This window comes from Lepeophtheirus salmonis, chromosome 13 (assembly GCF_016086655.4).
Source record: "Lepeophtheirus salmonis chromosome 13, UVic_Lsal_1.4, whole genome shotgun sequence".
In the NCBI taxonomy this organism is placed as follows: Eukaryota; Metazoa; Arthropoda; class Copepoda; order Siphonostomatoida; family Caligidae; genus Lepeophtheirus; species Lepeophtheirus salmonis.
In genome coordinates, this window is record NC_052143.2 from 32,806,294 (window position 1) to 32,871,507 (window position 65,214).

Consider the following 65,214-nt stretch of genomic DNA (forward strand, 5'->3'; position numbering starts at 1 on the left):
GCTCTTTAACACGGCTATTTTTTGAGTTTTTATAAAAAGAAATAACTAAATTGTAACTAGTTTAATTTTATATAATATTCTTTCAAAGCATTTTTTTGGCAATATATACTTGTTCTCAAAACTATTCATACCCTTGTTAATTTTTGGGATTTTTCATTTTTGCGATGAAACTAATGTTTTTTTTGTCAAGTTTATTTATGAATTCTATGTACCCACATGTGAAAGAATAACATCAATACACAATATTCAATGAACTTTTGATTTTTATACTTTTTGATGGATAACCAAAAAATGCGATGTTCAAAATTATTCATACCCATGAGAATAATGTCCATGGAAATGTGACAAACGTGCTGATCTTTATCTTAAAGTTATTTCAAGATATCTTTATGGAATAAATACCTCTTCTGATGACCAAATATTAAACAAGAAAAGAAATAGCATCTTTCCAGAAGAGTATCAATACCTAGTACAATAGTCGTCTTGTTACATTCAATTTTTGGTCATCATGGTCAAGATGAAGGAGCTCAGTGAGGACCTGCATCAGCGTCATATAAATGCCTATAGTAAAGGAAAAGGTTAAAAGGTAATTTCAAAGCAGTATGATGTCCCTGTAGCAACTGTTCAGAGGATAATTAACAAGCACAGGATGTCCAACACTATTAAAGCCCTCAGTGGGCGTAGTAGGAAGCGTAAGGTGTTCCCCAAACTTGCCAGAACATTATGCTGAGGGATCGACAAGAACTCCTGGACAACAACTAAGACTCTAATGGAAACGCTAGACCAGGTAGGAACGAAGTTAGAGCTATTTGGCCTTATGGATATTCAGTATGTCTGGAGGAAGAAAGGAGAAACATCCAACCTGAAGAACACTGTCCTTACCATAAATCATGGTGGTGGTGGCACTTCCTATGGGGATACTTCTCTTCTAGTGGCACAGGGAACCTCGTCAAGGGTCAAAGAATTATGTAGATGAAGGATTACATCAAGATCCTCGATAAAAACTTGAAGGAGTCTGCTCAGAAACTCCTACTTTGCCATAACTAGACGTACCAGTAGGATAATTATCCAAAATGCAATGCCAAAATAGTGAAAAAGGATAGCAAAGTCAACATTCTTGAATAGCCGAGTAAAAGTCCAAACTTGTATCCAATCGAGAACTTGTGGCGAGACTTGAAGACAAGAGTGATGTGTAGGAAACCCACCAACTTATCCAGCTTGACGCCTTTGCCAAGGAAGAGTGGGCCAACATTAAACTGTACACATGCAAAATGCTTGTGGAATCGTATAAAAATCGTCTAGAAGCAGTCCTGAAAAACATAGGCTATGCTATTGACAATTAAATCATACAGGGGGATAGGGTAGGAATAATGATAAAGATAGTATTTTTGAGTAATCCATTAAATAAATACCAATGAAATCAAAAGTTATTTGAATTGTGTAGGTATAGTTGTCATTCATCGCTTCTTCGTCACATGTAATTTATAAAAAAGTTTGATAAAAATGCATTAGTTCGATCCAGTGATGGACATGTTAACTTATCTTTTTAACTAGTTACGTTAAAGTTAATTATTATTCTATTTTTTTAATAACTAGTTGTGTAAAAGTTTATTTTGAGTTTAAGTTTTTAACAAGTTAAGTTTAGGTTAATTAACTTTAGAGTAATTTAAGTCCATTTAACTTACCCAAACCCTTGTTAAGTTAATGTTCATTTGGAAATTAAAAAATAAATATTTAAGTTAATGTGAATGGAGACATTTATCAAGGCTACATAATAAAGATTATTCTGTCGGTCTGTCTGGGATTTTTTTTTTTCGCTTCCAAGTGAATGATCGAGAAAAAAATGCAGATTCAAACTCCCAACAACAAGCGATGAAACAATGCACGCGAAGCAACCTCGTATGATAATTATTGTAGGAAGTTAATGTGAAATGAAACACGCTCAACCACGTTTCTACGGATTTTCACTTAAACTTTAACTTAATCAAGTAAAATTAAAATTAAGTTATAATTAAAATAACGCTGTTTAAATAATTAACTAGTGAAGCTAAAAGTTGATTAATTTGACTATTTAACTTATCTAAGTTAAGTTAAGTTACATTAACTTACTCAACTCTGGTTCCATAACAAAAATTAACTAGGTTATGAATAATTTTGAGGGCAACTGTATATTTTCGGTGGTAAACGCATGTTCCTCACTACTCCAATGCATGATAGCGACTTACTGTATTTTCAATAAAACATTAGAATATCGCATCTAGAATGAAACCACACACATTTTAGCTCTTTAACAGCATTATTCTTGGAGTCATTCTGCGTCCAAAAAAAATTGAAAATTTCAAAATATGAAAAGTGTATTTGTATGTTATAAATTAAAACATTTAACGGATTTTCATAAATCGCACTTATAAAAAAATAATAGCTAAATTACAATTAATTAAATTTAATAAAATGTTAGGTAAAATCATATTTGGCAATACATTTTTTTCGAGGGTAACCCCACGTTCTTTACTACTCCAACCCATGATGGCGACTGACTGTATTTCCAAAACAACTTTAAAGCACTACTTCTACAGCCTGATTGCCACACAATTTAATAAAGTTATTTCGTGCTCCTTGTATATACAATTTCGTAATTTTCAAGCAAAATCGACTATTAACGGGTGGTCCATTGCAATCCAAACACTTACTTATTCAATAATTAATGAAGGTTGAGTGATTGAAATGAATTCATATATCGATATATTAAAGCATAAACAATTAGTTACAGAAAAAAACAGACCTCTCTATCTTACGTACAACTCGAGAAAATTTTACTTGAACGTAAATTACAAATTTCCATTCGCGCACTCCAAGCAGTTGGGCGTCTACGGGAGCACCGTCTATGCCGTCAGCAAGTCCAATCCGTTGGAGAGAAAGAAGGCTTTGTTATAACGGACAAACTGGATCCGAAGGAGTTAAATAAAACAGCCCAGACCAATCCATTCAAGTCCCTGGGGGGCCCATGGAAGAAATCTCGGAGTTTCACACCAGACTGTTCACGCAGGGAACAATCAAAAATGTTGATGGAAAGAGCCTTGTGAGGGTAGAGAGGCCACTTTTGACACCAGCAATGAAAGAAACTCATCTCTTCCGTTGTCAGACTATTTTGAATTATTTCGAACTCCTTTTTTTTACACTTTTTACCACCAACAGCCCTGATGCCAACCTCCTCGACTACAACTTTTGGATTTATATCGAGTGGAAAGGCTACAGTGTCCGTCATCCAAGCATCAGGACCTTCAAAGCCACTGTCAGCCAGCACTGGGACGCCATGACAGAGGACTACTACATCCACAGAGGGTGCCAAGCCTTCCGCCGTCACCTGGAAGCCATCATTACTGCTAAAGGCGGCTACATTAATGATAAAGCGAGCTAAGACACACCTCTATATTATTATCATCTTATTTTTTTCTAAATTCTAGTTTTAATTAATGAATTATATCTTGAAGTTTAAAATTCAAAGTGTTCAGATTTAAATGGACCACTCGGTAAATCGTGGCTAAATTTAATAGAAAACGCTCTCTTGAATAAGACATGGATACACTCCAACTCTTCTTGAGATTTTGCTATAAAAAAAATATTTATAGATAAATTATGATACAATGCGTAGTATACGCAAAATATTTAATAGTTTTTATTATTTATACATCACTTGTTACTACCCTTACAACATGACAAATGGATGAATGCCACTCTCTGCTAACCTTTTTCAAGGCCTCAGAATTCTTTCAAAAATTGCAATTTTATCGAAAAAACATAATTATAGGTTCTAGATTTGTATTTCAATAATGAATATGTATGCTAGAGAGCACACGATATGGCACTTTTACAAAAAAAAAAAACAGAAACTGCCCTGGAGAAAATTGCCTGTTAGGAAAATTGCGGGAAGAAAATTGCCCATATTTTGTTCAAACTTCATGATGAATAATATCAAATATAAATTCGCTTAATATTATTTAGGATAAATGTCTTAAAATAATAGTTTGTTCCATCCTCCAGGGGACTACCTTCAAGTGTAGGGGACAACATAACAATTGCTCGAACTCTTGGACTCAGTGAGACGTCCATTCCCAAGTTTAAAAGATAATTAGGAGTAATATAGGAGAAGGGGGTTAGAAATCCCACACTACTCCCAGGTCAATCCGAGGGTGGAAGGTATTCAACCATATTTTAAGAGGCTCCAGCTATTTATTCCCCCTCCACACCAATCATCTTGATTCATTTATTACTCACACTTGAAAGTACTCCCTTGGAGGATGGAACAAACAAATATGTTTAGATATTTGTCATAAATAATATTAATCGAATTTATAATGTGTTATTATTCATTATATCGTTTAAACAAAATAAGGGCAATTTTGCTCCATGGGAATTTACTCCAGGGAAATCTTCCACAGGCAGTTTTCGTAGTACCCTTTAATTTGATCCTTTCCTTCAAGATGAACATTATAAGTAGACGATTCTTTCACTGGTACATGCATGAATGAGGAATCAATGTGCAGCAAACTGAATAACAGCTATGAGCCTCGATCAATTAGATCTCTGAGCTAGGTGACATTGTCCAACGCTGAAAATTTAGGTTTACTATGCCCCGTTCCAAATCAATTATTTGGTAGTACAGCATCATCGTCCTTCAGTTCCAGTAATTTTTTGACAATTGTTTCTTATTCAGTGAACTCTCCAACATCGGAGGAGATGAGATTTTGATCATTTCAGCAGTTAGGTACCAGAGCTGCCGCTTCAAAGCCTTCACTACGCTGGTGGAGATGACAGGATTTATTTTATCATCGTCAATCAATCCTTATTCTTGTTTTCATCTGTAAGAGTGGGGAGCAACTTCGAATCCTAGTGCAGAGTGGCATGTTACCCATTTCAATGGCAATTTCATGACGCCATGCCTCGTAAAAGGAAGATCGAACCAATCAAGGAATATACTTATTACTTGATCATCCATCTCAAGAGAAGTTCGAATTTGGATTCCGAATTCCACGAGGGATGACAGAGGAGAATTTATCTGAGGAAACCCACCAAACCTGATAAGGGTGTAGAGTGAACAGAAATCCTTGGAGATGGATATTTTTTTAAATATATCTTTATTTTTTTAAATTATACATTGAATATTTTTCTATAATATAAGCTATGATATTCATAATCACTATGTATTATGAATAAGTTATTAGAGTCTAAAGAAGAGTATCGTTTTTCATCATTTTTCAGCATAAAAATAAGATACAATATAACAAAAGTAGCGTCCCACTTAGCACAATAACTAACAAACTAAAGAACAGATTGGCATTACATTTTGACAGCTGTCTTTTGAAGGTTGATACTCACTGTAATTAAGGTGAATTTTAAAATAATAGCACCATTTATATGTCAAGCCCAGGACTTTCTAGATACAAATTAACTATTACAATGGAAAAATGAGATATTTTTCTCTAATCTTACTTTATCTCGATAAAGTAAGATGTAAAAATCTAACCAATTTTAGGGATTTTCTTGATGCATCTCTACTGAGAAGCGATTATCACTTCCTCCATTCGAATTTTTGTCGTGTTGGTTCTTTTTTTTATATTATACTAATTGTATTATAAATTTTCTCTCTGGTTCAAGTTATGACATAGTGAGATTTCGATAGTATGCATGCATCGAACTATTTAATTTTTCCTAGACAAAACAACCATTGAATGGGTTTTAATTTAATAAACAATACATATTTTTATTAAAAATTCAAAGCAAACTTCAATTTCTTACAAAAAAAAAAAAAGTATAACAACGCATAATGAACCTAATTTATTTATATATTAAGGCAAAATATCCTTGAGGCAAAATGGGTTTCAGATGAAATGCCCTTAGTCAAATGTTCTGAAGCAAAAAAAAATAAGGTGAAAGAACCTCGCACCCTATATTTATTTCTCTATGGGTTAGCCGGCGGGCGAAAGTGTTGTTATTGCCATAGATTACTTGAGGGCGCTAGTGTCGCGTAAGATCACTTCAACTGTTGTTGAATATGATGTTGATATACTAATAGTTATATTTGTATAATCTTTGAAAATCAAGAAAAAAAGAAAGAGAAATGACAACTGACGCCATGACGAGTCAATAACAACATCCTCAATAAAAACCTTGTTGCTCTGTAAATTGTCGATGTTGAATACAAGCAAGGGCATAGTGTTATTTCATAATCATCATAAAATAAATACACTATGTATGAATCAAAATGATATCCCAAATCTTAATATTCTTGTTCATATATATTTACAAGCTATTTATCTTATAATAAGTAAACACAAAAGAGGGCGGATATCTAGTTTTCATTTTTTATACGTGGAGGCATATCTAAGATCTATCTATTAATGTATAACTACTTATATTAATACGGTAGACTACTTAATATAACCCCGTAACTCTGATCAACTGCATCTAAATAATTGATGTATATTTTTCAATATATTTTTTAAAAAATTAGGGGATATATACATCAACGTCTTAATATGATGTATATTTTTGCATTAGTAACCCATCAGTATAGCGGAAAAATCAATGATATATCCAGAATAAGTTGATATTATGTAATAAACATGAAATGATCTTATAACGCACTTAGATTTTAATTTGTCACTTTTCTTGTATTTGATAATATAGAGTTCAATGATATTTTCTTGCTAAGAGAAACGAATATTATAATAAGAAGGATTTCAAAATCAACACTCGCCCGACTAGAATCACAATAATGAAATAACATTTGCATGTCCAAAAAATGTCGAAGGAATCAGTAAGATGAAAAAATAAAATAACGGAGAACTCATAAATAAGGAATTTAAATTTTAATTATTATCCTTGATGTTCAATTGTTTTAATTATTTGCCCAATCAATATTAAAACAGTCGTATTATTATATAGTTTCATTTTAACAATTGTTTTCAATAAAACTGATAATTAGCTCGTATAGTCTACATTCTGTAATTATCTGTAATTTATATAGAAATTCATGACATTTATGAGAGTATTAATCCAATTGATTGATAGATAAAAGCAATTTAGTTGTTTAGAAGAGGATAACTGAATAATATAATTTTTAATGTTTGCTCATGATAAGAAAAAATATTTAGGAATAATTAAGTTTCTAGTATTAACAGTGACGTATAAAATATGTTCTACTGCTATGTAAAAATAAATGAAACTGAAAATGAACGTGGCCATCCTTATGATTTGAAGAATGATTTGTCGATCCTCAATTCTACTTACACTAATAATTCGCTACTCTTCGTCTTTTCATCACTTGTTATTTATTAATACCAAGATGTTCCCTTCTCAAGAATTAAATAATAATGATATTCGTTTTGGAAAATAAAAAAACCTGTTCAGATTGTCGACTAAAAAAAGCCGCTCCCGCATTAATACAATTCTGTTTATTAATGCCATGATAATATTTTAATTATTATTTATTAGTATCGTAGCTGTACATCTTCAATGTATAGCTACGAGAAAAAAGGGTAAAGTGACGTCATCTGTGGTACCTCAAAAGTGACATCTCGCGAGTGAATAAGTTTTTCATAGCAATTAATTTTTTTTTAAATATTAATATGATCATTGGGTCGTCGTTTCGTTTTAAAAAATGACCGAATGAAAGGAAAAATTGTGAACGTGTCCAAATCTGATGAATGATGCCTGAATAAGAGCTGGGGGCTCGTAATTACGACTCAAACACGAGTCATACATATTTGAACTGCAATTTCAGTATCGTGACTCGACTTGAACGCAAGCTTTACAGATTCGAGATTTCTGTATCTTTGTTGAAGAGAACTTGTTTTTAATTTTGGGGTGTTCATAACCTAACACAAATAGTGTGAAATGTATAAAATGCAGTTGCTACAACAAACGGTATTCTAATAAAATGAGTTACTTATACGGATTGCTTGTCATTCTAACTTTTAGAATCAATAATGTTCGACAGGAATCCTATTCTACTGAAGATTTACTTAACTTACAATTTCGCAATTTAATCTCAAATGATGTTGATATGGATCCTTGTAAATCAAAAAAATTTGTTGGTGATATTGCAATTCCAACTGAAGAATATTCATCAGCTCAAACATGGAGTGGAAGTATTTCCAATAAGCTGATCAAGTCAAAAAGGGCTGCAACAGCTCGACCAGAGAGAATATGGGAATATGCAGTTATACCATATGAAGTTGATGCCAATTTTAGTGGGGTACACAAGGGTTTATTTAAGCAAGCCATGCGACATTGGGAAAATTTTACATGTGTTCAGTTTGTTGAAAGAACGGATGAACATCCAAATTGGATTGTGTTTACTGAGCGACCATGTGGGTGTTGTTCGTTTGTTGGAAAAAGAGGTAATGGCCCTCAAGCTATAAGTATTGGTAAAAACTGTGACAAATTTGGGATTGTGGTTCACGAATTAGGACATGTTGTTGGGTTTTGGCACGAACATACAAGACCAGATCGGGATGATTGGGTTACTATTATGAGAGAAAACATCATGGTTGGTCAAGAGTATAATTTTAACCGTTTAACATCAGAAGAGGTTAATTCTCTCGGATTAAGATACGACTATGACAGCATAATGCATTATGCTAGGAACACTTTTTCCAAGGGTACCTACTTAGATACAATTTTTCCGAGAGACGATTTACCCGAGAATCGAGATGATTTCCCAGAAATTGGACAGCGAATAAAATTAAGTAATGGGGACATTGCTCAGACAATGGCTCTTTATAACTGTCCAGTATGTGGAAGAACATTTCAAGATACGAAAATGTCTTTTGGATCTCCTCAAAATTCTGCATATACGACTTCCCCAGGAATTGAAAAGAGATCATTTCACAATGGAGATCAATGCCAATGGAGAATATTAGCAACACATGGAGAAAAAATTATATTGAATATCACATTGTTAGATATTCCTAAGTCTCATAGTTGTAATGAAAACTATCTAGAAATACGGGATGGTTACTGGTATCGATCAAAATTATTAGTTAGATTATGTGGTCAAGAAGCACCAAGTTCGCCTATAGTTTCTAGTGGTAGTAGACTTCTCTTGACATATGTAACCTCTGAAGTAGCAACTAAACATATAGGATTTCTAGCTGATTATGAAGCTGTTTGTGGTGGTGATTTAGATCTTGAAAATGGTCAATTAGAGTCTCCTAATTATCCTGCTGATTATCACCCAAATAAAGAATGTATATGGAGAATTAATGTTCCACCCGGATTTCAAGTGGCTCTAAAGTTTCAATCTTTCGAAATAGAAAACCATGATAGTTGTGTTTATGATTATATAGAAATAAGAGATGGTTTTGAGTCAAATTCACAGCTTTTGGGTATTTTTTGTGGTTATAAAATGCCAGAAGATATAAAGTCCAGTGGAAATAATATTTGGGTCAAATTTGTTTCTGATGGTTCTGTTCAAAAAGCTGGATTTTCTGCATCTTTTATGAAAGAATATGATGAATGTCTATCAATTGAGGAGCATGGCTGTGAACACGAATGTTTTAATACCTTAGGAGGATACAAATGTCATTGTCGGATCGGATATGAACTACATTCAGATGAAAAACGATGTGAAAATGCGTGCGGTGGTCTCATTGAGGCATCAAATGGTACAATAGTTTCCCCATCTTTTCCTGAGTTATATCCAGCTAATAAAAAATGTATTTGGGAAATATTAGCTCCTCCACAATGGAGGATAACAATGAATTTTACTCATTTTGATATTGAAGGGAATAACCAAGATTGTGAGTATGATTCTTTATCATTGTCATCTCCTATGGACTCAAGAGAGTTACGTAAACATGGTGTATTTTGTGGATCTCGAGTACCACCTCTTATTACCTCAGAAGGGAATATCCTTCGTTTGGAATTCGTATCAGATAATTCAGTTCAAAAGAGTGGATTTGCGGGAATATTTTTCACTGACAAAGATGAGTGCTCTACAAATAATGGTGGCTGTCAGCATATATGTCGAAACACTATAGGTGATTATTATTGTTCGTGCCATCAAGGTTTTATAATCCATGAAAATGGTCATGACTGTAAAGAGGGAGGTTGCAAACACGAGATCACGTTTCCAATGGGAGAAATATTTAGTCCTCATTTTCCGGAATTATATCCAGCAAAAAAAGATTGTATTTGGATTTTCAGCACAACCCCTGGTCATAGAATAAAAATAATTTATGTTGAATTCGAAATGGAACCCCATCAAGAGTGTGCTTACGATCATTTAATTATGTATGATGGTCATACGACTGATGACACAATCTTAGGAAGGTTCTGTGGAAGTAAGCTACCGCATCCCATTGTTGCTTCAGATGACAAATTACTCCTTGTGTTCAAATCTGATGCTTCTGTTCAAAGAAGGGGATTTTCTGCCAAACATAAAACAGTTTGTGGTGGGCACTTAACTGCAAAAGAATATGTACGTCATATTTATTCACATGCAAAGTATGGTGATGCAAATTATTATAATAAGGCGGAATGTGATTGGATTGTTGAAGCACCAATTGGAAAAAATGTACATTTAAGTTTCTTAACTTTTGAAATGGAAGAGGAAAATGATTGTGGCTATGACTTTATAGAAATTTTTTCTGGTTTTGATGCGTCAGGCCCTTCATATGGAAGGTTTTGTGGTAATAAGATACCTCCAGAAATTATATCTGTTGATGAATCACTATTACTTCGGTTCAAATCTGATGACACAATTAACTCTAAAGGATTTTCTGCTCAGTATTCCATTATAGATGAAGTAGATAATTTTGATTATGACTTTGGAAAATCCATAAGCGAAAAAAATATTTGAATAAATATGTTCTAAATGTCCAATTTTCTTTAACATAAGCATGAATCTTCAATAACTGATGCAAATTTAAATTATATGATAATTTAATTAATACAGATTTATAGAAAATATAATTTTTAAAAGATAGACTTAAAAATAAATAAAAAAAGATTCGAGATTTGTCTCGATTTTGAATTGTATTGATAAAATCATTTAAACGGTGTTCTTATCAGTCTCCTAATCTATGGTGAGTTTGGTTGGTCATTCTGGAAAAGTTATTTAAATATAGTATACAAAATCGAAAACAGGTATTTGTTGTATAAAATAGTAAGATACGAAGAATTTAAACTATGAATTACTCCACTGTCTCTAGTAATTCTTGCTTAAACTGTATAAGGGGCTACTTAAATAATAAAAAATAAGTTTAATATGACACAACTTGACAAATTTAGTGCACTAGATTTCATGCCGCCATCTCGTATTCCTGAAATACAAGATAAATATTGCTTGATAAATTTACAAACCATAATAATGGTATACTGATAAAATCTTTATTTTGATTTTTTGAGCATTTATAAATGGGAGAGTATTTTTCAAGTTTAAAATCTTGAGACAAAACTTGTTTTATCCATTGTTTTCTTGAGCAATATATCTATATATATTTCCCATACTGGCAATAATGAATCATGGATATGATAATGCCTCCCCTGTTGAATAAATCATGGAGAATATTAGTAGATAAATATTATCTTTACCATATGTGACATTTTTTACATATTATATCCTTGGCATTCGCCACCACCACCTTTGTGCGAAACAAGACATCGTACATATTATGTCGCAGGAGAAGCGTGAATATTCCTTCAACCAATATAATATATAGATAAGACGAAAACTAGAAAAGTTATGTGTAGGGAAAAAATCCATTTTGATAAAGATTAAAATGATAAAATAGTAATTTTTCCTGTAAGCAAAGTTGGATTCAGTTGGTTTTTGACATTCACCTAGTACATTCGGATATATAAAATATATATTTCTATACAATTTGGAACTAAAAAGAAACAAATTTGCAAAATGAAAATAAGTTGCCGTGTTCGTGGGGATTGGTTTCAGGTTCATTGCAAGGATGGTATGTAACAAGTTTAAGAGGGCTTTAATTTCATTATATATTTTCTTAAAATCTTAATTGAATGTTGGTTGTATACATTTTTTGATAGTCCATTTGTAATTTGACTAATTACAAATTATTGTTTAATCAAATACCCCTTTTCCTTCCTGGCTTTAGATAAAAAACAAGTGAGATTATTTTGAATCATCATAACTTTCCTGATTCTGATTGTAAAAATCAATGGTTGTATTAAAAAAAAAAAAAAAAAACTCAGTTTTAATATTGAGACTAGATTAATCCTTCAATATTATTAGTGAATATTAGTGAAATATAATTTGCTTTTATATGGGTTTAACTATACAATGACGAATGATTAGATAAATAATATTAGTAATTTCCCATAATTTTATTACTAAAAACTTTTATGTCTTAAAAAATAAATAAATCATGGAAAAGTAGAATTGACATTGGAAACGATGAGAATTATGTATAAAATGTGGTCTCTTGACCGTTTTTGTCCTATATTATGTATGTATATATAAAACCAACTAAAACCTGATCATGATATTTAAAGTGACAAGCGGAGAAGAAAATAAATTACAATCAGATTTGATAAATAACCATTCTACTCGAATAGGATCTGATGACATACGTTGGCTTGGTACGGAGGCTCTAAGGAGGTATATTAAGTTGAAACCCCCTTCATTTATTCCTAACCGTGAAGAAACTGTACATGATATTCGGAAAACCGTTGGTGGAGCCATTCTGGATCCTGATGATCAAATCAAGGACGTCCTTGATGATAATGACTTTATTTCCATCGGTATATTAACTTAGTGCCCAGGGTTTAGAATTAAAAAAATGGTTTGCATATTTTATTCTTTTATTTTTTCTATACAGTCCTCGAAACAGATCGAAATGATCCCAAGCTTACTCAAGCTGAAATTAAATATGTACCCGAACAAATGTAGGTCATTAATATAACTATAATTAAGCCTATATCTACTTGCAATTATCAATTTCAGTGCGGGTGGAAAATTAGAGCTTCCAGATAATTATCTTCATTTGGATGGAAACTCTTTATCTACTGATGATCTTTTACAACTTGGTAAGGGACACTATAAAATTAGACTAACGAAGGAATCAGAAGATAAGGTAAATGATGCAAGAAAAATGGTTGAGGATATTGTCAAGAGCCATCAAGCAGTCTACGGAATAACTACAGGATTTGGAAAATTCGCAAGTACTTTTATTGAATCTGACAAATTATGGTACTGTAGTTAAAAATCAACCCCTCCATTGTTACTACATCTTATTTTTTCAGTGAGCTTCAAGAAAATTTGATTCGATCTCATGCAGCTGGAGTTGGAAAGGCACTTACTCCCAATAAGACTAGAATGCTCTTAGCTCTAAGAATAAATGTATTAGCCAAGGGATACTCTGGGATTTCTTTAAAAGTTTTGAAACAACTTATTGATGCATTTAACGGTAGTCCATAATATATAATTATTGAGAGCATGATTAAATTACTCTATTTATTTCTTCCTTTCAGCTTCATGTTTACCATGGGTTCCAGAAAAAGGTACTGTCGGAGCTAGTGGAGATTTAGCACCGTTATCCCATCTTGCTTTAGGTTTGATGGGCGAAGGTCAAATGTGGAGTCCCGAAACAGGTTGGGGTGAAGCCAAATACGTAAGCTTTAGTTACATTTATTCAATGTAGAAATTTGATTGTACTGAACAATACTTAGGTTCTCGAAACTCATAATCTTACCCCTATTAAACCACAAGCAAAGGAAGGTCTTGCTTTAATTAATGGAACCCAACTTATTACATCCATCGGTTCTGAGGCTCTAGAAAGAGCATGTATAGCAGCAAGGCAAGCTGATGTTGTTGCGGCATTAACTTTGGAAGTATTAAAAGGAACGTCCAGGGCATTTGATAGCGGTTAGTATGCAACATGATTTTTCAGATATAACGCACTATGGATATTACTTTATTTAGGTGTACACAATCTCCGTCCGCATAAGGGACAATCCTTGGTAGCAAAGAGACTAAGGTCCTTACTTCATTCGGAAACTTATCCTTCAGAAATAGCACGTAATTGTTTTTCGTAAATTATAGTTTAAGTGCATATGTATCTATATTATTTTTTTATATTGTTATGATTCAGAGAGTCACAGGTTCTGCAATAGAGTACAAGATGCATACACTCTTAGATGTTGCCCTCAAGTTCATGGTGTGGTCCATGACACATTAGAATTCGTAAGAGGGATTTTGACAACTGAGATTAATAGCGCGACGGATAATCCGGTATTTCTGAGTTTGTTGCTTATTCTTAAAAGAGTATTAATGTTTTGTGTTGTAGATCGTATTTTCAGAGAGACAAGAGATTATATCTGCAGGAAACTTTCATGGTGAATATCCCGCTAAAGCATGTGACTACTTGGCCATTGGAATCCATGAGTTGGCTGCAATGAGTGAGAGAAGGACAGAAAGATTAGTAAACCCTGGTACTATTTCCATATCTATTCATATGCTAATTATGGAATTTCAATATAATATTTCAAACATTTTTTACAGCATATAGTGAACTTCCAGCCTTTTTGGTGAAGGAGGGTGGTCTCAACTCTGGTTTTATGATTGCTCATTGTACAGCTGCAGCACTTGTTTCAGAAAATAAGACTTTATGTCATCCTGCCAGCGTAGATTCCTTATCAACAAGTGCAGGAACGGAAGACCACGTATCCATGGGTGGATTTGCAGCACGTAAAGCCCTTGAGGTTGTTAGGAATGTTGAAAAAGTTATTGCAATTGAACTTCTTGCTGCATGTCAAGCCATTGAATTTTTAAGGCCTTTGAAAACAACCATTCCACTTGAAGAAGTAATAAAAACAGTAAGGTCTGTAGCCAGACCCTGGGATAAGGATCGATTTATGTCACCTGACATTGATGCTGTTACTAAATTAATTCGGGAGGAGAAAATTTGGGGAGCTATTAAGACTCATATGGATCATTATAACAGTTCTCAGGTAAGTTTTATATTATTTTTTTTTTTTAAATGTAACATAATTACATGTTTTGTTTCCATAGCACATAGAAACTCGAGTTTATAGTCCAACTTCGTACACCGTTGGACCTCCGAGACTTAGTTCAGCTGAATCAAGTGGAAAGAAGAGAAAACAAGGTCAATCCGATGCTTCAATGCTAACTAAGAATAAGAAGAAATAATACAGTTCCTACCATAAATATTTGTCAAACAAAACATATTCTTAGAAAATTTATTATTTCCTAAAGTAGAATGTTACGAAAAATATAGACAATTAACGGAGTATATATTATTTTATTAAACTTCAATAATTGATAACTAAATGATTATCAAGAATGTTCTTTTAAAACTGAAGTGAAGAAGGAAGTTGCATTCATATCTTTTGAGGAAAATGGCGTATTCTGAACACAAATTTCATGAGTCAATTTGTTTTTGTCCTTGGGGACAAAGTCAGAGGTATTTTGAATGATAGAAGGAGAGGATACATTATTATTTTTTCTTCTTGACTGGCACATGATTCCAGATAAGAGTTCATTCACATCCAAACTCCTTAAAAATGACTCCGAATAGGTTCTATAATTATTCAATGAGGAACTTCTGAAAATTTTTAAGGCGATGAAAACAAGGCCAAAGGAGCCAAGTGTTAACATTATAATGAAGAGTCCCAGCGCAGTATTATAAAAATCTTTGCTTTTCTGGAAGGAAATTAGAAGCAGAAAATTAAATACATACAATAAACAATTAATAAGATACTTCATTAATTTAAATTATATACAAACTGACCTTTTGGCCCCAATATTCAGGAAATGAAGTGGGATAAACAGTAGAGCTGATCAAAAGAAATATATTTTCTTTGGAAAATCCATGAATTTTCTTTATCAAGAGTCTAGCATAGTTTATCGTCCTCAAGGATATATTAATGAATAATTGCCCCACTTCCATGTCTGAGGATATTAGTACCATAAAATTAGCATCACAGTCAAGTTTAACAATAGAAACATTTTTACAATTAATGGTAAGACCATTCGAATTCGGATCAATACTACGATGGTTGTACATACTCCGGGGTGCTATAAGATCAAGATGGTACACTTTTTGTACATTTAAAGAAATTAACTTTGTCTCTCGAGAGACAAAGTTGACATGATCTAAAATAATGGGGAGATGAGTGCAGTATTTAAAAGTAATGTGTACGAATTTCTTTGCAACAATGAGTGACAGAGCATTTGTAATGTTGGAGAGGCTATAGGAACGTCTGGTTTTACAAACACAACTAAAGTGTAAGTTCCAAGTATCTTCTTCATCCAAAACACAGGGGTGAGCCTTGTTTCTTTGAATCATCAAACACCAAAGGAATAATATGATAAGTTCCATACGTAAAAGCATACTTGGAATTCATTGACATTACTGAATAAAGGACTGTTTTTTTGTTTTTTGTCATAATCATTAAGATAAAATAAATAACTTTTGCACCAAAGGAGAAAATTGGTCAGGTATTAATATATATATGTAAGTTAACTATTGGAAAATTCTCCTCGCACACTTAATATGGAAACAGTTATCTTTACACTTTAAACTTTTGTTAGATCAAACCATAGAAATTTCAAGGTTCTTTTACGAAAGAAAAAAAAAAAGAAAATATTTATCACAAATAATAATTATTAATATACATCAAAATATATATTTGTCCAAGATAAATATACAACAAAAAATAATCACCATATGATATAATAATAATATATATATATATATCACCTTTTTCAATGGGATGGAATAACGGTACAAAGATGTTATCTCTTTAATTAAGATTATGTTGGACAATCTTTGATTAACTATACGAATCTAACAGCAAAAAAAATGCAATAACTTTTTTCTTCTTAAAAAAAAAGAAACTAAGAGATAAAAGGCACGAAACATTGGGCGGAAATTTTGATACACTTGAAAGACGAACAACATCCTGATTACAATAGTTTTTCATATAAAAATATATATAATAATTAATAATCCATTTCAATGCAGTCTAAGAATTACATATAATATTGTAAGAACACAAATGACTGTGCCATAATAGGCACTCATAATGTTGTAACCCGTACATATTAAATTGTAATTAGAAGTCAAAATTTAATTAATTGAGAGAGATTTTTTTTTCAATTCCTGATATGTAGTTGCCAATAGAATTCAATACAAGGATATGTTAATTGTCCCCTCAAAAAAAAAAAATAATAATAATTGAGTCAAATAGAAGAGATACAAATCTTTCGGACTACAGTACATAGTAGTAATATACTAACAGCCATTCATTGATGTGATATCTTCTACTTCTATGTGAAAAATCATTAGAGGGGTGATATAAAACATAGGGTAACTATCTCAAAATAAGCTCAAATGGTCATTGAAATTTGCTTTTTGTACATAGTTGAAGAAAAAAAAATATATATATTCATTTATATAATAATAATAATACCAAAAGCCCTGAAAATATGGCAAAATCTTCTCGTTAGTAAGTTGACTAGCATAAAATGATGTGACATTTGTTGTCTTGCTTAGTGAGTTAAGAGAAGAAGATCTTCAAATTGTATCATAAATTGACCTAATGGCAAATTATGTTGTTATGTGTATATAGGGGGGAGGTAAAGTTAAAGGTGGGTAAGAAGTCAAAATTTCCTAATTTTTAAAATTATGTATCACAGAATTTGGAAATTTGATTTTTTTCCCTCCTTTTTTTTGAAAAACGGGTAAGGGACTGAATATAAGTATTGTTATATACATATATATGTATATGTGAAGTATGAATGAACATCTACAAATGTATGATTATGGAAAATAATAGCATAATTATTGAGCACTCCGTGATACCGTGATACTCCTTTTTCTATGACAGATCCAGAGGTATTATGATTAATAGTGAAGGGAGAGAAAAAAGGTGATAGATCAACTACAGAGGTAAATTCACAGAATTGTCTGAAGGTGGTGATGTTTTCCGCTTTCTACTAGCACGTTTGGTGTTTGAAGGAGAGGAGGAAAGTTTTTGAAGACACTTGGTACAATTCCATGTGTCTGGGATATTAGTCCTTTTAATTTTTGCACAAGATAGATGAATCCAGGTCAGACAGGATGAGCATTCAATCATTGGACGGCCAGAAAAGGGTTTATTACAGTAGCACGTTACCTCGTTGTAGCCCTCTTTATCTAAAAAGGGATATATTATTAATTATATGTACGTAAATCTATAATTAATATAAGCAGAAACATTTATCGAATTAGATAAGATAATTACAAAAAAAAAAAAAAAAAAAAAAGTTGTGATGCTCGATACCTGATTTAAATACTTATTTGACAAACTAATCTAGAATCTGCAACTAGTTTTTCTGCATGACCTTTTGAGCACTTTTTTATTACGATTTTAGTAAGGATAAATTTTGATAACATATAAAAACTCAAGAAAAAGTTTGTAAATAGAATAAAGAACGTTCTAGATTATTTCAATGACAAAATTACAACTCATTTAAATCATAAGATTTAAAATAATCTTCTTTTGATACGTATAATAAAAGTAATCTGATCTATAATACCGATATATTTCTGTAGAAGTATTGATTTTATGGGGTGGAAATTACTTGATACTATTACCAAACAGTTGTATGCCTTATTTATTAAAATTAGCCATGGTATAAAAGCTTTACCAAACATTTCCACAAAATCACTCTGATCAATGCTGCAACTTCCGAGTTATTTCCGCCTCAAAAAATGTTCAATCAAGTTAATATGTCTTCAATTAACCTTTAAATCTAAAGATTCATAGTTAACATATTAACTAAACACTTCTTAATACATCAACAAATGGATAATCGAGTACGTCTTTGTCACGAAAGCAACAACACCGTTGAAGACATATGAATTTGTCACCGCAACATTGTTTTTCCCCTTAAGATTAGAGTAACAGAGGCATGCAATTATAATGTGTATTCATTGTTACTGCTATTTGTGATTAAAAATAGATTTTGTAGGTTTTTTTTAGAGCGTCTTCATTCACAGAAATGGCCTCGAAACTGCAGAAAGTGCTCAAGCCAAAAGGTGTGTAATACACTCAAATGAAAAAAGACCAAAGCCCTGACGTGGCATGAAGGATCCAAAGCAGAGATTCCTCATCAACAAGGTTCGGGCTGAGCATTCAAACCTCAAACCTTTACTAAGAAAAAGTAACACTTATTTCATGATATTTATGATCATAATGACTTAAAAAGAGGCCAATACAATAATAACAGCAATGAAAAGAATTGTCTTAATGAAGGATTACCTCTGTCATCAGAAGATGATGACTTAGAATCCTCAATTTCATCCTCATCTTCGACCTCATTCTTCTTATTTGAATGTATCCGTTTTCGACCACCACCACCGCCACCTTCTTCGTATTTTTCATAGTCCAGGATAATTCTACAGAATGCTAAAAAGTCCTCGGAGGTTCGACGTCGTTTGTTCGATGAGCCGTCCAACATGTTACTTCATAAATGAATTCTAAAACTAAAAGATCTATCTAATCAAGACAAGGACAGTAATAATTCCTTGAAAAATCGTCAAATATACGGCCGTTTCATGACGTGTGAAGAGTTGGTGACGTCATTGGATGGCACCCCTTATTTTTACATTCTTATTTGCTTGCGCTTCATAATAATGGGGATATATTATTTTTTTCTTTTACATACAGCAACTGTAGTTTATAACTAGGTAAATAGGGAGGACGGGAACTAGTTTATTCCCCCTTTCATTTTTATAATATTTGATCAATGCTTCATTTGTACTTTGTAAATGGCAAAATATATTCCTTAAAATGATTTTACTGACTGAATACATTGCATCATAATTGAAAAAAACACCATCTTGAAGGCTTAAAATGGAACTTTTTACAACTTGAAATGGACAAATTTAATAATATCTTGATTAAATTTCATCAAATGTCTCTATAAATAAAAAATGACATAACCTTCTCATTGAATAATGATAAACAGTGATATTTGAATTGAATCAAAATAATAAGTACTCAAAATCCCTATGAAAAGTCTAAAGTTTTTACAATTATTATTCTTTTTTGATTGATTGGGACGAGAAAAGTAGGATAATTATAGAAAAATATCATATTCTTTCTCTTGTAATTTTTAATTTGTATCTACAACACGAAATTAAAATTGTATATCGATGTAATAACATCTTTTTAATACATTTTAGGGTCAGATATTGGTAAAAATAGGCAATAGAGGAATACAGTTTTTATAGAGAGTAAGGGGTCACTCCATTTATTTTCGGGCCCCATTTGGACATCCAATAGTCCACTAGTTTTCTCAATATTAATAAAAATAGTATTTTCTTTTTAATCAATTGAGTTGTTTCAGCCCCTACAATTGAAGTACATTTACAATGCTGACGTCATTTGAAAAGATTTTGCAGTTCCGTCGATATCGATCCTTCTTAAGTGTTGATGTTGATCCATTTCAAATATTAAATTTTTTGGAAAAAAAATTCAAAAATCCATAGTTATTGAGAAAAAATGTAAATTTTTTGGAATTTTTTTTTCAAAAATCCATAGTAACTCAGAGAAAATTAATTTTTTTTGAAAAAAAAATTATAATTATTTAGGAATTTTTTTTTAATTTTTGCTGTGTTGCATAATTTCCCTACAGTTCACCCGCTGTGGATGCCCCTGATTACAGACCACTTAAAAATAAATAATATGTAACTATTTATAAGTTAAACATGATATGTATAGTGTTCTAAATTCTTCATTACTCAACCAAAGCAAGAAGTTATTTTATATGAAATGTTTGAGTAATTATGTATGTTTAAAATGTTAAAAATGTATTCAGTTTAGATAGTATATATTTATTTCTTTCTTCAAATTTAATGGTAACTAACATAGAGTTATTTTCTATGTAGCTACCCCTAACGTATAGAATACGGCAGTTTGTTCTATTTCATCCTTCGATTATAATTACTTATACCAAATAATTAGAGTGGAATAATTTCATTCCCTACTAAAAATTACTGAAAATACATTAAATGGGATAACGTTACTGTTGTAATCAATTGGTTTCTAGATATTTTGATTTCTACGGACACCGCAATTAACTAAATTTGATAATTACATGAGTGTCGAATAAATTTTTTAGAACCGTTTCTGTCGTCATTAAATATGTATTTACATTTATTCTATAAATAAATTGATTTATGGAATTAAACATTGACAAAGTCATTTGAATTAATATTTGTTTTACAAGTTGATCAAGACGAAGCCGGATTATTATTTTAATTGAAATGAGTTGAAATATTAATATTCTTTGATAAATTTGGTTATCACAAACGAAGTAAGATATTCAAATTTCATTGTATCATACTAGAAAAATACACATAAAAATTTGTTCAAAGAGCCTATAAATTACTTGTTATGTTCTCATAACTTGGCTTGATTTCCATTGGAAGTATGAATTCACAGTCCTTTGGGTAACTACGTAATGCAGCTTGTCTTTGGACAAGAAAGAAAGTTTATGAAGATAGGAAGACCATTGTTCTATTACAATTTCAGATTGCTCCAACTGTACTGAGCTTTACAGTTTTCCTCGCGCTCTCCATCAGCCCGATGTTTTACTGCATTCCCGAATCTTCTCTGGGTTGCTCGCTAAAACCAACTGCCTCTTCTTTTGACATATCCTGGATCATAACGAAGTGGAAATCACTGCTCTTGCCTAATATTATACTAATGCTTGTTCGTCAATCCATGAGTCTTGTCCAATATGAATAATCCATCATTTCTAATGATATTATAATTGATAAAGGGGAATCAAGTGATTAGCTCTTCTGTCATGTTTGTTTATTTTTCTTTTATCTTAACATTTATTATATTCATGATAGGTATTATATCAGTTTAAAATAATCTTGCCATTTTTTCCTAAAATCCTGTGAAATTATAATAAAGTACCCGCACAGAATGTAATGTGAAACTATGAAAATCACATAGGTAAATGAATGTTGGGTTGTCAAAATATCAGTGGATAAAAAAATGTGTATAGGTCTTGTTTTGAAATATTCACTTCTCTCGTTCCGTGTCGTATCATTTCTCATTCATAATTGACATACAAAATCGAAGAAATCAACTTTGAGAGCAATTTATTTCATTGATCATATAATGAGAATATGTCTTATCTTATATTAGATATCCACTATATGTTACTTATATCGCGTTTGTGAACTGATAATAAATAACAATTAATTACACGAGATTTGAGTCAACTTTTGAGCATGAAAAAAAAAATCAATAATGTACCCCAAGTCAATTTAAATTGCAAAATTTTACGCTGATTTCAAATATGTCCTTATATTTCATATGCAATCATTCAAACATGAGAAAATGCCATTTTAAGGTTTAAAAACCACTATATTTTAATATTTTGATAATTACAACATGTTCAAGTCTACCCTACGCATAAGCCTTTTCCACAAATTCTATATTGTAACATTTGTATACTTTACCTCTCGAACTTGACAGATCAATTTATATATTTAATAAGTATCTCTCAAAATTTTGTAGGATAATAAGTTTGAACATAATTTTGAGTGGAATAATTATGGCCAAAAGAGGTTCATGTAAAGTAGTAGCAGATTTTAAGTATATTTATAAATATTTTATATCATAAATTCAATGTTGATAGAAAATAAATGAAATTTAATTGCTACATTTTGAGTCATGGCTATTAAATAGTAAAGTGAATAAAAACATTTTTTCCTTTCAAAGTTTCAACTCGTAGATATTATTAATATAATCTAGAGTACTTTTACAGTCAATCTTTGTCTGCACAGTGCTCGTGTTCTAATATTATGAATTATTAAGAAGATGCGAGGAGAAAAAAAAGAGAGGGAAAATTGTAAAGGTAAAAATATTTGAGTCAGCTACAGAGTTTTGTGACGCAACCCATCTATTTCGTAATCTTCTAGCTCTAGCTTTTCAATGTAATCAATTCATTAATTCGGAGTTTTTTATTTTATTTATTAAATAAATTAGACTTTATTCATTTTGAGGATTTTTACAATGACTTTTTCCGTGTCAATGTACTCAACTATGGAAAAATCCTATTCAAATTGATACATTTGTGATTTTGTTGGAATGTGTTGGAGCAGACTTGATGATTACCACTAATTTTTTTCAAAGTGTATTTGTGGGTTGTCGTCTACTGAGTGACTACTGAGTGAAAAATAGTAATGTGTTAAAATAGATAAAAATATATAAAATAGATATGAGTCATGGATGACAAACTTACTATATGTGCTTTTGGTGGACTCTCTGTGAAGTATGTGTCGCGGGACTCTCTTCTTTGTTGCCTTATGCTAGTTTATGAACCGTCGAGTACAAAAAACGAAGTAGAGTACGGGTACTCGTGCTGTCCAAGAGCCAGTCAACGTCATCGGTCTGCCCCAGTATTGCATTAAGAAGAAGATAATTACACTACTAGTTACTACTACTAAGTACAAGTAGTAAGTACTATTCGTTTGAAAGCCCTTGAAAAGAGAAAGCAAAACTGCTTTAGTGTTTCTTTTATGTTTAAAAGTGACAATTGTGCTTCACAAATGCATTTCCTTGAGGAGTAAGAATGTCACAAAGGGGCGGCGGCGATGGAGGTGATGATGATGTACATCATCCAAGGGGACTCACAATCCCACTGCCTCGTGGAGGAGCCTCATCCTCATGTTCCAATTTTGAAGTATATTGGAGAGAAAAACAATCAGAGGTGAGCAAAAGTGTTCCAGAGTGTCTTGGAGAACTTTGGTGCGATGGATCTCTTCTATCTCCGAAAAAGAAATCCTTACCATCTCCCAGGAATATTCCGAAATTCATCAAACATTCATTTAATAAACTGTGGCGCTCCAAATCCGAGAGTCCTTCAACCTCCTCATCACATGGACAACAAAAGGACCTTCAAACGCCGGATTCTTCTCTGGAAATATACGATTCCATATCCATGACTCAATCCACTCTGGATTTCATTGAAGAGACCCGAATGATCGGTCTACCTCTGATTCCTTTTAAGCACCCCTCCTGCTATCTACATGACGGACATAAACCCTTAATGAGGAAACCTACTCCTGAAGAACCTCAGAACCTATCAACCATCATTACTGAAGCAGATCGCCAATTCAATGATGAATTGCAATTGCCTCCCTACGTACCTGATCATGAAAGAGACTTTTTCTCATTTCCATTCATAGACGAAGAGTCCTCAACACTCATACAAGAAAATAGCTCCGAGTATATCTATATGAAACCCGTTGGCAACTATTATTCTTCTTTTGATGGTTTAGAATAGGCAATATATACGTATCATATGTATTAGTCTTTCAAGCTAAGGAACCATTTTATTTATTTGTATATCAATAATTAATATCGTTAAAGCCTTTTAGTCTATTCCGTCAGATTTGTGATAAATTAGAAATAGTTTCAAATTGAAGATTGGATCCAAAAAAAGCCAAAGTTTAAAATAAATATATATATATAGGAAATAAATTTTAAATTATACCACATACATAATCATGACTTTTAAAAAAGATCTCTTTTTTTTCTTTCACAATTTCCCCCTCTTCTTTTCTTTTACCTCGAATCTTATTCAATTACAAACAGGACTAAATGGGTGGTGATTGAATTCTCTAAATAGAGATCCTAAAATAACATGTACTTTAGAACAAATTCATTCAATAAGCGCCTTCATTCATATATACTAGTAAAATGTGAAAATAATTATCTTTTATCAATTAAACATATTATTTTGTGTTAAAATGCCTTTTAAAAATAATATCATTTTCTATTCCTCTTAACTATGTAACCAAAGATATATTCTATAGAAATTTAGTTTTCTCCTTATTACTACATCACAAACACCTTATATATATATTTTTTTTCCCGTATAAGTATTATTTTTATGTTCTTCAATAAACAATAAGAGAATGTTATGTTATAGTATCCCTTACCCATTAATATTTATTGTATTTTCTGTGATTATATACCTTAATGTTCACTTAGAAGAATGATTTTTAAACTTCCTGAGGCTGTCTAAAAGATAAAATGCAATACACACTTTTGAATAATTATCTAGCTTTATGTCTTGATTTGCAAAACAATTATCTTCGTTATTCAGTTAATCATTCATTATTATAACTATCTGTAGAAATTGTACACAAAAATAGAAATACATTTATATATACTACGCAAAACCCCTTAAACACTATTAATCTTTTTGAAGTTTAAAATGTTGTCTAAAGATAAGTTATTTGTTAAAAAAATGAACAATCAATGTTAACTATATACATATATATATATACAATATTTTTGAAAAATATATATAAAGCAAGTCAATAAAATACTGTTATCATCATTCTATATGTAAGACTTTATTCAATTATTGACTATTACCTTATTGTTGGATTGTATATAAAATTACATATGATATGAAATTTCGTATTATAATCTTACACAATAATACACTTAACGTATTGTTCCGTCTATATGTGCACCTCTTTAAAGATGCAGTGAATTCGAAAAAAAATCTATTAACTTTAATTTCAAATCCAAGCTCCTCTGATATTTCATGGATATTTTGTTGGCCTTATCCACAACATCAATGGGAAGAGAAGCCAGTCGAGCAACATTGATCCCATAGCTTTTGCGAACTGCGCCAGGGAATATCTTGTAGAGTAAAATAAGCGAGTTCTCTTCACCTAAAACTGAGTAGCCTACATGTCCATTCCTTATTTGTTTAAAATGTAGCTTTTCGAATTTGGAAGTTAATATTCCGTAGTGAGTAACGAAAAGTGTAAAACAATTTGAAGAATATATTAAAAATTTTAAAATGGATTCTGCAAGTGCTAGTCCGTCATAGCTTGATGTTCCACGTCCTAATTCATCCAACAGAACTAAGGAGTTGGAAGATGCCCTACTTATAATATCACTTGTTTCTTCCATCTCTACATAAAATGTACTTTTTTGAATCCAAATATTATCCTTCGCACCTGTTCTTAAAAAAATAGCGTCTAGAATAGGGATTTTAGCTTCTTTTGCAGGCACAAAACATCCAATCTGGGCAAAAATACAAATAACTGCGGTTTGTCGAAGAAATGATGACTTTCCACCACTATTTGGTCCAGTTAAGATTAAGGTTTTATTTTCTTTTAAATATAGATCGTTAGGAATGTACGTGGAGTTTGTAGGAAGATTGAGTTCCAGTATGGGATGACGTCCACCAACGACTTCAAAACATCCCTAAAAAAGTTCTTTAATTAAAAGTATTCAAAAAAACGTATTCCCAAGTTCAAAACCTCAGTAAATCTTGGTTTTGTATATCCATCTCTTTTGGAAACTAAATGTAGACCAAAAAGTGCGTCCAATTCAGCTAAATTACATATTCCTTTCTGATATTCACAAAAATTAAAATTAAATTTTGTCAAAAAGGAGTTCCATGCTTTTCGACACTCGCTAATCAACTTTTTTCTTTTTTGAGATAAACTAACAACTTGTTCTTTAATGTATGGATCCCTATAACGCGTAACAGATTTAGTAGCGCTCATCTAAATTTAAGAGACAAAAAAGTAATTTGACACTGAGCTTTATACTAAAATTTACTTTGATCCATGAAGTCGGTACTTTGGTCTCGTTTTTAACTTCAATCAAATAGTCCATTCCGCAAACGGACACGTACTCGAAGGTGTATAGACCAAGTAGATGCATCAATTTCAATTTATACATTTCCAAATTCCACTCAACTTCTTCAAGTGATTCTCGTGATTGAAGCACCTCAGGATACTCGGAAAAATCTTTAAACACCTCATTCCAAATAACTTTATTTCCATTCCAGGACGATCTATTTAAATTTTCTGAATATTGATCAATCCCAGTAAATGACGCTATCACCTTATTGATAATCTTAAGAAGCAATTGACACTTGAGAGAAAGACGTTTACAAACTTGAAAGGATTTTTTCAATGCGTTGACGAATAAAAAAAAGTCCTTTGGAGATATACGCTTGTTCAAAGTGGTCATAAGTGCAAGTTCTAAATCTGGCATCTTATTCAAGAGATTATACACCGCATTTGACAAGTCTTTATTAAGGATTAATTCCTCAATTGCCTCTTGTCTGGAAAGTATTTTTGCTTTGTTGCGTAAAGGATAGGCTAACCAGTTTCGAATAACTCGTGATCCAAATTTGGTACAAGTCTAAAAGAAAAAAATATTCTAATAAATAGTGCTAAAATAATAATTTAAACTTACATTATTTAAAAAATCAAAGATTGAATTCCTTCTGCACTTGTTTCTACTAAATACTCCCAAATTATGTATAGTATATCCTGATAGTTTCATGTGCCTTGGTAATTCTTTGAAATTAACTATATTTGTAGTCATTAATAGACATTCTTCAATTTCAAATTCTTTCAAATAATTATAAACGGCTCCCATACACTTTGAAATATTAAAACTTTCAACTTCTAAAACTTTTTTGAGTCCTTTAGAAAACATAAGTCCATCAAAAAAAGTTATCTTGTGGATCACTTTTGAATAGGCGTTGACTAGGCTCAAGAGAAACTGACTCAAAAGTCCTTAAAATATCTCTCGTGTCATTTGATATTAATAGCTCATCAAATAGGATCTCCGAAGGCCCCAAGCATGTTATACGAGATGAAATCTGATCTCTAAGCTTAGAGTCTATAAATTCATCATAAATGACTCGTCCATTTTTCGGATCAAAGTAAACAAAGGAAATTTGAGAGTTTTTATTGTGTGAAGGAATTTCAAAAAAAGGCCATTACACCACTTAAAAGGCAAGTACTAACATCCTGTAAGAATAAAATGGATGTCTTTAATTTGAAATAGGAGGAGACCATCATACTTTTATACTCTCTTCCAATGGAAGAGCCATGCTCAACATTGTGGACTGAGTGTATATTTCGGTAACGGTGCGAGCAAAATTTCTACCATACGGTGAAGAAGATTCCTTCTGAGATACAATACCAACTTTATATCCTACAGAGAGTATATACTAGTATACATAAAATAAAATGAGAACAATGTTACCTTGTTCTACAAATTTGTGAACATATTTCATAGGCCCATTAAAAGTAGGAATCGAAGCAGTTAAGAATACTTTGTTTCTGACAAGTGACACATCTAATACTTTTGCAGCAGCAATAGCATCTTCTCCAAAGAATCGATAACGATAACCGCATTCCACAAATAGAGTTAGTTTGGGATATTGAGCCTGGAGATTTCCAAAAAGAAAGTTTTAAAAAACTTCGTTTCCATTCAGACTCTAGCTTAGAGTCAATTATGTATCTGATAAAAAGGAATTAATTAATCAACAAAAGTTATTATAGCCAATCAGTGGCATTACATGTATGTATAATATATAACGTAATTTAATAAATAAATATAATAGTGTTAATGAACATCTTTCAGAGTGTCGTTTAACGCTCATGACATCCAAGGTATAAATATTTATAAATTATAATTAATTGAAATGTAAAGAAACTCAAAACTGTCTGAATGGAAACGTTGGTTCAAGTCAAATGCCAAGGAGGAAGCTAAATATGTACCTTCAAGTCCATGACTTGTGCCTCAAGGGGTGTCAAACTCTTAGCTCCATCCTTGACTGGCACTAAATCATTCCAATTTCTGTGTGCTTGACTCCATTTCATATATTTGGGAGGTGGGATTTCAGGGATATTTTCATAGCAAGTACCCTCCTCATCATTCCTGAGTGTATTGATGCTTGATGAAGAATCCTCAATAGCAGAGTCCTTCTGCTCCTGAGAAAAATATTTGGACATCTTATTTAATATTTATATTAAAAAACGTCACTTATAATAAGGAACACCACTAATTGAAATTCGGAGGTAAATAAATAAAATAGTTGCGCGCTTTTTTTTTTTTACAAATAATTCAATATTTACCTGAGAGCGTGCGACCTCTGGTGGGAAAAATAATAACAATAATAATATAATTTTATATAAATTAAATTAAATCTGAGATATCAAATGATGATATATTTAAGAACGTACCTATGCTAACACCATAGAGACCGCTTCAAATATTTTGTACTCATGAAGAGAAGAGAAATTTCAAGATTGAAATAATATTTGGTATAAATATATATTATTCTTGAAAGTATTTTTTTTTAAATTTTCTCACATACATAATGTTTCTAATATCATTTGATGAAATTCCATTAAGCTGATATGAACCATCTCTGTCATATTGTATGTGGAAAAATTATACATTAAATTAGTGATGTGCCACGATCCAAACTCGTAACTTTTTACTCGAGTTCTATGAAGTAAATAAAAAACGACAAATAAAACTCGGCTCGTAGGCATAAACATCCAAGTATTATTCAGAACTTGTCAAAACTTGGGATTATCTCTTTCTTTTTAAAGCCAACTATAACATGTAAATCTTACTGGACTGACTTCCTTTCTCTATAAAATTTAGAAACTTGTTGACTTTTGTGCAATGTATATTCTTAATCCAACTTAATTTGAAAAGTAATCTTGTTTAATTTTTTTAGACTAGCGGGAGTAATCCACATTTCCTGGAATTACGCAGTTAATTAAGCAAACACTCAAAAGCCCTTCTCAGACCGACAAGCTTTTCTCCATTAATATAGATGAATCATAATTGATAAATGAATATTTATAAAATCATGAGGCCGCTATTAAATATAAATTTGAATGGTCAAATTTGATTTTCAATCTACCAGCTACCAATTGATTTGGCATACCCCTTTAGATTTAAGCTTAAACATAATCACCATTCCTCTAGTACTTGCAGCATTTCAGTACTAGAGTATTACTTTCTTTGTTTAAATAATTGTTACAACTTGAATTGAATTTACTAGTGAAAATTTTAAAATGTATTCGATAAATATTAAATCAATTTTCTCTCTTTAAGGATGAATATGTAGAAAATATATATTAGCCGTCAAAAATCTTTTATATTTCTACATACCATCATATGCATTCAAATTCATAAACATCTGTACCCCTAAAAACATATAGGTCATAAGTAGACTTAAGATTTGTGAGCCATCGCTCAATTGCTCATTTTGACCTATTTGGAAAAAATGGCTCATTTTACGTTTTTTGTTTGAAAATTGAAATGTATTTATATTAACCTTCAAAATACTATCTTTTCGGAGGGAAAACTATGTATATGATGGAATCATGTTTATGAATACGTGAATGAATAGGTGAGGAAGCAAGATTCTAATTATAGCCAATGATAGGAAGTGGAAATTTGACGCAAAATTGACTGTTGAATATCTCCCTCTTGAATCTTGTAAGAATGGAAAAATACTTTTACTCCAAATTTTCCCTAACTTGAATCCTAAAAAAATGATATAAATATCACTAGTAATAAATTTTACAATTACTTAAACTTCTAACTTCAAAATGTATAAATCTCTACAAATTAAATGGATTTGTGATTTCAATGCAAATATAGGTACTCTTTTTGCTCTTATAGTGGACTCGATAGCTTGTGAAAATAAGAATCGAAGCTGACAAAAAATGTAACCTAAATAGACATTTGTTCACTGTCAAGCACAAATGTAACCTATAAACATATTTGTTCACCGTCAAGCACAAAAATAATCTTCAACTTAAAGGAAAAAAAATCGCAAATGCAAATTGAATTATCCTTAAAACCGTAACCTCAAAAATGAAAGTTCCATATTTTTTTTGAAGATTTAGCTAAGGCATTCTTAGCCGTAGACATCCTATTAAATAAACTGGATATCAAAGTTTTGAATAATCTTCTTGAAAAGCATATTGGTCTCACCCTCCCCTACTCATCGACTCTTAGAAAAAATTATGTTGCACCGATTTATGACGAAACGATGTCAAAGATAACATCCAAATTATCTGATAAACCTTTTTGGATGGGGCTCGACGAAACGAGTGATACCAAGGGTCGCATTGTGGCCAATGTCCTTTTGAGAAATATAGGCAGCTAATCATATCATCCTCCTAATTTAGTGACTGTGGAGTTTATGAAAATGCACCGAAAGCTTTAGATATGTGCAAGCTAATCGAAATACCCTTCGAAATGTCCTTCCTTGTTACATTTCAGGTTATAATTAGTGGGTGTGATAAGGAGATATCTCCGTCGAACATGACTCTTGAAGATATTGTCAACTTCAAATTTGATCCAACTACTAATTTGGACGTTGAACGGTCATTTCCACCGCCACCGTGTTTCTAAGCAGCAAGGAGCCCTTCCAATATTCTATAATATACCCTTTGCTTTGGTGCTTTAGATATTCGAAGTGATTCATAATGCTCAGGAAAATAACTGAAGTATAATTTATTCTATCATTCAATAATTTGATTGTCCGAATAAAATATAATGTGGAACGAAATTGTACACGATAACAATGTCATGCCATTGGTTACAATGGTACTGCTTCGCAATGGGATTACCCTCAACAATTTTATCTCATAATGATAATGTACACCACGATCAAGGTTAGTAGAAATACAAGGTTAAGCGTGTACGACTGATGTTTGACTTCCCCCACGCTTTTAATATTGACGTCATAGTAGGTGAGTGGCTGCATATTTTGTCAAAATCTGTTTTTCTACCCCAGCAGTCGGTACAATAGATTAACATTATAGCAATTGTGACGTTATAGACTATGAGTGGTTGCGTGTTTTGTCAAAATCTGCCTGTCTTGCCCAGCAATCGGTACAATACATCAGATTGAAAATTCTAGCAAGCCCAATAACATGATGGTCTAACCTTGCATTTCCATTAACCTTGACCATAATTTTATCTTGCAACGATTTTTTCTGCAACCTATTTAATACAATCATTTTCCGGGAAACAATTCGGCCATATGATAGGGATAAAAAATATCTCTATGGGCCATATCTCTGACTCGATTGATAAAGACTGAATCTATAAGATAATTTGTAAAAATAAGATAGTTATGATTTCAAAAGATTTAGATGATATACCAAAAAAACAACAACAACCTCTTTTTAACGTTTTTAATTATCAAGAGTATGACCAATGAGTAATTTTGTAGAATCCGAGGCGAAAATCCATTTAATAGTTGGAAGGGGAGATATTATTATTAATGGACAGCCTTTTATTATGTACCTATTATTTTAATAGGCGCAAGGTACATGTCTTTTATAAGCCTATTTTTAAGGAACATGCCCCCTTCCCCCTCTAGTGTTTTCCAACAATGTGTAGAATTGAGAACACCAAGCTCTAATACAGATTTGTGTGCCTTTTTATGTATTTAAATGGATTAACATAATCTCCTGATTTATCTTTAGTCCCTTTTACCGTGTGCTCCATATACATCTGAATACTTTGAATTTTAAACTTTAACAAGATATAGTGTGTTAATTAAAATATAGAACTTCAACAAAATGAATACCGTAAGTAGATGTGTGTATAAACTCTCTTAATCGTAAATGTAGGCAACCTTAGTGGCAATGATGGCTCCCAAGTCGCTGGTTGAAAGCCTAGCACCCGCTTTGGATGTAGTCTTCTGTCATGGAGTCCCAGGGCTGGCTGACAGTAGCTTTGGGGCCACAGTGTTTGGATGACGGACACAGCAGGCTTTCCTCTCGACATGCACTCGTAAGGTGTAGTCAAGGGGGTTGGGATCAGGGCTGTAGGGGGGGGGGCAAAAGTATCAAAAAATAGTTCAAAAGACTCATTCATCAATTTAAAGCAGCCATTTTTCTTGCCCATCATAACAGGAGCACCATCTGCCGCACAAGGTATTATGTTTTCCATAGGTATATTATTGACGTGTAAGTAATTATTTAGTTTACCATATATATCAGCAGCAGAAGTGGGGGTTTATAATGATTTGCAGAATATCATTTCTTCAGCAAATTCGCCTTTATATATATATATATTGCATATGCTAACAATATAACTTTCCTGTCTCTCAGGGTAGATTAATCCATTTACAGTGAATAATTTCTAGATTTTAACTTTTCGACAAGTTGTGTTTCAATATCTTCGCCAATTTCATCTTTTCTTCTTTTAACAGTATTGTTCCTGAGTGGCATGGCTTTAAAAACGTTGTCATCTTTTTCCATGACTGTTTTGAGAAATACTGATATTGATGGTTTTATTAAATCCTCTCCTATAGTATGATTTTCCACATTTAGTAATGAGTAAATATATCTTTTAACTAGCCTCAAGAGTACGACCGACGCTAACAGTTTGTTTATTAAACAGAGACTTTATTGTCGATCTTTTTGTAAACTTCTCCTTTACAGACTTAAAGTTATTTAAATCTGAGTTTACATACCCAATATGTTTCGCCTTCAAATTCAACTTGAGACGACCTGGTTTCATTGATTCGTTGGTCAAACCTTGTTGGAATAAGAGGCAGATAGGTGACTGTTCATCATATATAGCAGGGATGAATCCAAATTTTAAATATTCTTCTGAATATTAACGAACTTTTTATTTTATTTGCACTCCTTTTTATGCATAGGGTTGTTACTGAAATAAATAAAATTATTAATTAATTAACAAAGTAAACTATTCATAGTTATAATTGAATATACATAATTGCCGAGTTCGATTGGTATATCTATAACAATACAAAAACTCTGATAACGATGTTTCCCGGAATGTTTTACACTTTGTACTTTGTATGTATTATGTTATCGCAGTGATGACGTCACTGCAGAGTAAAATTATGTAGCAATTAAACAAATATAAATGAAACAATCGCGTAACTAACAAATCAATAAGGGAAAAATAATGTATGAATTAAATTTGAGGAATACATTCAACAATTATCTGTATTCTTTCTCCAGTCCTTCTCTAGAGTTAGTAGTCCATGAAAAATTCTATTCAGGGTTACTATATATAAGGTGTGTCCATAAAAGATTTCTTTGCTTTTGTTTAATGGGTATTTTGATCACGTCAAAGAGGAGGCAATTTAGGAAGAAATTCGATAAAACAAATTGTATAAATACATAAAATAGTATTATATTTTCTCATCATACCATACTATTAGTGTAAATTTTTACAGTCCGACGACTACGGTACTATAATTATTTAAAAAAAGTAAATTCAAAGTTGTTTTGAATGATAAATAGGTCAGAACATAAATTTACAATTAAATATAGAAAAGTAGTGGACATCTGATGGATTCATGCAGATTGCCAGAGCACAAATACGTCTAGTACCTCTAGAAGAAGACATAATTCTTGGTATAATATGAGTTAACACTTAACACTAGTCAGTAACACTCAACTTGGCTTCGTTGGGCCGTCATCACAATAATTGTCAGCTAACGTCAAACAGACTGCGTTGTAAGTTTCTTATCAACACACCCTATAAATAGTAACCTTGATTTCTATGATGTAACTGTAGGGTTGCGTTACTACCATATTATCATTTGATCTACTCACTTGTGAAAATATTTCGGCGCCGATGATATTTGAGTATCTTAATGGGCAAAAATATCATTGAACTCCGCTAATATAGTGATTCATATTTTTTGTATTAGCCTCTTCGACCCTGTACTGGCCAATAAAAAAGATTTTCTCCAAGATCAGCATTTCCTAACCTTTTCACCTTTATTTCCCAAATTCATTATCTTAATAAAGCCGCCCATATAAACTATAGTACATAGAATTAACATAATTTAAAAGAGTCTGTTCCGCTTAGAAAAACAATGATACAAACGCATTTATATAAAAACTGAGATAGATACAAAGTTTAACCATAACAGTTGTTCAGAATTTTAATTTACGTACCAAGGCCGTGTTTCATTCTGAGCAGAAAAGATTCATGGACTCTGGAGGGCAAGTTGACAGTGAATTGATGGAAGTTTATTTTAAAGATATGGGTTGTCGATTCAAAAATGCACTAAAAACAAATTAAAATAAAATTTAGTGTACTAACAGAAAAAGGGAGAACGTATATTAAAAACGAACTAAAAAAAAGTTAATTAGAAAGAGGATGAGTGAGTTAATTTTAGTATGTATCTTCAATCTTCATTATGGTTGAAGAAGGAACATGGCAAGTTATGGATGGCAATGCCAATAAATAAGTCACAGGCTCAAAGATTTGAAAAAGTTGCTTTATATTGACCAAAATTAGTACTTTTACATGTATTTTTCAACCCTTTAATGAACAAAAAAAAAAGAGAAATTTGAAGAAATAACCAAGTGGCTTATGAATGAGTTATTTTTTAGAAAAGACAATTCATTTAACATAATATTATCATTTATAAGATTATTATTTCACCCCTTTGTAGTCACATATCTGGAGCAGTGTCGTAATCAGGGGTCAACAATTACGGCCCTGTTGAACCACAGGTAAAACTTAACATTTGAATATGAATTAATATGAATGAATGGCAAGAATGGTTAACATTTTGCAGAAAAAATAAATAATAAATTTATATTATGATTATATTTATAAAGCTTGGATCCGTTCACACTTTTCCCATTCCTTGTTTTTAAACGAATCAAGAATTGGCACTTGATTAATAGCTTTGCTATCAATGTTTGAGAACTCCCTGCTATTCCCAACCCTGTTACCTAACTTAAAGTAAATACCTACAAATGAAATATGACTCATGAATTATTATTAATCATTCTTGTACAAATACATGCATATGTTATATTTATGCATACGAGTTGAATCTTGAGCAAATAAGAAACGCCATGAATGTATAACTTAAACAAATAACTTACATTGCATAAATCTGAATAATAGTATTCTAATGAGTGCATGAGCATTATTTACTTATAATAGTTTGTAAAAAAAGCGACAAAGAGTGGCGTCGTCTTGTGGAAAAATAATACATCTCCCAGAATGATAGTATTATACAGGTGTGCGCGTCTAAAACGGAACACTCCTTTAAATTTTAGGCATTCCATTTTAGACACACACACCTGTATAATACTATCATTTCCTTGACTTAGATCTTGTGGTCGCCTCAGGAGTCCCTTTGGCTACCACGCTGTAAACGGTGGTGCGGCTGCAGTTCAGACCCTTGGCAATTTCAGTGGGAGTTTTTCCCTGCGCGGAAAGTTCCAAAATTGTGACTCAACGTCTCTCCATATTATCGGCTGTTGTTTACCTGTTGCTATTTAGATTTTGCTGGAGTTTTGTTTATAACTAGTCAAGAGCCTTGCCTCGAAGTATAAACCGGGTTCAACTCAATAAAATCACGAATATGTGCATGGCATAAAATTTGAAGGAGTGTTCAGTTTTAGACGTGCACACCTGTATAATGTAAAAAAGAGGTATATGTTACACACATTCAGGGCGTTGTGAAAAAATCGTGTAATGTTCACAAGCTATTGAATATCACACCACCTTGCGGATAATATATTTTATTCATGCCTTATTCCATTAGATATTTGAAACGGTGTACGGTAATTTTGTATAAAACATATTCTTATAAGGACAATTTGTATAAAACATTTTCGCATAAGGACATTTCATATAAAAAAATTTCTTGTAAAACCTTTTCTTATAAATTTATGACGAATCAGGGCAATATATTTTATGAATTAGGATTTTATACTCCGAATTTTCGGGGTGTTTTCGAGTACTAGCGATACTTAAGTAACTACTAAGAGCCTCTTATATCCCCCCAAATTGTACACCGAATGTTGAGGCTGTTTTTGGGTACTGCTGGGTCCCAAAACAGGATGCAACCCACCACCAATACTTGAAAAAATAATTAAGAGGCTCCTCACAACTCCCCCCATGGTAACCCGAATGCTTAGTGGTGTTTTGGGTTCTTATTGTCTTAAAATTATTATCTGCTTTATGTTCCTCCTATATTTTCGGGATACAATGGAGGGGGAAGGGGGTGTGAAGGGTTGTTAAGAGTTTCTTCAAGTATCGGTGGTTGGTTGTATCCCTTTTTGGGACGCTGCGGTACCCGAAAACATCCTTAACATTTGGGGAACAATTGGGAATAGTGGGGGCTCTTAGTAGTTTCTTCAAGTATTGGCGGTGGCTTGAATCCCGTTTTGAGACCCAGCGGCGCCCCAAAACACCCCCAAAATTCGGAGTCCAATTGGGGGACTGTAAGGGACTCTTAGTAGTTACTTAAGTATCTCCAGTATCCGAAAACAGCCACAATATTTGGGGTATAAAATGAAAAAAGTATATGCCCCGTTCCTCATAAATTTATATGAAATGGTTTTATACGAAAATGATTTATACGAAATTAACTATAACCGTTTGGAACATCTATATTCTATATGTATGGATGAATTAATCTTTGACTTTAATTTTCAGGAAAATTACTAGAGCTGTGAAAATATTTGACTTAATAAATATGTTATAAATCTTATTTGGATTAATAAAGCATTAAAATTTTCAGGAAAAGTTCTAGTAAAATTAGGACGAACAGTCCTAGGGGCTAGTTATAAGACTGGACCTAATAAATAAAGGCTGTAATAACACTAGTTTATAAATATAAATCCATTGACTCCTTCTTTGCTTTGTACTCAACAGTCTAAAAAAGACAGTTAAAAGTAGGATAATCTACGAACCAATGCAGTAACTATGTAAAAAAATTTGTGTACCGCTGACCAGGGATCTTAATAAACACTCTTAATAACACTCTTAATAAAGTTTTTTTACGGTATGAAATTTTTGTTTGGGAATTAGATAAGGTCACTTAGTGCAGTAACACGTTTACATCTGGTGAATGTTAGACCAAGTTTGATTGTACCTTCATTAGGCCTAAATATAATAAGCCTATTTTCTTACATGAAAAATGACTAATGTTTTACTGTTTAACTAATTTGTTTACTACGATTTCAAGAAACAATGAGCAAACCGATTTAAAGTCCCGTATATTGGTCGATAAATAAATTAATGGTCTATTTTTAACTTTAATGGTGAAAATGACAAATAGATAATTTGTATAATATGACACATTAGAAATAATCAATTGTTTTTGCATAATAAATATAGAATGTTAATTGAGCAATTAAATGATATAATCAATTAATGCTAGGCAATTAACCTATAATGACCAAAAGTTAAACAATGACTATGAAATTTCTCGGACGTCATTAGTAGGATTTCATACAATTTGCATTGATAACAGCTTAAATATTGCCACACCGAAAAATTTATGCAAACTATAGTCCAAAAATTGAACCAAAATAGTTCAAATAACCAAGTAATTTTTTTGTTTTGAAAATATTCTTCAAAATTCTTGAATATAAATCCACACTAACTGTTTTAAATTATCTTTATAAAACTGTATTTTAAAAAAATACAAATCGCTCAATTATGATATTTTGGCTGCTCATTTTTCAAGAACTTTAACACTCAATTTTAGCTCATTTTGGCCATAAAATTCCACTAAAATCCCTAAGTAAAATTGATGACCCAGATTTATTTTGTGAACTTTGTATTAAGACATAATTAAGGATGTAATGTCTGAAATAGAAAAACTAAGCTTAGAAATTAGAAAAAGAAAAACGGTTGCTGTTCTTTCTACTTTTTTTTCATTTTTTAAACTGAAATTTTGATTATAGTAGTTGTTTTTAAGAATGAGTTCTCATTTCATATTCAATTGAGTTCTGTAAAATATGAGTAAACGGCTGCAAGATTTCATTCTTTTTTTACATACCATTCTTATACAACTCTATACATATATACTTATTTTTTCTCTCTTTTTAATATGATGCAACGCCCCATTGCTTTGTTATTTCTTTGCTCAAGAATTTACACAATCCTAAGATAAACTCAAAATGACTCTACGGTCAAATATACATACACACAGATATACTTTGGTTCATGCATATACATATATATACCCACAGGTCAGGTTAAGTATTTCATAATTATACAGCCCCCAGCTCAACTAAAAAATTAACTCCTTTATCATATATATTTCAGTTTATTTATTGGGTTACAGAGTCCTAAAAGGAGGAACCCGGAGACTCTAAAAAACAAACTGGTGCACTTTTAGAGGTAATAAGAAAATGGTTAAAAAACTTACCGCCTAATTTCAAATTTCTTCCTTTATGTATTTATTTTACTGTTCCCTTTAAAGATTGTGTTAAATATTTTAATTCGATAATTCACGCTTTTGTCAGTTGCCGTCCTCTTAAAATTGTAAGGTAGTTGATTGCAGTGAACGTTCCAAGAATTACAGAGAAGCTTGCTACACTTTTATTTTTATTTGGAATCCTTTTAAATAGCTGTAAGGCTAAACACCAAATACTGTAAAATGCTTTTTCAACCTGAATAAGCTTGAATGTAGAAAAATGAAGGATTTTGAAGTCCATTAAAGTTGTAAATCTTTAAACAATAAATATGTTCATCCGTCTTTATTAAGATTCCTGAGATTAGTTTAATTTGATAGAGCTACGCTGGCGATCTAGAAATTTATTCATCATCCTTCTAGTTCGGATAAAACTTCAAAATTCCTGTGTCGAAGGGTTCGCAATTTTAGAAAATTTCAAAATGAATATATTTAACATTTTAGTTTATTTTTGTGTATTTATATTTTCCAATAGTTTTTTAGATGTTTAATTAATTTAATAATTTTTGTTCCTATTTAATTTAAAAGTTATGAATAAAAAGTCAATGCCATTGATATATTGAACTCAAGTTATTTCATTAGTTATTGTATGTCGCAAATGTTACAATTTTTTCATGAGTATGACTTTTTTTAAGAGAACCTATTTATAAATTAAAATGTTTATTAATATTATGTTATAGGATTAATAAAATAAGGGCAAAAATAGCGTAAAATTTATGATTTATTTCTTAAAGTATAAATAGAATATGGACAAACATTTTACAGTATTTATGTTTTACTAACGGGATCCTGCTTAACAAGAATTTTGGGGAAAATGAAAAAAACTTGGTTCGGACCAGGGCTGCAGAGTTGGATTCGAGGATTCGGACCCTTTCTTGGTGGAGTCGGAGTTGGACAATATCTACCGACTCCAACTACGAAAATTATCATCAAATCCATGTCCTGAAATATTTTCATTTAACCCAGTTCATATTTCTTTTGAGCTCATTTCAAGTCCATGATTATAACGTAGGCTCCGTAATGTTAATGGTCCTCAATTATGTATTTTTGAAGTAGTAGTATTTATAGGTCAAATGGTGAGTAATCCATACTCACTCCCCTCATTAAAAAAAAGATTAGTTGATTTAATAATATATAGAGGCATGAGTAAGAACTAAATCCTGCTGCAGGTAAAATAATAATAATGATATCGGTGGGAAGCTATTATTTACTCTTGATTTTTAGCTGTTTCTGTTATATCATTGCTCAACATACAACCAACAAGGGAACGAAAAAATAACTATAGACAAAGCAAAGAGCGCTCTAAAGTATTCCTTGTTATGATTGTGAGTAGTAAAAAATATGCACTGCCGGTATGTAAGACAAAAAAGGAAGCGAAATGGTGCCATAAATACAAATTCTTAATTTTTTTTTAATAAAGCCCAAAATCTGAAATTAAGATTATTCCTTATTTAGAAAAAACAATTTATTTAATATTCGTCATATTATTACAATACTAATTGAAATGTTGTCAAAGTTCTGCAGATTTAGTAGAATTAAATATATAAATTCTATTTATATTTATTTCAGCCGGGGGAGATACAATATCCACTGTAGTCCTCAATGATTATTCTCTTGTTTTCTTCTCAATAAATAATCGAAAACATCTGGAACACGTTTAGAACTTGTTAAGTACATGAACATTTGTAGTAAATTATTTAGAAACGGATATATTTTTCATTTATTCTATGTACAAAAATCTTCGCACAGACTTTCATGAGTTAAAATGGCTTATGTTAGACAGCGTGTCCAAGCGAATCGTGAATAAAACTTTGGAAATTTTTTATTGACTTACTAAATAATTTACAGATTTTTTTTTCGAAATAACCGCTGGTAGATCAATAAAAACAAACAATACTTGTGAAACAAATTTCTTCATCTAAATAGGAACAACTGAGATGGTGGCCAAAATCATCGTGTGTCAGTGCTTCTTGACACAGAAATGAGTTATGACGAGATTTTTCACATCGTCTCCTGCTCCAAGGGTCTTATCACCAATATAAAAAAGATGAATAAAAGGAACCCTCAAAGTGGTGGAAAAAATTGGAAAATGACAGCAGACTTCCTCGCCGACATCTCCATGGCCGATGAGAACTCACCCTCAACCAAAATGATGACCTTTGCCAAAGAGTTCTACGTGGGAAAAATCACCACCATGAAGGCCGTGGATGACCTTCTACGTTTGACGCCGCTGTTGGCTTCTAAAAAAACCCCACCATGTAGTCCAGGGCCTTCAAGGGCAGAAAACATTTCAACTGGATGAAGAGCTATCCATCCACAATTCGTATCTTCTCTGACAAGAAGCTCTGAACAGTGAAACAAGCCATAAAGACTGTTTCTTGGCCTTCTGTTTTAAAAAATAGACTTTGATCAATGCCACTAAACACCCAGCTTCCTCACCTTGATGTTCGACATCGTTGAATGCCACCTTATTAGTTTCCATAGAGCCTCCAAATCGGCGTGGATAGGTAATTGTAGGTCATGGAGACAATACCATTTACCTGGTTGAAGGGCAACTACCCACAGGTAAATTATGTTTTCCTGCATGATTCTGTTCGACTAGAATGAAAAAAAAAAAAAACCCAAAAAACTCAAAGGGGGTTAAAGACCCCCCGAAAGGCCAATAATTCGATTAAGAATGAAAGCATGTATGGGCTCTACGTCGCAAATTAGAGGACGTTCCAGACAAAAACATTAGCCCCATTTAGCTCTTACTTGCTAAGAAGAGGAATCACCACAAAAGAAGCATCAGAAACTGTAATTAGAATAAACGAACAAGTTGTTGCTTACATCATATATAACGAATAATGTATATTCTTATGTCAAAATAATAATAATTTTGTAAATGTATTGTTTTAATAAATTCGCAGATATCCTATTTAAATGAAATTCAATAAATTAGGTTCAAATTGCATCATGGACATTGAAATTGACTCTATGACTTGAGTTGGAACTCAAGTTGACAACAATTCATATGACGTATGATATTTTATTTCTATCTAGTATGTATTCTCAATTCTTATCAATCCTTTTCAATGATTTAAAAGTACTACGTCTTGGTTAATGAAATCATATTCATTTGGTCAAAACCAAGTTTTTTTCTCTCAATATTTTTGATCATTTTCTCAAACATAACAGGACTTTGGACGATTTTGTCCACTTCTGGGTAACAAGGTATCCAAGGAACCATAGTCAGTCGGTCCTCAACATCCCGCTTGAGATGTTTTCTGAATTTTTGGGCGAATTTTGTAGTACACTGGGCAGCTTTAGAGAAAAACGCGTTGTTTATTTTACCATTTAAGTTGCAAAAATACGCAAAAGTTCACAAATTTTTTGTTCTTGATTAAAAAAAAAAGTATGTTGTCGTAAAGAACCATAATGATCAACTGACGTGGTAGAATAACATTCGTACATACCTTAATCTCTATTAATGTATGCTTGTATTCAAATCGGTATGTAGGGGGATTGGATAAGACCAGAGAAAATTTCGAATCTTTAAAATAACTAGCCCTATATATGGTCCCACGTTAAACATGCCAACTTGTGTGACCTATAATTGTACTTCCAGAGTGGTAACTGTCCTAAAATATCGTTCTTAAAAAAATAATTAGGCTTTTCAATCTTTTAATGATATTGTCTTTAATTCATTTCCTGAATCAAACCATCTGTTTACATTAACTTAATCTGTTTCACAATGTTATGAAAGTATAAAATTATATCATTTGGGAAAAAGTGAAAGTTAGAGAATTCAAGGGACCAAAGTTTAATGAATACTAATCTAATTCCATTTTAGAATCAATTGCAATATAATTTGAATATACTTCATAAAATAATATATTCAGAAATACCACATTAACTTATTTACACCTCTAGATTCATAAACTTATGTTAATAAAGAAAGAAAGAAAAGTCTTTGATTATGGTAATAAATTATTAGTATTACAACTTAAAGTTACTCAATGAAAAATTTAAAACATTTTATTAATATTTATTTTGTTTATGTTAAAATTCTAAACGAAAACAATCTACTATAAACTATAAATATATAGTACGTAAATTTCTGTTGTAAAACCTTCTTGTATACAGCACCTTTTTTTAGTTGTTTCTGTCATTTGATGTAAATATAATAAAATCTGCACTACTTTTGACACTCTTGGAAATACAACATATAATTGACCATGTGAAATTTAAAGCAATTTTTTCAAATGTTTGTCCTTTATTCATTGCCATTTGAATTGCTAACTTGCCATGTTCCTTCTTCAACCATAATGAAGATTACTAAGAATAACTTTCAAATCCTCTTCTTCTTAATTGACTTAATTCCCGTTTTTAATTCGTATTTAATATACATACGTTCTCCCTTTTTCCGTTCGTATAATAATTTGTTTTTTGGACTTTTAATTTTTTTGATAGATTTTCAAATCTACACCCCATACCTTAAAAAACTTTGAGACACAGGGAATTGATCTTATTTTATGAAAAAAATCAACTTATTATCTGAAAAACAAACTTCCCCTCCAGAATCCAGGAATTTGGTCTGATCAGAATGAAACATAACCTTACGTACTTAACTCAGAATTCTATAAAAAACTTTTATTTCATAACTAAAGTCTGTATCTGTCTCCGTTTTTAAATAAATGCGTTTTTATCATTTTTTTTCTAAGTGGGACAAAGAGATATAAATTATTTTAATACTATGTTGGATAAACATTTAAAAAAATATGAATATTTGGAGCGCCCACTATGTTTTTAACTATTACAATTGGAATATTTTGGTCTTGTGGCGACCTCTTTATGTATTCGGTAGTGTTCTCTATACCGATGAAGAATTACCAATCATAAGTGCATATAAGAGGAACAATCTTATAATAAAGGATATTAGAATATACTTTTTGAGCAGAAAAATAGATTCCCTAATTTTGTGACCCAGAAAGTTAGAATATCGAGGATGAAAATAGAGAATAAAGAAACACCAATCGTCTCTTAAATTTCCAACATTTTATACCCAATGACCTTTGTTATGATTCGCCCAAGCAGAACCGCCAGTTTCGGATCAAATGCATAACCTAAAAGGAGACGAAGTATAACTACGTCTGCTTGTCACTGGATTATATTATAGCAAAGACCCATATTCTACCATTAAAAGTTGTCTTCTTGACATATATAAGCTTTTAAATTGCGAGAAGTTGGAGGCTTTTCCAAATATTGGAGAATTGGACTAGCGTACACCATCTGCATTGTCAGACGAAATGATAAGTCTCTTGGATGGACACGATTTTTTTTTAGCCAGAGGTTTCTTCCCGTATGAAATACCATTTCCAATCCGGCTCCAATAAGAGCAAGCTCATTTTACAGATCCATACAGCTGATAGGTTGTATGGATAGTAGAAAATACAATAAATGATGTATTCCTACACGGTGAGTTCTATAAGCAAAACCAATATAGCCATTTGCTAAATCATCATCAACGTGATGGAACTAGCGTCAGGAGATACGGGTCTCCTTGTGGATGGATACTCTTTAAATCAGTCAAAAATAGCAGAAATTGGATTTCAAAGATTCACTCCTCCGCGCTTGATTAAAATTTACGATAAAAAACCTCAGGCACGGAAATCACTGTAATTTATACTAATACATACATCAATAGATAAAAAACCATCCTTCTTTCAGAAAGAAAGCAAATGTTTTTTTTTTGACGGTGTGAACTACTTCTTCACATCATGACTCTATGCATTTTATCTCTATGGTGGTAACCCGATCCTATTTCTTTGACTTTTAATGAATTGTTGTCATTGTTTTTTAACTCTCATGGAGGACAGATCGTATTAATGGATACACGCGTTTTGACATGTGTTAAAGGAATGTCATAAATTATATTCTTAGCTATTTAAAAAAATCTCACAATATACAATACCTATTATGTGAAATGAACTCTTTATTCGTTTTCTGTGATAGGGTCCATAAATGGGTTAAAGAAAAGCTACTCTGAGATAAAGGATTAAAATATTGATTCGATAAAAATGATGAGTAGTATAATTTTATTCCTACTCATACTCCTTACAACTTGTCTTTATTTCAACTTCTAATTATGCTGTACTTTTTGGGTTGCAAATAATTCGATAGAATAAAAAAATAGGAAATAAGCTATAAACTTTAAAATAGTATGTATAAAACTATTAATGACATTAATGATCGGATAACTAAAATATTACATAAGGAGTAAAAATTGAATTAAGGTAAAAATAAAATATTATCTGACCACATTGAGGGCGAGGACTCGAAAATTAGAAAATTTTAAAAACTTTTTCACCTCAACATATTCTGATTTTGTGCCATTTTTATGGCAAACTTTTGATGCAAAAGTTGATAATTCAACAATTTTCTAGACTTTTTAATCAATATGTACGACTCCATTCTGAATGATGGCTTCAATACGGGGACGAACAGAAGCACAGATGGCCTTGCCGAAGTCTGAAGACAAGTTGTTCCACTCCTCCGTGATCACGGCCTTAAGGGCATCGACATTCGAGTGAGAAGTCTTGTTCATCTTTCCCTCCAAGACACACCAAACAGCAAAGTCCATGGGGCTCATGTCGGATGAGGACGAAGTCCAGAAGTTTCCCATCCATAAGGAAGCGATGTTGTTCTTGCAGAAATGCTGCACCTTATTGGACGTGTGTGCCGGGGCGCCGTCTTGGATAAACACCAAATTGTCCTGGAGAAAGTGCTCTTCAACAATGGCAAGACATGGTACCCGAGGACCTGTAGTAGACGTCTGTGTTGACTTTCTTGTTGGTCTTTGAAGAAGTAGAAAAGCATCTTAATGCTGTCAGATTCCAGGACACCGAGTACCATGATCTCTGATGGATCTTTGGTCCTGAAGGTTCCCTCGACCTGAGCTCTTGATTCAGCCAAGAAGTGATCATTTCTCCTGTTCAGAACAGCGTCCACTGTGAATATCTTCTTGTCGGAGATCGACTTATGCGCAGAGGAGATCACACACCCTCTGCCATGTTGCTTATTGCTCGGACATTTTTGATAATACAAAAACAGTACAAATAACAAATTCTTGCTTTTTGTCAGCTCTTTCGAATAGAGACAAGGAAAAAATAGTCAGACTTTTAGAACTGAGGCTAGACGGCCTCGAAAAGGATTCTAATTTTTGAGTCCTCATCCTGTAGGCGGAATTTTGGGAACTAGGTGTGACATTTATGATAAATAAGAAAAGTTTATTTGTTTCATAATGATAGTACACATTTATGTCTACCAAACATGATTTGAAATGATTAAAGTAACATATATTTTCCTATGTGCAGTTTTAATTATTTTTCATAAATTGACTTTTCTATAATTTAAAGCATCTACGTATTATGAACTCATAAAGGGTTGTTGTTATTTTGTTTCTCGGCCAACTGGGATTGTTTTATTCTATTAGTCTTAATAGTGATCAAAAATTCTTAAAAATTGAAATGGTAAAACAGTTAGAGAAAAAAACTATTCTCAACAATATTTATACTAAAATGGATGCAGTTATCATTAATAAAAAAGAAATACTTATACTTACACAAAACTGAAAACAAAATAACAACAACCGAAGGATAAATCAAAACGAAACACAAATTAACTTATCTTTTTTAAAACATTAATTAATAATTTAATCGCTTGGATGATGCCATTGATATCTGATTTTCCTACTGATCTTTACGAGTAAATCATCTTCTGAGTTTTGGTAATGATGACATTAACCTTATTTTCTCCCTTCCCATTGTAGTGAGCAAGCATCTCATCTCTACCGATCGTAGCTCCAAAATTCCGAAGTAATTCGTAGGAGATCCTGTCATATACATAGTTCCTTTAGATAAGCACAATTCCAAAAAAGATGGTCTGTGGTTTCACTTTTCCTCTTGTAGAAGATACACTGACTTCTTTGGTCGCAAAATTTTTTTGCTCCTACTTCCAAAGTTCCAGAAAGAAGTTGGCACTTAAACCACTTTTCAGCGGACGACATATATTTATTTTTGATAGCTTTGATACTATTGTATGGACTTTTCATTATGCCTCTTCTGACTAAATAGTCTTTGAACGGTTTCATACATTTTTTTGTGGCACACCTTCGAATTTCTTGAGTGGTAGCACATGAGGTTCTCCTCCTGAAAGGTATAAAAGGTCTTCGGACAACTCTATAAGGGCCAAGAATAGTTTTGAAGTATTGCTTAGCCATCTTGTCTATAAGGAGGCTCGAAAAATCGACGTCCGCGGCAATCTCAGCTGAGAGAGTTCTTACTTCTGGGAAGTTAAGTCGCTCACGAATTGGCATTTCCCATCCGAGTGAAAATTCAGCATGCATTGTTGCATGCCTGCTTGCTCTACAAACATTTCCCATTCGGTTGAAGAATCATTCTAGAGTTTGAAATACCTTTGCGCAAGGATTATCCATAAAGTGGCCTTGCCTTTCTTTCAGAAAATTATGAAGGACATAGAACAAGGGCTCCTTGCATTTCCACATCTTTTTGACCCAATGAAATTTTAAAACCTTCCACACATCGCCTAGGTCCATCAAGGATAATCCTCCGCTCCTCAATGAAGCATGGAGTATATCATAGGAAATATTCTTTTTCTTGTCCATTTTCAATAATGAATCTTTAATAAGGGTTATTTTTCAAAGGTTTTCTCAGTGAATGGTGTTACTCTCAAAGTATGTATAACTCTAGGAACAACATAGGTGTTCCATACTATGATGTTGTCCCAAATGTTCAGATTTAAGTTCCTGAAGAGGGTTCAGGATTGCGCAATAGTCTTAAGAATCTCTGCGTTGTTCTTCTGGCATCCCTTTGTACCAACCCAAGACCCTAGAAGTTTGATTTCCGTAGAGATTCGGAAATATGGCCAGCCTTTTCTTATTAGATTTTCATAGGAACTCAAAATATTTTTTTTCTCTGGACTCATTTTTAATCCTGAGGAAAGGGAAAATCCTTGGAGAAGAGTTAAGGCTCTTTTAATTGACGTAATGGTGTCGAGTGGACTCCCACACACAATCAAAGTCAAGTCATCAGCGTAACATAGACACCGAGGTTTGTTAGGAATCCATGAGATACCTACAATTTGACTATCTCGATGAATTTCTTGCAGAATTCCATCAATGCCGATATTGAAGAGAATTGTAGATATGGGGTCATCTTGTCGGAATCCTCTTTTGTTCTAAGAGAATGTCTCTTGGTTTCCATATCAGACGACATTACGGGAATCTGCTAGAATTGCTCCAACTATCCTTATCATACAGTCACCAAATCCTTTCGGATATAGAGAACGAACGATGTGTTCATGCGATAGAGAGTCAAAAGCATTGGCAAAATCAATGGCCATTATCGTCATGTCATTCCATGATTCAAGTATCGTTTGTACTGAAAAGGGGATGTTGGCCATCAGTTTATCCTTTCGAAAATCATATTGAGAAGGATGGATGTAGGTGTAGGGATATTATTGAATCTGTTTGCAATTATATATGAATAGATTTGATAAAGACAGTTTTGCATGGTTAATGGTCTATAGTTCTCAATATATCTAAGATCCTTATTAGCTTTTGGGATCAAGGCTATTCTGCCTTCAGAAACAAAATCAGGAAAGAAACCAATGGATAAAAGTTTTTCATAAAAAGTGAGAAGAACTGGGACCAAGTATTTCACATATTTCTTATATAACTCAAGGGTGAAGGCTGAAGGCCCTGGAGATTTATTCCGTTTAGCGTTTTTAAGAATAGCGTCTTGATTTTTCGAAAATGATAGATACATTTCGGTCTTATCTTTGTCCAATTCTGATATCTTGAACTGATCATTTGGTTCGGCCCTCAGGTTTTCACAAAACGAAGCAGTATTTGTTTCGCATCTCGAGCACTTTTTACCATTATGGCGATCGTAACAAGAGTATAGTTTAGAGTAAAACTTGTGGATCTCTCAACATATGTATTTTGGGTAATCCGATATCACGCTGTTGCCATCAATTAATTTTAAACTGTTTGTTTAGTTTCTCGGTCTGTATTGTCTCATACACTGGAATCCAGAGTGTTATAAATCGTCTATTTGATTAATTTTAAATTTGGTTCTGTATTTCATATCATCCTTTCTGTAAATCTGGTCTCATTTAGCTTTATTTTTTTCTTCTGGCAATATGCTATTTGGGATCGATTCCAATTTGTTCAAATACTCGCGATTCTTAACTGGCTTAATAGCTCCTTTTTCCCTACACACTCCTTACTCAGTCATTTATAAGATTACCAATTGATTGTATATGTTGTGTACAAGTTGCAACCTAAATAAGAAAATTGGGCAAGTTGTAACTTCTTCGTCTTAAAATCCATTACAGCATTGGTTATTCTAATGATCAACTATATGCTAATACTATCATTTCATTTTGAGCAATTACAATTACATGGTTATTATGTATTTATGACTTAAATAATTGTGGGCATTCGAACTATATAATGTGCCACAGTATACTTATGAATTAGTAATTTATAATTACATAGCCTAAAATTACACAATTACAAGAGCATGGATGAGAGATGGGATGGAGGGGCTTCAGCCCCCCCCCCCAAATTAAGGAATTTTGGCAGTTTACAAGAAAATTAAATATTTGAATTTTTTGAGAAGAGATGGCCATTTTTGGCACCAGCAATGAAAGAAACCCATCTGCTCCATTGCAAGACTCCTTTGAGTTCTTTTGAACACTTTTTGACACTTTTGACTCCCAACAACCCTGGTGTAAACCCCCTCTACAGCACCTTCTGTGTGCATGTCGAGGTGAAGGACTTCAGTGTCCTTCATCCAAAAACTGAGGCCTTCAAAGCTACTATCAGCCAGCATTGGGACGTCATGATTGAGGCTACATCTGAAGCGGGTGCCAGGCCTTCCTTCGCCCCTGGAAGCCATAATGACTGCTAAATGCGGCTACATTAACGATTAAGAGATCTCAGATACATTTCTATTTTATAGTATTAATTTTTTTGAAGTTCTAGTTAATTAATAAGTTAATATATCTTGTTGAAGTTTAAAATTCAAATTGTTCAGATTTTAATGGAGCACTCGGTACATATTTTAATAGATAAAATGCTTAATTATTTGCGACAAATTGTCATGATTTAGTGATGATTAATTAATAACTTGTTCATTTAATTATGGGGATACTTCAAAAGTTGGCTCGAACCGCTATTAGAACCCTTGTAACAAAAAGCATGACAACTACCCAATACATATAAAGAGAAAATATGTTTTAATGTTTTAAAGGAGAGAGGGAGCACATCGATCACTCGATTGAGACTCCATGGACAATTACAATAAATCAATCATTTGAATCGAATGCGTTGGAGCCCCCCAGTACCTGGTACAGGCCTGATCGATACTCCTCTATCCGAAGGTCGTCTCTTACTCGATAATTCTCAAGAAGTATTTTGTCATTGGAGTAGAATCAAACTTACACAATACAAGGAGCGCAAGTTCTTGCTAAAAACAATGCGAAATATATTCACCCAAGAAATCTTTTGAAATAGTTAAAATCGCTATACATTTGTTTAGGTACTTTTGGATACTAAGGTTTAAAAACAAAAAATAATGTAAATGATATGGGTTTCAAATATATTAAGTATTTTTTTGGGGAAAGTATCTGTTCGGCATTGTGGTCATTCTCACAAAGTGTCCTAGAACAAGACTTTTCGGGGTTTTTGGGGCGTCAAAATTTTTGAATCCCTAAAATTCACATTCAAATATATATATTCCTTGAAAAAAAAATTTAAAATGTAATAAAATGTGAGAAATACTTCTTTGGAATGTTTCTGTCAGTCTATTTTCTATTTTATTTATTGAATCTGTTATTGTAGTTGTTTTTACATTATTTATTGGTTAGCATTGACATATTTATTTTTGTAGTCTTCAAACACTTGTAAGTGGTGCTTATCCTAATGACATAGTACTCATAATTTTAACATATGTGTGTATTTAGGAGATGATTGACTTTAAAGTCAAAGGATTTTACCATGTAACATATCGTAATAGAGTAACATAATTGCCAAAAATAAGGTGGCCATATAAAGTATCATGAGTAGACTTTTGTCCAAAAACACTTTTGCCAAACAGATATTTTGGCAAAGGACAATTTGAAGAATGGATATTTCTCCGAAGGTCCTTTAGGACATTTGGCCAAAAAACAATATTTAATATACGATTGTATATATCAATTTAATTTATAATGATAGTCGATAGTATGATAAATAGGTATTGTATGGTGAGGGTGGTCTGAAATGTTTCCCACCTAACAAAGTTACATGACATTTTTTCTGATTTTTTTCCACATAGTCCCCCTCTAACTCTACACACTTCTCCCATCTCTGTGATCCGTCCAAATAGTAGTCTGCATTTTTCTCTACAAAATAATTGTTCACGTAGGTTATTACCTCTTCATTTGACGAAAATCTTTTTCCTTCTAGCACACCTTTTTAGTAGATGTGGGAACATAAATAATTCCCTTGGGACTAGATTTTGGGAATAATGCTGCTAAGGATTATTTTATTCTTGAAGAGAGAATATCTACGTATAAAGTGTGTCTACTCATTAAGGACAGAGAGTAACGCTAATGATTTGTTCTTGAGTTATAAGTGTAAGTCCCTGTTGAACTGAGTTAAGAATTACCACATTTTTGATCCTCAATTCTATTGCATATCCTTGCTTGATGCGGAGTATTTATTTTATTCATCTGACAGCTGCTTATAGTTAATATAATAAAACTTTATGAAAGCTATCCTGCTCTCTTCTCAGTCGGTCTACAGTGCCTTTAAAAAAAAAAAGAAAAAAAAAAGAAATTTATCTACCTACGAAAATTGGTCATTTATTGAAAATCTTAAACTCTTTTTCCCCACGTTTTTTAAGGGCACTGTAGAATTTGAGACAATTCTATATCAAACTTCTTATAAGGACCGAATTAGTTTGATACAAATGATAATATTGTTAGACTGGTCTAGCAATTTAAAACCAAACTGACTGCACGGTAGATTTTTCCCAAATCGGCTTTGAAATTTTCATTCTTTAAATTGTCAGGGCTACCATTTTAATTTCAGCCTTTTTTTCTAAAATACAGGAAAGCTTTACAATCCTAATAACATCATAGTATGTAGTATAGTGTATTTGAGAAGGACGGATATAAATATTAATATTGAAGTATCAGGGGACTGTGAGTAACTTACAAAGTAGGTTAAGGTTACTTCACATCTTTAGAAAAATAGGTATAATGTGACAGTGCTTCACATTGTAATTGACAACTTTTTTATCTACAACATATGCTGCTGAACTTGTCGAGATATTTGTAAGAAACATTTGAAATAAACATACACATATGATTATGTCTGCATCCATAATACAAAAATTTAATTTACGATTGTTGTAATGTATGCAAACTATAGTGTTGGGTCGGTTTGAAAATCCTAGTCAGCTCTATGAACATTATCATTTTTAGTGGACCAAACTAATTTGGCCCTTATAAAGAGTTCGGTCTCGAACGGTCTCAAAGAAAAAGTCGGTCTAGAGTGCATTTAAAATACAGTCAATTTATTTACCTACGAAGGGTAGGCTTAGTCCCAAAAATGATCATTACCGTAATATAATGACTAATACAAATAGGTTTATTATGTATATATATGATATAATGTTTTGGGGGGTTTAGATAGTTTTTTTTTGAGGGGGGGAAGGGGGATTTGAGGCCTCTAAAAGTAATAATGATCCAACGGCAATGTCACGTCATGGTGTTAATTTTGACGACTTCTTCAAACTCGCCGTATCTGAATCCGATGGATTCTTTTTGGGGATGTTATGATCAAAAAACTTAACAACCGAACCCCCTGCAACACCAAGGGAGGTAACTTATCAATCAGATCAAGATGGAATTCCAGGATTTGCCAAGGGACCAAGTGGCAAAGGCCTGTTTGATTTTTTTTACTCGTATAGAGGCTGTAGTTGAGGATGGAGATGATTTTATTGAATAAAACAAATCCGAATCTATCAAGCTTTCAGAACCTGCTTTTATTTTTAATGTAATAACTGGTCGGAGAAAAAAGTGTTTTTGGAAAAAAAAAAGTTCCAAAGCTTTGGCACCCTGTATTTTTTTGGGTGTGTGTGTGGGGGGGTCTAGTAACTGGAGAGAACATAGTTTCATACATAGATTGAAACCAAAAAAAGGTCTAAAAAATGATTAACATATTGGACACGGTTATTTTTTTAAATTGTAGTCTAGATCAAAATGCTCGTCTGGAAAGAATTACTTATTACCTATTATTTGTATACTCGTACGTTCCTTAATAAGACTGAAACGAGAAAAAAGGATGGATTTCAGACCGAGTCTCAACACTAGTAAAAATGTTTTAGCAATAACATCGTAAAAATATAACAGAAAATCCTGTTAGCGAAAAAACAATTTAAAGATCAACATGAACTAAAGACAAAATGTGTGAGAGGAATATAATGTTTTTGGCAACTATGTAGTTCTTTCTTTTTATTCATGAGCAATGTAATTTAGTATCTTCCAAATTTGTTTTTATTTTGAACAAAGGTAGTATAATCATGAAAGTAAGAAAGAGTATTCTCTAAATGACAGCCAATGTCTCATCTTCAACATGGGATAATTTACTTTTTTTGGGCCACAAAAATACATTCTGTCTATATAATTTAATAGAGAGAGAGTTTTAAATTCTAAGCATAAACTAGCGGGCAAGTTTATTTGTCATTGGCAATCTTAAAATATTTTTTTATTTTCAAAGTTGTTATTAAATAATGATTATATATATATATATATATATATTTTGTAATCAATATCCAAAAATACAAATCCATAAATTCAATCCATTTATTTTCAAAGTTTTTATTAAATAATGATTATATATATATATATTTTGTAATCAATATCCAAAAATACAAATCCATAGTTATTCAAAAAAATTAAGAAATCCACAACTTTTGACTAAGAATTAAATTTTTTGAAATTTTTTTTTTTGTATTACATAATTTGCATAATTTGCCTGACTAACTATTTTTTTGAAAATAAATCTTTAAAAAAAAAAAAAAAAAAAAAAGTTCTCTCTTTTCGTGTAAATTTTTTTCACCTTGACAAAAAGTGTTCTAGTAAAAAAAAAAATCATTTTTTTTATAAATACAAACAAGAATATTATATTAATGAGTATTACCAAATTAATGGAAATACATAATATAATCCGCTTTAACAATAGTCAACCAAATGCCTTCTTCCACTTATTCCACTTATTACCCTCACAAAAAGTCTTAAGTGTTATATATGAGATACATATATACGATTATAACTCTTCTAAAATCTTGGGAAGCTGCAGAATCATAAATTTAAAAGAAAAATGATAATGTCTATGTACGACATATTCTTTGGCATAGAAAGTGGGTCAACATAACACCTCCCATACATCAAAATCACAGCCCCATTAATGTACCACTTACGTTATACACCCTATATTTTTAGAGACGCACAAAGTCCTTTGAAAAGATAGGTTTGACTACAAAAGTCAGAGAGGACAAGGCCATTTGTATTAAAACCCATGTACATAGAGTCTGGTTTTTAGATAACTAACTATACTTTTTTTTAAATAAAGAGTTTTCACGGACGTCATGATTGAAGGAGACGTCCTCTTGGTGGCTCAAAGTGAATATTTTTACTACATAAAATTGACAAATTTTATAATAAATCTTGATTTGCTTCATCAATTGGCTTTATGGACAAGCGAAATACATAAAACTCTATTGAATACAACTTTATGTCATTGATAAACAGTTATATTTGAATTAAACAAAAGTATTAATTACTGAAAAATGTCTAAATTGGTATAATTTTTGTTGTTGATCGATAAGGGACGATAAAAGTTGAATGATTAGATAAATATATCCTATTCTTTCCATTATTAAAGCTAATTTATTGTTTACAATATGAAAACATGGTTGTATAATGTTTTAATAAATTTTAGGATCAGGTCCAAATGATTAAAAAAGTAAGGTTTTATTCCGGGGTATTTATAACAACATCAACTCTTTGGGTACTTTGTTATGTGACCATAGGATACAATTTCAGTATTCAGAGAGTTGATCATACTTTTGATCTAAAAAATAATAATATACTCATATTAATGAAATCTTGCAGGTGTTTTGCCTGTATCGTTGAGCCTATATACAGGGTGTGCTGTATATAGTGCTCCATGATGAATATCATATACTTATTTTTGATCTAAAAAATAAAAATGTAGTCATATTAGGCGTCCGGTATTTCACTAGTTTCCTTAATATTGATGAAAAAAGTTTTGATGCCAAAAAGAAACGAATCAAACAGTGATGTATAGTTTTATATACATATAACATCCAAAACAGTTTTATGAATATAATTTATAATAATGATATTAAGGTTAATTAACCTTATGACCACCGTAGGCAGTAATAACGGCTTCCAGGGGTGGCGGCATTCGCTGCAGGTACTTTTGATGTAGGGTTCTTCTGACATGGAATTCCACTGCTCATTGACAGAGTCCTTCAAGGCCTCAACATTTAGGTGTTAGATTCTGCAGGCTTGTTTCTCACTTGTCACCAGATACTATAATCCAGGGGTTTCAGATTTGGGGATTCGGGAGGTCAAATATTTACCTAAAAAACTGGAACTGAACTGGTGGTTCAACTATTCACCATCTCTGCTGTCAGGTGTGCTACTCTTCGGGCTCGTAGATAGACACCACCACACTCTTTAATGCAATGAGACACTGTGGACGTTCATGGTCATCTCTGTCCTGGATAAATTCTTTTTTTTATTTATAAGCATTGCTTACAGTTCCAGTAGCCAATTTCCTTGGACGATCACTCCTGAGGGTTTCTCCAAAATCCTCAGGCAATTAAAGAAAAAACAATTTTGAGAAAAAATTGTAAGACTGATGTCAAATGTAGCAGATTTTCACATCATGTCCATTCATTGTATATATAATGTGTACTCATTTATGAAATAGTTAAATTAATTTAACTGATTTAAATAGTCAAATGGTCAAATTTCTCGGATGTCAAAATGAGACAAATAAATAAAAGGACTTAAATCATACTGTCTATCAAAAATCTATTCTATATTACATAGTTTTATCAAACACTAACGATAGTCCCCTGCATTTCCCAGAGTTATTAGGCGTTGACAAACAGACAAACTTCTATATAATAATATAAAAGATAACTATCCAATAGATCAGTGTTACTCCACGTTTTTCATGTGCACACTCACATGTAGTAACTCAATACTGAATATGTAGATGATACCAGTGCCTCAGAAAAGAAGAATCTGGTCATCACACACGCCATCTATACAGAAAAATATGAATTAATAACGTAAAACCCTAATCTTATATAAGTGAATAATGTAAAACTGAATCAAATACTTACTTAGTTAGAAAATTAAATATATTCATAGAAAATAATGTACAAGCAAATAGAAGATTTACAAATTAAGAAAAAATTTGCCTCACTTTTAAGCTTTTAATCGCATTACTTGCCACTAAGACATTTGAGGCACTTTCAAATTATATATTTTTCTCTCTATAATAAAAGTGAAGCTTACAATTAAAATTTCATCCAATGCTTCAGGGTGACAAGAAGTAATTACTTTTTCTAAAGTACCAGGATTTAAGTCCAAAACTTCCAACAGTCTTTTCAATATCCTTAGACTTGGTAGAGGAAACCCTTGTCAAATAGCATCTCTTATCCTGTCCTACCACAAACAATTCGTATCTGCAATGATTTTTTCTATGGTGCAAGGAGGTACCGAATATCAAGCATTGAAATCAGAAGAATAATTTCTCCCGAGTGTATTGTTCATTTAAAGAAATAAACTTTGCAGTTTTATGGGTAAGGCTCTTGTCTTAGGAGTTAAAAATTATCACCAGTAACAAGGTATGTTACAGTGGTTGTGAAAATATATTTCTTGCAGAATGAATCATCGATGACTGTGACGAAGGGAATACATTAATTTCAATCTCTTTCTGTTAATCATACGAATATTATTCGAATAAGTTTAAAAAACTTCAGAAAGATTCACAATATCTACATTTATTTGATTCTTTTTATTATAGTAGTAGCTATTTTTTGTAAGATGATATTCTAATTTATTGTCTTATTTCAGACTTATATTGTACATAGTTGCTTTAAGTTTTGCTACAAAGGTAAGATGTTAAACTTTTAACGTTTATTTATCTATCTATTTAACGCAATAGGCTTTGGTTTTTAAATTGTTTTGATAAGAAAAAGTTACATTCTCTTTAATGACTTTAGACATAACATTGAAAAAGACTTAGTCCCCCTTGAGTTCAAAATCTTGCAATTTATCATAATGTAACAACCTTGATTTCATTCTTTTTAAAGCATTTATAATATATACCTGTTCATGAGATGTGTTAAAATAGAAGAGATGATTTTAACAAATTGCATAAGTATTAACACTTAGTCAGGTTTGAATCATTTTGATATTTGTGAGTGCGTTGGTAAACTGTGACCGGTAACTTCATTCCCCGTAAATTCCTTCCCTTTAAAATTCATCCCTGGACATTTCATTTCCACTTCAATATTTAATGATGTCATACTGTCAAAACCAGTTAGTAGTTTTTATGTATACAATGAGGACCGGGGTAGTCGGCACTGGAGATGACTGATACTTTGTGATAGATGGGACACAGATATGAAGGATATATTGTGTTTATGGGTTAGAAATGACGTCATCATAAGTCTTTAATGATGAGTAAGAATAGAATCCCGATCCGTGGATATTGGGCAGACCTAGGGAAGTAGAAGTAAATGACGTCATTACGTTTCCCTGCGATCATCTATCATTACCACTACTCCCTCATATCAATTTCATCACCTCTATTTCTCTTTTCACGGTTCAGTTCATATAAGTAAGATTGCTGAGGCCCCTCACACCCTTTTCCAGGATCACTTACACTGAATGTATTTTTCAGGGAATGAATATACTGGGAATAAAAAGACAGAGAATACATTTACTGGGAATGAAATGACCTAGCGCCGCTGGTAAACATATTTTGAAGGCATTTCTCCATCGGATTTAATGTCTACTGTCCTATGTAAAGTGTGAAAAAGTGAGTTTAAAAGGGTTGTTTTTTTTTTCTAGGGAATTTCAATATTTCAAATATAATTAGTATTTACATTATTTGAATTTGTACGAAGCACGGTATTATATAGTGATATTTATTATTATTATTTAATTACAAAGTATGACGTCTTTATCGTTACATTGAAATGGAGAACATTATTAAGATAATTTATTAAAGCAATATAACTTGTGTTTATAATAGTAAGTGAAATAAGTATGGGTAAATTAAAAAAAAAATACAACTAAAACAAACTATTAAATTAATTATAAATGTTAATGGAAGTTATAAGGAGAAAATCAGACAAGTCTAAAATAACAAATGATACGATATAGAAGTTTTTACTTAAAAATAAAACAAATAAATTCATCAAATTATTAGTGACATTAAATTATACATATACAAAATGAAATTATACATTTTTATATAGAACTAAATATACTTACTAGCAGAATATAACATGCATTGGCAATGGAGATAATACTATCAGGAAAGAAGAGGTACATTATTGTTAAAAGTCTGTAATTATCTTCCCCTCGTTTTCCAATGACAAAAGAGGCACACAAGTAAAAAAGAAATCAAGGGTCCAGGTTATATAATTACCGATATAGAATAGATTATACATCACAAACTCCGCCTTATAAATGGAATTATGATTGAGATAAGTTATATCTGTGTTATATACATAAAGGAAACTGAAGAACTCTTAGCAATGACATATTTTTCTTAGAGTAAGGGAATGAAGAAAATAACTTCAGAATTTCAATGAAGGAGCACTGGATGGAGCATGAGAACTCTTTCTATTCTTCACTTGGACTTTCATAGGACTATTCTGTTCTCTTATGGAACTCATTATTCTTATAGTAGTATACGATTATTCAGTAGAAGATTTGGATGAATTTATGTATTTTTGAACATAGATGCAATGATTCACGAGGTCAGCAGTCACTATCACAGACTTTGAAACGAAGGTGCATTTGCACAATGAAAGATCCTTCAATTAAGATCCTATGAGATCCATCGAGTGAGGCAATCAAAGACGAGATCCCTTGAACAGAACATGAAGAGAGGATCAAAGGGCTAGGATATCCAAATGAAAAATTATGAACTCATAGGGAAAATTGATAGATGGAGATCCAATTAAGTTCATTCCAGGTGGAGGGGGAACTTTTTAAAGGCATTTGACTAATAAAATTAATTAGATTCAATATATTGCACTAAGGTAAGCGGCAAACTATAGTCTTTGTTAGAGGGAGGTTTTGTACAAGAACTATTAATAAATAATGAAGTAAAAGGAAACGCAACAACCATTTTCCTTTTCTAATCTTAAAAAAGTAATTTATTTGACCAAAGGCACCCATCCATAGGGTGAGGAGAAGAGATGACAAACAATGTTCTGCCATATTGAAGGATATAGAAGTGTGGTGACTAGCGTGTACACGAATTGTCGGACATACTGCCTACTTTTTTCTTTCACTTCCCATCCCCCAAGCCCACACTAGGAAGGATCGCCACCATTTTGACTGGGAAGAAAAGGGTGGATGGGCATACATATATAATGTAACTACAACAAGAACTTACACTTTTAACGCGTTTTTAGTCATATTTCATGCAACTCTAGCCACATTTATACTCTAAATGGGCATCGTCTTGTTATTTCATTTCAAAACTAGTTATCGATGTAATGTTTATGATGCAGTATCTAATAAAATATGGCATAAGTATCCTTTTTGTTATAGTTGTAAAATATATGAGATGAGACAAGTTCACAACTTTTTATAGGAATAACCTGAATGTGTTTTTTTTTAAATTTCCAAAGCTGCTATCATTATTCTTTGAAGAGATAACATAAAAGTATAAAGTAATGACTAGTGCGGAAAGGGGAAGAGCAAGACTGATGATTTGTTGGGGGAGTTATAATTGTAAGTCCTTGTTGGACTCAGAGTATAATTGAGGATCAACATCGGAGTAATTCCTGTCTGTATAATTACTAGAAAGGGTGCGGAGCCTACATTTGCTTTCTTCATCTCATAGCTGCTTGCAGCTAATTTAATGAAACGCCTTGCTGCTAATCAGGTTTGCTACTTAAAAACTCTTCAAATTGTGAGGACGACCACGTTTATTTTCGCTTTCAGCAATTCATATTTTTTACAACTATACTTATTGTTGTTTATAGTCTATTTATTTATCAAACTAAAAATTAGTTCACGGTTGTATGAGCTCCTCTTTTTTTTTTGAGCATCCCTTGTTTTGTAAAAGGCTTAAAAGATATAATCATTTATTCATTTCGTTCAAAATTTATATATTATTTTCTAGAAGAGAAGTTGATTTTTTTTTTCTTTGTCTTTTTCTTTATTCTATTCTTATAGAATATTGCTTGAACTATGTTTGTATGTATATAGTTCAAGGCTTGCTACTACTATTCCAAATGACAGTTTTTTCTTTGAAATAATGGATTTATAAGAAATTGAAATCAAAACCTTACCCCTCTCTATTCTCGCAAATAAGTCAATACGAAAGAAATTCATGGAGAATTGCAGTTATGATATTCTTAGATCCTACTGGATTTTTCCATTTTTCTTCAATACTTGGACAAAATGAGTGATGTGCTGGGAGCTGAATTTTGCTGTTCGAATATTTTCAAAAAAAAAAAACACCCGAGGAATTACAGGTTATACACTTTACTCGATGGAATGATCGTCACTCACTTGAATACTCCTTACTTGCTTGAATACTCATTACTCTCATGGGTATGATACTTAATATTTTTGCCTATCCCACTCTAACAAATTTGTCAGTCAAAAAATCCTATTTTATATAAGATTATTGTAAATTTGTCATTAAAAAAAAATCATTTTCCAATGAATTAGTAGTAATTAATAACTCACGTTCTTAACCGCCTCGGATGAAATAGCTTTCTTTCTCTTGTAGAATTGAAACTTTTTTGTCATATTATAAAAAAAATGGAATCACTGTAGCTCAACCGACACCCTGCTCAAGTGAAATGATTCTTTTTAACTCAGTATGCGTTGGTTCGCGCCCCGGTTATTCCTAGAAAAGATATACATTATATGCTTATGGACTTCAAAGAAGATTCGTAGGTCAGATGAAGTAAATGTAATACTTTACTATACTGTTTACTTATACTTAATCAGTGCAACTCATCTGACCAATTAAAGGAACATATTTTTTTTTGAGGATTTTCGTTCTTTCATATTCTTAAATAAGAAAAAAAGGGAAAATTATAACTTTTAAACACACGAGCCCGAGTATTTGATGTCTTTTTTTTTGTTTTGTTTTCTTCATAAGACTCGAGTACCAATTGACCAGTTTTTAAAATGATATATTAAAGTAGCATAACAGTATCGTAAGAGTTGTAAAAAATATATCCTGGTGATATGTTTAAAAAAAAAAAAAATGAAATAATAATCCTGATAATCTGAAGGATATTTGGGAAGAGAGGATCTATGAATAGATTAATTAACATCCGGATATACAATAGAGACACGACCTCATTAATAAACCCCATATAAATAAATAGTAAATAATTTTTCCATCAAATAACAATTGTAAAAGAGAAGAATTCATTTATGTTAAAAACTGATGAATTATGAACTCTCAAACATAGTCTCATACCACAATCCATTGGAAATTGGGACTCAACTAATGAATCATATACCTTTAAAAAAATAAAGAATTTTGCCGGAAAAATCTTTTTTTTTTGGGTGTGAAACTTGAAAGAGTGATCCAAAAGTAATTATCAAGTATGATTTAATTTGGTCAAAAAACAGAGCTAATTTTAATGCAGAATTCCCATCTATTCCTTTCAGATCTAACTTATAATCACATAATTCCTTTATTAGTGAGTTAAATCTCATCAAAGGAAGACATTTTTTGAGAGAGTATCCAGGACATAGTCATTTTTTCCCGTAATTCATCATATTTCGCTTGTATTGGACAAGAGTGTCTCTTGATGAACTTTTAAAAAATATATAAATGACTTTACTTTAAATATTTCAACAAACCGATAAAACACGTAAAATAGAATAATTCATTGAATGAAAACAGTAATGGCTATAATAGAGAGGTTGAGTGATTTTGAAAGTAAATAGTTTATTCTGATGTTAACTAATCCATGAGCTATGAGAGGGCAAGGAACGAAACAAACACAAATACCACTCCGTATCTAGCAAAAGACTCCGATGTAGTTCTACTCCGAGTCCAACAAGGACAAATCCTTATAACTTCCGAGCAATCCCTCGTAACTTTATTTACGTAAAATAAATATTATAAATTAAAAGCAGTAATTAAATCATTCAACAATAATATCATAAATATTTAAACAATAGTTAACACTTCAACTAATAAAAATGTTTATAGGATCACTGTTTAAAAAATTATAACGAAATAAAAAAAAAGTTTAATACACAAATTTCAACACTTTACTGATGCGTTATTTTCTGTTGCTCCCTCCTTTCATTCGGGAGATGCGTTACCCTACTGCTTGTTTATATATATTTAACCAGTGTTCCATTCCCATTTAAACTCTCCATCATTGATATTAATCTCTTGAACATTTTCTCCATTCCTAAAAGTAATGTCTTCTTATTAGTTCTTTCTGCGTACATAAACGATTGTATTTTTGCTAACAAAGCTTCTATTTTGTAATGTTCTTGGTTTCATGCCACTCTTGACACTAGATAATCACCCTTTGGGCTTCTGTACTTCCATTATTGTTGTCCTATCTCCTCTAATCTGTTAATTAATTGCCTCACAGACATTGACATTGGAAGAAGAGGTTCTCTGAATTTTCAACAGACAAGGCACAGAAAATACAGTATTTATTTCCCACTGCTGATTTGTTAGTGTATAGAAGGGATGGGCCAATGTCAGCCCGGAGGACGCAAACGGTCCTCAACTTCACTCAAAACGGCCTGCACATTAAGTACATAAATCCAAAAAGAAAAACACCAATGATACTCTGTTTAATTTGATACTCATTTGGACCACAAAAATTGACATTGTGAGCCAGGATTAGGTTTAATAAATGAATGTCATTATTGAATGTGAACTATTTGGACTAAGTTAAAAAAAAAACTTTTTATATGCCGTAGTTAAAGTTCCTTTTTACACTTTTTTTAAGCAAATGTTTTGTCTTTTTTCCTTATTAAGGTCCCAATACCGTTTTTAGATTCGCATTAAAGCCTAAAATCCCCAGTCGGCTGCAGCTCCCCCTAACAATTGATGTACCCCTCTCCAATCTCTGAGCTTTCACCATCTTTAATGCGTCTTTTATTGTTTTTGAGGTCAGTGTACCAAGTAAAAAAAAAGAAGAAGAATGGAGTAGTTGGGTAGATAAATACTTTGCTTTCCTTAAATTTGTTTTGTCTCACCTTGAAATGAACAATAACATTTTTGATGGGACAATCCCCACACTCCAAAGAATATCCTCTTATTGTTGTTTACTCCGTCGGACCAAAAAGACTCAAAAATCTAATGTAAATACTTGAATTTCAAAAGCTTCACTTCAGAATTTATCATTTAGATGGAGTGCAATAAATATAATTGGACCTAATAGTGATACTTTGCTAATGTATAGACAAATATTTTGAAATATACAATTTTGAAGTGAAGTGTTGGGAATTACGTGCAGCTCAATCTAATTAAGAAGCTAACTTATCTAATTTATGTTCTAACATACGTCTTTATTATACGAGTATTACAATAAATAACTAGCATTGTGAGCAAGATAATAATTTGATCCTCGATCCTCCTTGGGCTCATTGAATGCATAAAAACAAATGAATTAAGAATTATGGATTTTTAGATATATGTTCATCGTTCTCTACAACTTAAGCCTTAGGCAAATATACAATGAGGTTTTAATATCTTGTAAAGAAACTCTATAGATTTAAATTTTTTGTACTTTCCGAGTCGTGCAAAAGTTTTGAGATAATTTTTAAAATTAATATCTCAGTTTACACTACAATAAATTTGATTTTTTTTCCTTCTACAGAGAGCCTGAAGTCTCCTTTTTTGTATAAGTTAAATTCAAAACATAAGAGTTGATTATCACAATAACAACAAATGCCAAAGTTTGCAAACCTGCTAGCTGCCGGAATATAAGCACTTATTGCGGCTAAATATATCTTTAGAGTAGTATTATTGTTTAAGTCTGATCCTAGCATTGGTGTATACCAGTGGCGTAGATAGTCCCTGTTTTTTTTGGCAGGAGGGGTAGGTTGAACCCCTTAAAAGCTTTCTGAACCCCCATCTCCCAAAACAATATGTATTATATAACACATCAGTCAATAAGTACCGTACCTAACTACCAGATTGGGCCACTAAATAAATATTTTTCGGAAGTACAAACATTCAAAAGCTTACTGTCATAATTTTGTAACCTTTGGTTTATTATTTATCGAGTTACAGCGGTTTAAATGACGGTACATTTGTGATTCTTAAAAACGATGGATTCAAAGCAATTTTGTGTATTGATTTATCACTTAACTCCATAATCAAAACGGCAGTCTGCTGAGTGGTGTGCAGACAAAGAAAGTAATCCAAAGCGTGCAAAGACTCAAACATCGGCTGGGAAAATCATGCCCTCTGTATTTTGGGATTTGGATTGAATTTTATTAATTGACTACTTGGAACATGGAAAAACAATCAACAGCGACTATTATATCGGTTTGTTGGATCGTTTGAAGGCCGAAATTAAACAAAAAAGAACTCATTTGAAGAACAAAAAGGTGTTCTTTCACCAAGACAATGTACTGTGTCACAAGTCAATAAATAAGCCGCAAAATGGACCGAATTGGCTTTCGAATTGCTATCGTACCCACCGTATTCTCCAGATCTGCCCCCCCCCTGTGACTACTGGTTCTTCGCAGAA

At 32.1% G+C, this 65,214-nt stretch overlaps 6 protein-coding genes and 2 long non-coding RNA genes across 10 annotated transcripts; 2 read left to right on the plus strand and 6 right to left on the minus strand.

The window, feature by feature from the left end:
- Positions 1-2,333: 2,333 nt before the first annotated feature.
- LOC139907076 (uncharacterized) lies at positions 2,334-5,123 on the minus strand. Its single transcript, XR_011783395.1, has 2 exons — positions 4,456-5,123; positions 2,334-3,608 (listed from the first exon to the last, which is right to left on the minus strand). It is a non-coding gene; the product is annotated as an uncharacterized lncRNA (long non-coding RNA).
- A 1,567-nt stretch (positions 5,124-6,690) lies between these two features.
- LOC121128541 (protein tolkin) lies at positions 6,691-11,038 on the plus strand. Its single transcript, XM_040724128.2, has one exon. The coding sequence runs from the start codon at positions 7,940-7,942 to the stop codon at positions 10,862-10,864; it is 2,925 nt and encodes a 974-aa protein (XP_040580062.1). The 5' UTR covers positions 6,691-7,939; the 3' UTR covers positions 10,865-11,038.
- Positions 11,039-11,754: 716 nt separating this feature from the next.
- Positions 11,755-15,282, plus strand: LOC121128542 (histidine ammonia-lyase). Its single transcript, XM_040724129.2, has 12 exons — positions 11,755-11,972; positions 12,589-12,774; positions 12,852-12,918; positions 12,977-13,222; positions 13,276-13,439; positions 13,504-13,643; positions 13,702-13,897; positions 13,955-14,050; positions 14,124-14,263; positions 14,319-14,463; positions 14,534-14,982; positions 15,044-15,282. The coding sequence occupies exons 1-12, from the start codon at positions 11,918-11,920 to the stop codon at positions 15,179-15,181; spliced, it is 2,022 nt and encodes a 673-aa protein (XP_040580063.1). The 5' UTR covers positions 11,755-11,917; the 3' UTR covers positions 15,182-15,282.
- Positions 12,817-16,601, minus strand: LOC121128543 (uncharacterized). 2 transcript variants are annotated; one of them, XM_040724132.2, is made up of 3 exons: positions 16,007-16,601; positions 15,783-15,943; positions 12,817-15,694 (listed from the first exon to the last, which is right to left on the minus strand). In XM_040724132.2, exons 1-3 carry the CDS (start codon positions 16,383-16,385, stop codon positions 15,329-15,331), a joined length of 906 nt encoding a protein of 301 aa, XP_040580066.1. In that variant the 5' UTR covers positions 16,386-16,601; the 3' UTR covers positions 12,817-15,328. The 2 variants fall into 2 exon arrangements, with proteins under 2 accessions (XP_040580066.1, XP_040580065.1); XM_040724131.2 differs by having other exon boundaries at positions 15,783-16,601.
- A 56-nt stretch (positions 16,602-16,657) lies between these two features.
- On the minus strand, positions 16,658-19,607 carry LOC139904689 (uncharacterized). Of its 2 annotated transcripts, XR_011783394.1 has the most exons (3): positions 19,300-19,607; positions 17,859-18,191; positions 16,658-16,754 (listed from the first exon to the last, which is right to left on the minus strand). XR_011783394.1 is itself a non-coding variant. In XM_071893052.1 (2 exons), the coding sequence occupies exons 1-2, from the start codon at positions 19,496-19,498 to the stop codon at positions 17,938-17,940; spliced, it is 453 nt and encodes a 150-aa protein (XP_071749153.1). In that variant the 5' UTR covers positions 19,499-19,607; the 3' UTR covers positions 16,658-17,937. The 2 variants fall into 2 exon arrangements, 1 of the variants encoding a protein (XP_071749153.1); XM_071893052.1 differs by having other exon boundaries at positions 16,658-18,191.
- Positions 19,608-22,927: 3,320 nt separating this feature from the next.
- Positions 22,928-23,433, minus strand: LOC121127832 (uncharacterized). Its single transcript, XR_005867922.2, has 2 exons — positions 23,306-23,433; positions 22,928-23,229 (listed from the first exon to the last, which is right to left on the minus strand). It is a non-coding gene; the product is annotated as an uncharacterized lncRNA (long non-coding RNA).
- Positions 23,434-25,411: 1,978 nt separating this feature from the next.
- On the minus strand, positions 25,412-28,995 carry LOC121127831 (uncharacterized). Its single transcript, XM_040723366.2, has 8 exons — positions 28,977-28,995; positions 28,620-28,832; positions 28,102-28,285; positions 27,917-28,050; positions 27,301-27,863; positions 26,656-27,246; positions 26,352-26,600; positions 25,412-26,295 (listed from the first exon to the last, which is right to left on the minus strand). The coding sequence occupies exons 2-5, from the start codon at positions 28,719-28,721 to the stop codon at positions 27,819-27,821; spliced, it is 465 nt and encodes a 154-aa protein (XP_040579300.2). The 5' UTR covers positions 28,722-28,832; positions 28,977-28,995; the 3' UTR covers positions 25,412-26,295; positions 26,352-26,600; positions 26,656-27,246; positions 27,301-27,818.
- Positions 25,555-27,432, minus strand: LOC139904706 (DNA mismatch repair protein Msh3-like). Its single transcript, XM_071893109.1, has 4 exons — positions 27,301-27,432; positions 26,656-27,246; positions 26,352-26,600; positions 25,555-26,295 (listed from the first exon to the last, which is right to left on the minus strand). The coding sequence occupies exons 1-4, from the start codon at positions 27,430-27,432 to the stop codon at positions 25,555-25,557; spliced, it is 1,713 nt and encodes a 570-aa protein (XP_071749210.1).
- Positions 28,996-65,214: the final 36,219 nt, after the last annotated feature.

Excerpts from the sequence above, each read along its gene's own strand:
- LOC121128541 (XM_040724128.2), top strand. The coding sequence starts at position 7,940 with ATGAGTTACTTATACGGATTGCTTGTCATTCTAACTTTTAGAATCAAT.
- LOC121128542 (XM_040724129.2), top strand. The coding sequence starts at position 11,918 with ATGAAAATAAGTTGCCGTGTTCGTGGGGATTGGTTTCAGGTTCATTGC. Across the intron at positions 13,644-13,701 it reads GTTGGGGTGAAGCCAAATAC|GTTCTCGAAACTCATAATCT; the intron begins GTAAGCTTTAGT and ends AACAATACTTAG. Across the intron at positions 14,264-14,318 it reads ATAGCGCGACGGATAATCCG|ATCGTATTTTCAGAGAGACA; the intron begins GTATTTCTGAGT and ends TTTGTGTTGTAG.
- LOC121128543 (XM_040724131.2), bottom strand. The coding sequence starts at position 16,385 with ATGCTTTTACGTATGGAACTTATCATATTATTCCTTTGGTGTTTGATG. Across the intron at positions 15,695-15,782 it reads CTGAATATTGGGGCCAAAAG|AAAAGCAAAGATTTTTATAA; the intron begins GTCAGTTTGTAT and ends ATTTCCTTCCAG.
- LOC139904689 (XM_071893052.1), bottom strand. The coding sequence starts at position 19,498 with ATGTTGGACGGCTCATCGAACAAACGACGTCGAACCTCCGAGGACTTT. Across the intron at positions 18,192-19,299 it reads ATCATCTTCTGATGACAGAG|ATAAAGAGGGCTACAACGAG; the intron begins GTAATCCTTCAT and ends ATCCCTTTTTAG.
- LOC139904706 (XM_071893109.1), bottom strand. The coding sequence starts at position 27,432 with ATGACTACAAATATAGTTAATTTCAAAGAATTACCAAGGCACATGAAA. Across the intron at positions 27,247-27,300 it reads TCTTTGATTTTTTAAATAAT|ACTTGTACCAAATTTGGATC; the intron begins GTAAGTTTAAAT and ends TTTTTCTTTTAG. Across the intron at positions 26,601-26,655 it reads TACCGACTTCATGGATCAAA|ATGAGCGCTACTAAATCTGT; the intron begins GTAAATTTTAGT and ends TCTTAAATTTAG.
- LOC121127831 (XM_040723366.2), bottom strand. The coding sequence starts at position 28,721 with ATGAAATGGAGTCAAGCACACAGAAATTGGAATGATTTAGTGCCAGTC. Across the intron at positions 28,286-28,619 it reads CACAAGTCATGGACTTGAAG|GCTCAATATCCCAAACTAAC; the intron begins GTACATATTTAG and ends GGAAATCTCCAG. Across the intron at positions 27,864-27,916 it reads CATTGGAAGAGAGTATAAAA|GATGTTAGTACTTGCCTTTT; the intron begins GTATGATGGTCT and ends TTATTCTTACAG.